The sequence below is a fragment of the Oncorhynchus tshawytscha genome, linkage group LG26 (assembly GCF_018296145.1).
Source record: "Oncorhynchus tshawytscha isolate Ot180627B linkage group LG26, Otsh_v2.0, whole genome shotgun sequence".
NCBI lineage: Eukaryota > Metazoa > Chordata > Actinopteri > Salmoniformes > Salmonidae > Oncorhynchus > Oncorhynchus tshawytscha.
This window is the reverse complement of record NC_056454.1, coordinates 26,501,650-26,573,738: the sequence shown is the minus strand read 5'-3', so window position 1 is coordinate 26,573,738 and position 72,089 is coordinate 26,501,650. Positions and strand designations below refer to the sequence as shown.

Below are 72,089 nucleotides of genomic sequence, written 5' to 3'. Positions count from 1 at the left end.
AACGCCATCCAAAAGATTTTTGGGGTTGAAATTACATGAAAACAATGTTGATTCAACCAGCTTTTGCCCAGTGGGTACGGTTATTCTGGACTGAGCACAGTTTGGTACAATTGATCTCCATTGATTCAGTGTTTAAGGTGAATTAAGCTCTTGAAAGGATTCCCAATATGTCATCCTGTCAAAAGGAACCACAGAAAATCAATAGGTGTGATCTATCCTTCCCGTCTGGGTGATCGGCAACTGAATATACTGTTGCACAATTACAGCACCACACCATGAGGACAACATGGAACTGAGACACTTCCTTTTCATAGTACTCAAAATTACTTCCCACACAAATCTACTGGGCTTCGTAATGCAGGCATTTTTCTTAATCTGCATAGTATTTATAAAATACTACAAAAGTAGAATCATTAACAAAAGTATATTACAAATTAACTTTCATGTGGTGCTGCCGTATCATGTAGAGTAACAGGGAAACTGTGTGTGTGTGTGTGTGTGTGTGTGTGTGTGTGTGTGTGTGTGTGTGTGTGTGTGTGTGTGTGTGTGTGTGTGTGTGTGTGTGTGTGTGTGTGTGTGTGTGTGTGTGTGTGTGTGTGTGTGTGTGTGTGTGTGTGTGTGTGTGTGTGTGTGTGTGTGTGACCCAAGGTGAGGGGTACAGCAGTCTATGGACCAATTACTGTAGACAGGTGCTTTATTGTGGAACACACACTCAACACACACACACACACACACTGTCTCTATTTTTTCTTACCTACACCCATGCACACACATACCCTTCCCCTGTGACAGCGTAACAGTGTGTGTTAGGTCTGACAGTATGTCGGCTGGCCCTATGGCCACCCTATTCCCTTGACACCCCTACACAATCTGATTGGGATGGAGCCACAACATGGGTCCATATGTCCCTTTTTCAGCTATGCTGTTTCCTTCATTTATTAGTCTGTTCGTTTCTCTGTGTAAGAAGGGGCATATTTTACATGTAATATGGTAGCATTAGCTTAATATCATGATATTTGGGTAATTGGTCCAAGTAAAAGAGTAACCTCTATTGAGCTTGCTATTGATCTGTTTATGTCTCTCATTGGTTATACAGTATAACATGTGACTTCCAATATACCCTCCATCGCTTCTCTGCCTCACCCTCCCAACCTTGTAGAGTGGCTTTATTAGCTCCCCAGGCCAATTACAGTGACAGTGATAGCTAAGCAGGTGTTATGCTGTAGTTTTACAGTGATAAAGCCCTATACTCTCTCCCCTTTTACTGCTCCCAGATCATCTATAAGCTTATTGAACTGTTAAACATCAATTTCTCATCACCATGACCAGGTCCACCAAGGTGCTGGGTTGCCTGGGAACAGTATACCTTGTTATTTACTCAATAATAAAGGTGCTTGTGAAGCAGGCTGCTGTGGTGGTCATCTTTGTGTGTGACTGGATGGTGGAACAAGATAGCATGCGTTTCAGTTAGATTCAGTGATGGAGGTTATTTGTGTTTTGGAGATGACATATCCATACAAAAACCATTACTGGAACAATTGGTAATCATTGCATCAATCAATTGATTAAGATATATGTTATGTGTGGTGTCACTGATGAACATCGTGATCATCTCACTAGCACCTTTACCCAATACGATATGTCACCATTAGTGTCTATATATTATCGCAGGGGAGAGGAGGAGGAGGAGGAGGGAGGGTGAAAGAACAACGAGGCAGACAATACCATTCCTCATGTATTCCTCATGCTGCAGTCACTCCCCGCGAGGCTTTATTATGGGTTCGGCTCTTCTTATCTCTCACACAATCTGGCACGCACAAGAGAGTCAGCACGCGCGAAGGTGAGACACGAGCAGGCGGAAGGATTCCCTGTAATCGTTCCCCTCACAGAAGAATGGTCCCTGACATGCAGTTTACTAAAGCGCATCATAATATCACGGAAAAACAAGGCGGACTACAGGAGTCACTCTCTCCACGAGCGCACCCTCTCCTCACAACAACCTAATTTGTTTTCTTCAGCGGAGGTCAAGAGACAACACTTAAGAAAATCTGTCCTCAAACAATCAAGTGATGCTCAAATGAAAAGAACGAAAGAACGAACGACAACAGAAACACCTGTCGTCCACTTATAATTAGTTAATGGACACGTAAAATAGTTTTGAATAGACTAACATCTAATTTGAAGTTGGTATCACCTATAATCAAATAAATGTTGATGAGAAGGGTTGGAGATGTGTGACCGTGGGTGACACCAACGAGAGTTTTTACAGTGGAAATAACTCTTCAGGGGTGCACCCTTGGATAAAGTTGAGCAAATTAAAATTGGTGAGTCGAAACATTCCTCAAAGTGAAACTAATAACTGATTTATGCTGGCTGGTTTTAAAGCATATCTTTTTCCTTTTTATACGTGGCATTTATTTTATTATAGAAATAGTTACAGTGGTTTATGATCATTTACGTTACCCCCTCTAAACGTTACATGATGAGGCGGCAGGTAGTCTAGTGGTTAGAGCGTTGGGCCAGTGTACAAAAGGTTGCTGGATCGAATCCTCGAACCGATAGTTTAAAACAAAAATCTGTCCTTCTGCCCCTGAACAAGGCAGTCATTGTAAATAAGAATTTGTTTTTAACTGAATTGCCTAGTTAAATAACGGTAAACTTATTTTAATGAATCATGGTTCCTTTATATGACCCAACATATAAAGGATATCCCGTTTGTGTCTCTGCGTATTTCAAACGCGCGTAATTCAACCATACAGCGGATGAATCGTCTGCAAGACAGATGGCCAGCTGCTCACGTGAATCCAGAGCTCTCCCAATAATTAATTTCAATTAAGTCAGATGATGATTTAATGTCTGCTGTGTTCGGTGGTCTCTGTTCGCAGCTATAGGATTAAATGAAATGCAGCCTGTGGAAATTTGATTCGATAAAATGGGCAGATGAGACCGTTTTAAAAGGGTCAAGACTAGACAGAATTGCAAAACTTTATGAATAGTAATAAGCTATTTTCGAAAGATCTTTTTAAGGGCTTTTTAATAATACAGATACTCCACATTGTATCAACAGGGAAATAAGCACCTACATCAGACCATAACAAGCATAGACGAAAGTGATTTGTTAGAATCAGCACAAAGGACAGCGCACAACAGGTTTGCGAACATGCGCATCTTGCAAAAATATTCTCTCCGTTTTTAAAAATCGAAAATCGAATTGTCCATAGAAACTTAACATATTCTCTCACATATACTTTGTTACAATACTAAATCCTATTTTTCCCACAGGGGTTGAACCTTTGATCTGAAAACCAACCACAAAACAGACGGCCTGAAGATGATGCTGAGTCCTGACCAGCCAGACGTTGACCTGCCCTGGGGGCAGCCCGACACAGAGACCCTGCTGAACAGCATCAAGATGGAGTGCGCCCCCCTGCCCGCGGAGCCCGCAGAGGGCGAAGGCAAGGCGCGCTCTCTGTCCATTCCTTCCCTCAGCAGGGAGGAGAAGAGGAGGCGGAGGCGCGCTACAGCCAAGTACCGGTCCGCGCACGCAACAAGAGAGCGCATTCGCGTCGAGGCTTTCAACGTTGGGTTCGCCGAGCTGAGGAAGCTTCTCCCGACACTTCCGCCAGACAAGAAGCTGTCCAAGATTGAGATACTCCGGCTCGCAATCTGCTACATCACCTACCTCAACCATGTACTGGATGTGTAGGTCATCAGTCAAGGATGGACACCGTCAGTGAAGGAGAGAAGAAGACTGAAGATGGAGACTGGGTAGGGTGGACTGCATACGAATGCTTGATAGACATTGTTGACACATATCTGGCCTGGGAGCACTGCTGTGCCTGTAGTGTGTGCCCAAGTGCCCTGTGTGCTGCCACTCTAGGCCAGAGTCACACAGTAAAACAGGACCTAATGTCTTTCTCTTTCTCAGTGTTGTGAAGGAAAGAAACTACTGCCCCACTGGACTTACCCACAGACTTACCCAATCGAATCCAAATTTGCAGTGTCAGAAAACGCAATAATGTCGGGTGATCCTACTTCTTATAGGTTTATTAGCCTAGTATTGAAAAGCTGTCCTGTTAGCCAATACTAGCCATGGCGAAACTTCTCTCCGGACAGGGCTGATTTAAAAGATCTGTAGCTGTAGAGATTCGCTGAAATCAGTGATGAAGTTCAAAGTAGAATATAAGTGCCACTTATTTACAGATATGATATGTTGTATATTATATTCGTTATTTGTTTTTGTATTAGGCTTAGTAAGTTATGTATTTAACAATTCATGTTTACATTGTAATGTCTTATGTCTGGTGTTTGCACATACATATTTATTTGTAATATATATAACAATTATTTATACTCTGACAACAGAACGAATACTGTTGCTCTTTATTGCACTTTTTAAACGGATTTTATCTATTAAAAATTTCCCAAAATGTTTTTGAAATCCCTGTTAAATCCAGAGGTTGCAAGTGAGATTGCAGTGTTTTGTTTGGTAGGGTGAGACACAGTTTCAGCTTTAGGCCTACAATTTCATTATTAGCTTTTTCGATTGTCCAGAAGTTTGTTGGTTTCATGTTCAGCTTTTAAGGACATTTAAAAAAAAAAATTCTGTGACAAACTCCATAGTTTACTTTAGCCAATACCTGCTTTCCAAAGATTGCTTAACATTTCAGGGTGTCCTTTTGTAGTATGCCATATATATAACACACCTAAACAGCTTTTGTTAATAAATTAATACATTCTTAATACATTTTTTTCATCTTAAACGTTTGTTGTTGTATGGACATTCTGGCAAACGTTCAGGTGGAAATTCGACTAAAACATTTCTAAACTAAAGATATCTGTGACGCCAGGCTATTTCATAATTTCCCCAGATTGGAGAGGCGAGGTCTGTGCCAGTATCTGAGCTGGGGATTCGCTCTGCAGCGGGAGAACAGACGCTCTCCCCACGGAAGGGGCAGGTGTTCCTGCAGACGAGCAGAGACAACCGCATTACAGCCCATCCGTCTGACAAATCCCCCGGGACGGGCGCGGGCGCACACACACACACACACAAACACACACACATACACATACATTTAGGGAGAGGTGACATGGGAATAATGGACAAACGCAAAAAGCATCATATTGGCTGGACAAAGAGAGCTTATTCGATGGATAAATAATCCGGACAATAATTGTAGGCTGTAGGCCTAATATTATTTGGATAGCCAATTGATAAATAATGCAACATAAAGCAGCACAGCAAATGCTACATGAAAAACATTAAATATTTAGAAACAAACAAGATTTTCTACATGGAAATTCATGTCAGTTTTGTGAATACAGAAGAAGCATGTTGTGGGTCTAATTCGTTAAACAAAACAAAACCTATTGAAACAAACTAGGCTAATACTTTGTTCAAGCTAATTATTTTCAATTAAATAATCTATAAAAAAATATACATCAAGTAAATTTGGAGAGCTAAAAAGCTTGCATCAACTAAAGCCACAAAGCAAAATTATAAGAAGGAGAAAATGAAGGAAATGTCACATAGGGGAAAGTGGAGTAAGTTGTGCCAAAGGGTTGGTTGAGCCGTTACAAAGGTTATACATCAGTTTGAGTCTCTATAAGCTACAATATGAGGTCCTAAACCTTGCAGAAAGTGCAGCCTTGTAGCTGTGTGGGCTAATATAGTCAAAATGGCGGCTTTGGTGTAAATTGTGAAATTTGGCCAGGTGCAAGTTGAGGAAATGGTTAATCAATGTACCCCATAATGATGACACTTTGTCAGTTTTATGCACAGTACTTTGAAGACACCACACATTTGTGTGCTTAGTCAAGTTCAAATGATGACAAATGCCTCCCTGGGTCTCCCGAGTGGCACAGCGGTCTAAGGCACTCCAGCGCAGTGCTAGAGGTTTCACTACAGACCCAGGTTCGACCCCGGGCTGTAATCCAACCGACTGTGATCTGGAGTCCCATAGGGCGGCACACAATTGGCCCAGCATTGTCCAGGTTAGGGGAGGGTTTGGTTGGGGGGCTTTACTTGGGTCATTGCACTCTAGCGACTCCTTGTGGCGGGACGGGCAGTTGGGTTTGCCTCCCTCTAGGACAGAATTGAAATGTTTTCTTCCCAATGTGTTAAAAATGTGTCCATATATGCCTACCCTGTCCCTATGTTCATCTACCCTAAACCTGGGGTAAATTGTGCCAAGAGACCACTTTCTTTTGGATAAGCTAAGTTTTCAAACTGTTATGTTTACATGAATTCTGAATATTTCCAGGGATACACAACATCCTGAAATATATGTACAGTGCCTTCAGAAAGTATTCATACCCCATAACCCAACATGTTGTTGTGCTACAGCCTGAATTCAAAATGGATTAAACATATTTATTTCTCACCCATCTACACACAATACCCTATAATGATCAAGGGAAAACATGTTTTTATACATTTTTGCAAATTTACATAGGTATTCACACCACTGAGTCAATATATGTTCGATTTACCTTTGGCAGAGATTACAGCTGTGAGTTTTCTGTGTAAGTCTAAGAGTTTTGCACACCTGGATTGTACAATATTTGTCCATTACTCTTTTCTTCAAAATTCTTCAAGCTTTGTCAAATTAGTTGTTGATCATTGCTAGACAACCATTTTCAGGTCTTGCCATAGATTATATACATATAACTCAGCCACTCAGGAACATTTACTGTCTTCTTGGTAAGAAACTCCAGTGAAGATTTGGCCTTGTGTTTTAGTTTATTGTTCTGCTGAAAGGCAAATTAATCTCCCAGTGTCTAGTGGAAAGCAGACTGAACCAGATTTTCTTCTTGGATTTTGCCAGTGTTTATCTCCCTTCCATTTGTTTTTTTATCCTGAAAAACTCCCCAGTCTTTAACGACTACAAGCATACCCATAACATGATGCAGCCACCACCATTCTTGGTAATATGGAGATTTGTACTCAGTAATGTATTTCATTACATTTGCCCAAACATAACACTTTGTATTCAGGACAAAAAGTGAATTGATTTGCCAAATAGTTTGCAGAATTACTTTAGTGACTTGTTGCAAACAGGATACATGTTTTGGAATATTTTTATTCTGTACAGGCTTCCTTCTTTTCACTCTGTCAATTAGATTAGTATTGTGGAGTAACTACAATGTTGTTATCCTTCTTCAGTTTTCTCCTATCACAGCCATTAACCTCTGTAACTGTTTTAAAGTCACCATTAGCCTCATGGTAAAATCCCTGAGTGGTTTCCTTCCTCTCCGTCAACTGGGTTAGGAAGGACACCTGTATCTCTGTAGTTACTGGGTGTATTGATATACCAACCAAAGTGCAATTAATAACTTCACCATGTTAAAAGGGATATTCAATGTCTGCTTTTTTATTTTTATCCATCGACCAACAGGTGCCCTACTTTGCGAGGCATTGGAAACCCTTCCTGATCTTCGTGGTTGTATCTGTATTTGAAGTTCCCTGCTCGACTGAGGGACCTTACAGATAATTGTATGTGTGAGGTACAGAGATGAGGTAGTCATTCAAAAATAATGTTTAACACTATTATCGCACACAGAGTGAGTCCATGCAACTTATTATATTACTTGTTAAGCACATTTTTACCCCTGAACTTGCCATAACAAAGAGGTTGAATACTTATTGACATTTCAGGTTTTCATTTTTAATACATTTGTAAAAAAATAAAAATAATAATTAAGAACATTATTCCACTTTGACATTATTAGTATTGTGTGTAGGCCAGTGACAAAAAAAATCTCTCTCACTCAGCCCTAGGGGGGGTGGGGTATTGTCTGTGGCCACTCCAGCAGCAGGGGCTTGGGCGAGAGCTGGGCCTGAGCTGGCCTATAGGCCCTTTGTCTCCACACACAGATGGGCCGTAAGAATCCCACAAGCTTCGAGGTAGGGGGACAGAGAGTGGAGAAAAAATGATGTTTGACTCTGGTATAGGATACAAAAACACACATAAATAGCTAGCCGAGTGGTTAAGGGTGTAATTGCTCCAGGGTCAATGTCAATAATGGCTGATCCCTGGTTGTGACCCCACTCTCCAAGGGTGTCTCGGGGGGAGTTGGCATATGAAAAAAACACATTTCCAATTCACATGCATATAATAAAAATGTGTACATGTGTGAAATAGGACAACAGTACCAACCTAAAAAATATAGAAACACACACACACAGAATCAATGCCAATGGGTGTGAAATAATTATGTGGTGCAAGGCTGCCCTCTGTTGGTCTATAATACTATAGACTATTGTAGAAATAAGCATGTCAATGATCAGCAGCCCTTCAAATGTGAGTGCATTAAAAAGATGGGAACACACACAAACAAACTGAGGAAGGAGAGCCTGGCCATTCTCAATGTAAATATTTAGCCACAACTACCCCTTTAATATTCACAGATCTGAAAGAATTGGACAGGTAAAAACAGGCTATCCTTTCACACTTACTGCAAACACAGTAAGGATTTAGTTTAATAAGACGAGTGGCTAGGGACGGTAATGACACAACGCTTCTGGGGGTCCTTATCTATTATACAGCAGAGTGTAGCCCAGACTACAGTGTCATGGGCTACACAGCTGACTGAATTTGACTTGTGTGTGTGTGTGTGTGCAGGCAAGCACAACTGCAGGGGTTCCAGGATTATTTCCAGCAACATTGCAAACTGTTTAAGAGACTGACGGACAGAGTCTGGTAGTGCTATAGTCCTCCCTGCCAGACTGACAGACAGAGTCTGGTAGTGCTCTAGTCCTCCCTGTCAGACTGAGGGACAGGGTCTGGTAGTGCTCTAGTCCTCCCTGTCAGACTGAGGGACAGGGTCTGGTAGTGCTCTAGTCCTCCCTGTCAGACTGAGGGACAGGGTCTGGTAGTGCTCCAGTCCTCCCTGTCAGACTGAGGGACAGGGTATTGTAGTGCTCTAGTCCTCCCTGTCAGACTGAGGGACAGGTTCTGGTAGTGCTCTAGTCCTCCCTGTCAGACTGAGGGACAGGGTCTGGTAGTGCTCTAGTCCTCCCTGTCAGACTGAGGGACAGGGTCTGGTAGTGCTCCAGTCCTCCCTGTCAGACTGAGGGACAGGCTATTGTAGTGCTCCAGTTCTCCCTGTCAGACTGAGAGACAGCGTCTGGTAGTGCTCTAGTCCTCCCTGTCAGACTGAGGGACAGGGTCTGGTAGTGCTCCAGTCCTCTCTGTCAGACTGAGGGACAGGGTATTGTAGTGCTCCAGTTCTCCCTGTCAGACTGAGAGACAGCGTCTGGTAGTGCTCTGGTCCTCCCTGTCAGACTGAGGGATAGGGTCTGGTAGTGCTCTAGTCCTCCCTGTCAGACTGAGGGACAGGGTCTGGTAGTGCTCCAGGTCTCCCTGTCAGAATAAGCAACAGAGGAATTGGAAACCATTTAAACTCCTGTAGAAGTGGCACTATGGTTATTGTGAGTATGTATGTTCCTTTTACTCCACCTTCTAGTGAGTTTACACAAACAGTAATCTCCTACCATTCTGATAGATTGGAGACTGTCAGAAAACATGGTTGTAAAGTTAATAATTTGGTTGTTGTTCCATCGGTTACCACGAGGCAGATGCTCCATGGGCAGAGTGGCGCACACTCATTGAATATGGCACTTTTAAATGTTAGACCACAAATAAAACCTTTCTTGTGAATGACCTCATTACTGAGCTCAAAGTTGATTGCATGTTTCTCACTGAAACATGGGTGTCTTCAGACTGTAGTGTTGCTCTTTGGGTCTTTTGAGCATCATGCTATACTGTTTAAAAGTCAGCCATCAGTGCTGGCCATAACCTTGTATAGGCCACCAAAGCACTGTCCCACTTTCTTTACTGATTTCTCAGAACTATTGTCTACTATCCTTGAGAACTATGATAAAATCATTGTGTTGGGCGATTTTAATATTCATGTTGACAAAGAGACTTACTCCAAGGTCATTGAATTTATGAATCTGTTGAGCTCTATGGACTTTATCCAACATGTTAATGGGTGCACCCATAACCGCAACTATACTCTGGACCTGGTTATTACCAAGGGACTTTCTATTGACATATCCTCCATTGTTGATGTTGCTTTATCTGATCACCACTGTGTGTTTTTTACTAGCTTGTAGCCCACAGCACATGGTAATACTGAACACGTTATTAAGAAATGCTATCTTACCTTGCTACAGATTGTATTGAGTGTTATGAACAATACTCATTCACCTATTCTGCCTTCCTCTTGTGATGATTTAGTTGACAACTTTAATAGCAAATTAAGGACAACCATTGATACCATAGCTCCAGTAAGGTTGAAAAAAGCCACATCCAAACAGAGAGCCCCTTGGATGAGTGAGGAAACTAATCAATTCAAGAGAAATTGCAGAAAGGGAGTGTAGAAAGTCAAAGTTGCAGGTCCATTATGATATTCTGAGAGAGCAACTTGGGCATATATAAGGCAATTAGAAATGCCAGATGGGCTCATTTTTCTAACTTAATCACTAATAATCAGAATCATTCGAGAGTGCTCTTCTCAGCCATTGATGGCCTGATAAATCCTAAATGTGAATTTTCCTCCACATCTAAATGTGATGAGTTTGCAGTAAATTTCAGAGATAGGATAATTAACATTAGGCTCAGTCAAGCAAGACCTGATGAGAAGTTTTATGATATGTGCCCTAGCCTAACACGCAAAGGCACTATGGATTTATTTTCCCTGGTTGACACAGCCATGCTCAGGAATGTGATATCACAAATTAAGCATTCTACCTTCCTTCTCGATCCTATACCCACCACCTCCTTCAAAACAGTTTTTAATTGCAGATTTGACGAAGTGCAAGCTATTGTTAATCACTCCCTGTTCACAGGCACAGGGCCACAGTGTCTCCCGACCCCTCCTGTCTCAGCCTCCAGTATTTATGCTGCAATAGTTTATGTGTCAGGGGGCTAGTGTCAGTCTGTTATATCTGAAGTATTCCTCCTGTCTTATCCAGTGTCCTGTGTGAATTTAAGTATGCTCCCTCGAATTCTCTCTCTCCTTTTCTCTCTTTATCTCTCTCTTCTCTCGGAGGACCTGAGCCCTGGTACCATGCCTCAGGACTCAGGACTGATGACTCCTTGCTGTCCCCAGTCCACCTAGTCATGCTGCTGTTCCAGTTTCAACTGTTCTGCCTGTGGCTATGGAACCCTGCCCTGTTCACTGGACGTGCTACCTTGTCCCGGACCTGCTGTTTTGGACTCTCTCTCTACTGCACCTGCTGTTTCTAACTATGAATGATCGGCTATGAAATGCCAACTGACATGTACTCCCGAAGTGCTGACCTGTTGCACCCTCTACAACCATTGTGATTATTATTATCTGACCCTGCTGGTCATCTATGAACGTTTGAACATCTTGGCCATGTTCTGTTATAATCTGTTATAATAATCTTGAGTCCGGTACTGTTCAGTATATATGTTACCCCTTGGCAGCGTTATCAGAAAGCACAGCAGACGATACACAACTTTACATTTCTGTGTCACCAGAGGATTTTAACGCCACGGATTAAATTATTAGACTGTGTTATTGATTTAAATACTTGCATGACTCACAACTTCTTCCAGCTAAATCAAGACAAGACCGAGGTAGTTATTGTTAGCACAGAGAAAGAATCTTGTCGCACATTTTAATTCATGGGCAATAATGATAAAACAGTAGGTAAAAAAAATAGATGTCATTTTAGATTCTGAACTCAATTTAGAATCCCACATTAGGAATGTGACCAAAATAGCTTTTTAACACCTGAGGAACATTGCCAAGGTGCTGCCATTTCTCTCTCAGGCTGATACAGAGAGGCTCATCCATGCTTTTATTACAAACAGGCTTAACTACAGTAATGATCTCCTGTCTGGTCTACCCAAGAAAGCCATTGGTCAACTGCAAAACATACAGAATGCTGCAGTACAAGACCAGACAGAAAGCACATATTACACTGGTTTTAAAGTCTCTGCACTGGCTGCCTGTGAGTTTTAGAATGAATTTTAAAATTATTTTTAAATCAATCCACGTTTGCGCACTGAAATAAATGTCAGACATGCTTTTAAGTTATGTACCCAGTAGGTCCCTCTGATCCTCTGGTACTGGCCTTGTAACTATCCAAAAGCCTATGACCAAGAGGCATGGAGAGGCAATCTTTAGTTATTATGCCCCCAGCCTCTGGAATAGCCTGCCAGAGAACCTGAGGGAGGTCAAAACTGTGGACATATTTAAAAGAGATCTTAAAGCACACCTTTGTAGCTTTGCTTTTCCTTAGGGTGCTTTTTAGTCATTCAGTTTTTGTTATTCTTTTGTTTTTTTTTATCCTGTTATGTTTGTTGTGTAGGAAATATTTCAGTTTTTATTTGTCTAGTTTCTTCCTGTGAAGCACATTGCGTTGCATACCCTGTCTGAAATGTGCTGTATTAATACAGCTCGATTTGATTTATAATTCTACAGAAAAAAAGAAACCAATCATTTTGAATGGTAAAAATAAATCTCATCACTGCATCAATTGCTAATTAATGAATGAATTAGATTCTAAATATGGGGCATGCTGATAACTGCCTACACACTAATGCCCCCTATTATACACATCTCTCATTTCCTCTATCTCCCCCCAGAATCCCTGTCTGTCCACCACTGAGCCAGCAGATCCAACCCACTTGCTTACAATTGCACTAGGGTCAGACAGGCTTCCTGTGTAGATTAAGACACCACTGAGCCGGCGTGAGATATGGCTCTGAAAACATACCTCAATCCAGGGATGTTGTGCCCTCGACCACTAGTTTTTAAGTAAACTGCTGTTTTTGTCCTCATGCTAGCTAGCAGTAGCCAAAGCAGCCATTATGGAATGGCACGTCCACGTCGCGTTGAACAACAAAGGAGCTGATTGGCTGACGCTGCCATTCTAAAACGCTACCTAGCTTAAGGACACAGATTGTCCAATATATTGACTAGATACTCTAGTGGCCACTCTAACAATGAAAATAAATGTCTTCAAATAGGGAAGGCAGTCGGGAGAAGGCAAGATCAGGTGGAACCATTCTTGCCAATGAGAGGTGTGAATAACAGGCACAACTGTTTCCACAAGCACAAAGTCAAAATTGGATAAATCGTTTAAAAAATCATGAAAATAAACATTTGGTTATTGGTTTTAATTGATGGTTAGGGTTAGGCATAAGGTTAGCAGTGTGGTTAAGGTTAGGTTTAAAATTAAATTAAAACGATAAATTGTAGAAATGGTCTGGGTTTGTGGCAATTAGTGATGACAAGCACAACTCCGATATAAAGTGTTTTACTGGGATGTCACATGTCCTATTTATATCAGTACGTCGTAACAACCTAATCATTATAAAACTTTGATTTGATCAAATAAGCCACAAGCCACAAAGTAGTAAATAAGCAATTACATTTGTTAAACAAATTCAACTCTCATTAACCTCAATACAAAAACTATTCACTGCTGGAGAACACAGACTTTGGTCCCAGTTATCCCTCTCGCTTTGCCTCTTCCTCCTTTTCATCTGAGAAGGATGAAAACTGCAGATCAGCAGGTAAGGGTGCTCTTGAGCAGCTACATGTTCTTTACCATTCAGCCATCAGATTTGCTAGCAATGATCCTTATAGGACACATCACTGCACTCTATACTCCTCTGTAAACTGGTCATCTCTGTACAATAGTCGCAAGACCCACTGGTTTATGCTTATTTATAAAACACTCTTAGGTCTCACTCCCCCCTATCTGAGATACCCCTCATCGTCCACCCATTCTGTCAGTCACATTCTGTTAAATGTCCCCAAAGCACACACATCCCTGTGTCGCTCGTCATTTCAGTTCACTGCAGCTAGCGACTGGAACGAGCTGCAACAAACACTCAAACTGGACAGTTTTATTTCAATCTCTTCATTCAAAGACTCAATCATGGACACTTTTACTGACAGTTGTGCCTGCTTTGCGTGATGTATTGTTGTCTCTACCTTCTTGCCCTTTGTGCTGTTGTCTGTGCCCAATAATGTGTGTACCATGTTTTGTGCTGCTACCATGTTGTTGTCATATGCTGCTGCCTTGCTACGTTGTTGTCTTAGGTCTCTCTTTATGTAGTGCTGTCTCTCTTGTCATGATGTGTGTTTTGTCCTATATATATATATATATATATATATATATATATATATATATATATATATATATATATATACAGTGAGGAGAACAAGTATTGGATACACTGCCGAATTTGCAGGTTTTCCTACTTACAAAGCATGTAGAGGTCTGTAATTTTTATCATAGGTACACTTCAACTGTGAGAGACGGAATCTAAAACAAAAATCCAGAAAATCACATTGTATGATTTTAAAGAAATTAATTTGCATTTTATTACATGACAAAAGTATTTGATACATCAGAAAAGCAGAACTTAATATTTGGTACAGAAACCTTTGTTTGCAATTACAGAGATTATACGTTTCCTGTAGTTCTTGCAAATTAATTTCTTAAAAATCATACAATGTGATTTTCTGGATTTTTGTTTTAGATTCCGTCTCTCACAGTTGAAGTGTACCTATGATAAAAAATACAGACCTCTACATGCTTTGTAAGTCGGAAAACCTGCAAATAAATCCCAGCCCCGTCCCCGCAGGAGGTTTTTGCCTTTTGGTAGGCCATCATTGTAAATAAAAATGTGTTCTTAACTGACTTGCCTAGCTAAATAAAGGTTAAATAAAAAATAAAATAAAAAATAAATAAAACACTAGCAGTAGTTCCAACTTTTCAGTTTGGATAATGGCAAAACATTTCTCATACCTCATTTAGGTACGTTTTCCTGAGCAGTTACTCGCTCCAGCTCCGCCTTAATCTAAACAGGAAGCCTGTTGGACCTTAGTGCAGCTGAAAGCAAGCCCTTTGGACCCTAGTGTAGTTGTAAGCAAGCGGGTCGGATCTGCTAGCTATCTGCTGGAGAAGCAGCAACACCGCCTCTGGATCAGTTGGATTTGCAGCCTAGGTGTGACCAGCTGTAGGCATAGCAGCTTGTATTTCACGCCAAAACGCAAGTGAAGGAATGTCGCCAACATAAAAAGGTGAGTTATTAGCGATGCATGTGCGCATTGTAGATGTCATGTTGCCAATTAATTTGTGCTTTGCAACGGAATTCAGCGTTATTCGGGGGCTCAACAACGGAAGTTCAGTACCGCTGCCGCGAGTTGAGTACACTTTACATTGACGCGGTTGTTATTTCTCACTGCTATGATAAATGGTTGTTTTTCATGTAACATGCTACAATGTAACGCCGTACATTCATGCATGCGGTTATTTGTCACAATGTAGGCCTGACTTCGTAACCTTTGAAATTCGCCGCCGACTCGGTGACATGGGGGCTGGCATGTAATTTATGAAACACTCGAAACCAGAGACAGTGCATGTGCCTGTCTGAAACTGTAGCCTACCCGGTGCAACAGATATTCGGCCCGTGTTATAGCTTTCCGTGGTCATTATATCTAAAGATTCGTCTTTTATTTGAACTCGTGGGTGGATCGATCGGATGCGGGTTCATTGGGTTAGATTTACCGTTCATCACTACTGACTATTGGTGGTGGTAGTAGTATTGTACAGATGGAAGAGCCTGCTATAGTCCCTTTTACACCAGGGTTCCTGGTCTATTTACACCAGGGTTCCCCAACTGGCGGCCCGTGGTTTTATTTAGCCCCCCAAATTGTCTGAGGAACAATTGTTGTTGTTATATTTTTATTGTTGGACATAAAATACTAAAAACACCAGGAAAGCCGATCCAAGTGATTTACATTTTGGATATCTGTATCAAATCAAGTATTCCCATGCATAGTAGAGAGACAGGTGATCGTATTCAAACGTAAGCAAGGTTGGAAAATGATGAGGTTTTGTCAAATACCACATATGTTTGGGCTTCTTGCAGTCAATTTGCAGTCTACAAATTATTTTATGTTCTGGCCCCCTGACCGATGCTCAAGAAAAATCGTCCCGCGGGCTGAATCTAGTTCATGATCACGGTTTACACTGTTGTTGGCTAATGCTTATCCATCCTGTATAGCCATGCTGCATACTGAAGGGACCAGAGGAGGCTGCTGAGGAGAGATCGGTTCATACTAATGGCTGAAACGGAGTATTATGGCTGGAATGGAATGGTATCAAACACATGACCACGTGTTTGATACCATTCCATAAATGCCAGTCAAGCCATTATTATGAGCCTTCCTTCCCTCAGCAGCCTCTACTGGAAGGGACCTGCCCTTTCCTAATATTATTCTCACTATGATAAACACACACATTTATTGAATAAGGTTGCTGGAGACCTTATCTTGCCCATATATTTTTCTAGACCCTTATTGCCCACTGGCAATGCAGGAGAGTTTGTGGCTGCCTGTCACCTGCCATGCACTCATAATGGATGAGGTAGCCTACTACACTGTGTGTTCTTTTGGGAGGCATCACTGGGGCTGAGCTCCCTGCCATCCAGGACCTCTATATCAGCCAGTGTCAGAGGAAGGCACGATTTGAGTTGAAAATTGCCAAAGACTCCAGCCAAAGACTGTTCTCTCTGCTACTGTCCAGCAAATGGTACCGGAGCATCCACTCTCGGACAACCAGGATCCGAGACAGCTTCTACCCCCAATCCATAATACTGCTAAATACCCAGATTGCTAAATAGTCAATTAATGGTACCTAAACTATATGCACTGACCTTAAGAACACTCACCTAACTATATATACACACCATATGCACACTCAAACACTACATTAACACTCCCACACAAAACCCATACAGACAACACACACACACACGCATACCGACACAACACAAACATACATTCATACACTTTACAAACACACACACACACACACTCTCATTAATACACTTTTACACTCATCATTTGCTGCTGCTACTTTGTACTTTATTTTACTTTTATTATTATCTATCCTGATGTCTAGTCACTTTAACCTGCCTTCATGTACATATCTACCTCAAATACTTCATATCTCTGCACATTGATCTAATACTGGTACTCCCTGGATATAGCTACATTCTTGCGTATTTTAAATGTTTTAACTGTTACTATATATATATATATTTATTTATTTATTTATTTATTTATTTATTTATTTATTAAGCAAGTGTTTCACTGTAAAGTCTACACCAGTTGGGGAAAGAGAAGGGAAGGGGGATACCTAGTCATTTAACAAAAATGAATCTTCCGCATTTAACCCAACCCCTCTGAATCAGCTGCATTAAACGGGCAGCAGTTGTTGTGGGGGTTAACTGCCGTTCTCAACGGCAGAACAGCGGTGAGCAAAGGCATGTCCTTGAGCCTGTTACCTGTTAAGAAACATCCAGTCAGCCATTCAACCAGACAAGTGTTAGTTCTCAAGCCTCACAAGCCTTCCTTCTCTCATCCTGAATCATGATGCACTGTACTTGGGCTACTATTTCATTTCGCATGAAGGGGTTTGGAACCACGGAGGTTGGATTGCGTACCAGAAAAGTGTGTCAGCTCGCTTCTCTCTCTTTACATTTGAGGTTTTGGGTGTTTGTGACCATTATCAACTCTCTCTTCTCTTGTGTGTGTACAGTTGAAGTCAGAAGTTTACACACAATTAGGTTTACATACAATTAGGAGTCATCTAAAACTCGTTTTTCAACCACTCCACAAATTTCTTGTTAACAAACTATAGTTTTGGCAAGTCGGTTAGGACATCTACTTTGTGCATGACACAAGTACTTTTTCCAACCATTGTTTACAGACTGATTATTTCACTTATAATTCACTGTATCACAATTCCAGTGGGTCAGAAGTTTACATACACTAAGTTGAATATGCCTTTCAACATAGCTTTAGAAGCTTCTGATAGGCTAATTTACATAATTTGAGTCAATTGGAGGTGTACCTGTGGATGTATATTAAGGCCTACCTTCAAACTCAGTTCCTCTTTGCTTGACATCATAGGTAAATCATAAGAAATCAGCCAAGAACTCAGAAAAAAAAATGTAGACCTCTACAAGTCTGGTTTATACCTAGGAGCAATTTCCAAATGCCTGAAGGTACCAGGTTCATCTGTACAAACAATAGTACGCAAGTATAAATACCATGGGACCACGCAGCCATCATACCGCTCAGGAAGGAAAGGCATTCTGTCTCCTAGAGATGAACGTACTTTGGTGCGAAAAGTGCAAATCAATCCCAGAACAACAGCAAAGGACCGTGTGAAGATTCTGAAGGAAACAGGTACAAAAGGATCTATATCCACAGTAAAACTAGTCCTATATCGACATAACCTGAAAGGCCACTCAGCAAGGAAGAAGCCACTGCTCTGAAATCACCATTTAAAAAAAAGCCAGACTACAGTTTGCAACTGCACATGGGGACAAATATCGTACTTTTTGGAGAAATGTCCTCTGGTCTGATGAAACAAAAATAGAACTGTTAGCCATAATGACCACTGTTATGTTTGGAGGAGAAAGGGGGAGGCTTGCAAGCTGAAGAACACCATCCCAACTGTGAAGCATGGGGATGGCAGCATCATGTTGTAGGGGTGCTTTGCTGCAGGAGGGACTGGGGCACGTCACAAAATAGATGGTGTCATGAGGCAGGAAAATTCTGTGGATATATTGAAGCAACATCTCAAGACATCAGTCAGGAAGTTAAAGCTTGGTTGCAAATGGGTCTTCCAAATGGACAATGACCCCAAGCATACTTCCAAAGTTGTGGCAAAATGGCTTAAGGACAACAAAGTCAAGGTATTGGAGTGGCCATCACAAAGCCCTGACCTCAATCTTGTAGAGAATTTGTGAGCAGAACTGAAAAAGCGTGTGTGAGGAAGGAGGCCTACAAACCTGCTCTGTCAGGAGGAATGGGCCAAAATTCACCCAGCTTATTGTGGGTAGCTACCCAAAACAATTGACCCAGGTTAAACAATTTATGGGCAATGCTACCAAATACTAATTGAGTGTATGTAAACTTCTGACCCACTGGGAATGTGATGAAAGAAATAAAAGCTGAAATAAATCATTCTCTCTACTATTATTCTGTCATTTCACATTCTTAAACGTAAGTGGTGATCCTAACTGACCTAAGAGAGGGGATTTTTACTAGGATTAAATGTCAGGAATTGTGAAAAACTGAGTTTAAATGTATTTGGCTCAGGTGTATGTAAACTTCCGACTTCAACTGTACGTGTAGGACCTCTGTGTGTGTGTGTGTGTGTGTGTGTGTGTTTGTATGTCTTAGTCAAATGTTCTCCCTCCTGCTTTCTGACCTTGGATGATATCTCAAGTGAATGCAGGTTTTTTTGTTTGTTCTTGAACACACCGGTAAGATGATTCATGAGTCATGTGGTATGGTATCTTAACCAGCTCAATGAAAATACTTACTGGATGAACACTAGTACGCACGCACACACACACGCGCGCGCGTACACATGCGTGCACACGCACACGCACGCACACACATATTCAGCAAAAAAATAATTGTCCCTTTTTCAGGACCCTGTCTTTCAAAGATAATTCATAAAAATCCAAATAACTTCACAGATATTCATTGTAAAGGGTTTAAACACTGTTTCCCATGCTTGTTCACTGAACCATAAACAATTAATGAACATGCACCTGTGGAACAGTCGTTAAGACACTAACAGCTTACAGACGGTAGGAAATTAAGGTCACAGTTAGCAAAACTTAGGACACTAAAGAGGCCTTTCTACTGACTGAAAAACAAACAGAAAATTCCCAGGGTCCCTGCTCGTCTGCGTGAACGTGTCTTAGGCATGCTGCAAGGAAGCATGAGGACTGCAGATGTGGCCAGGGCAATACATTTCAATGTCCGTACTGTGAGACGCCTAAGACAGCGCTACAGGGAAATAGGACGGACAGCTGATCGTCCTCGCAGTGGCAGACCACGTGTAACAACACCTGCACAGGATCGGTACATCCGAACATCACATCTGCAGGACAGGTACAGGATGGCAACAACAACTGCCGAGTTAAACCAGGAACGCACAATTTTTACACATTGTCAGACTTTCCGAAATAGGCTGAGAAAGGCTGGACTGAGGGCTTGTAGACCTGTTGTAAGGCAGGTCCTCACAGACATCACCGGCAACAGCGTCGCCTATGGGCACAAACCCACCATCACTGGACCAGACAGGACTGGCAAAAAGTGCTCTTCACTGACGAGTCGCGGTTTTGTCTCACCAGGGATGATGATCGGATTCGCATTTATCATCGATGGAATGAGCGTTACACCGAGGTCTGTACTCTGGAGCGGGATCGATTTGAAGGTGGAGGGTCCGTCATGGTCTGGGGCGATGTGTCACAGCATCATCGAACTGAGCTTGTTGTCATTGCAGGCAATCTCAACGCTGTGCATTACAGGGAAGACATCCTCCTCCCTCATGAGGTACCCTTCCTGCAGGCTCATCCTGACATGACCCTCCAGCATGACAATGCCACCAGCCATACTGCTCGTTCTGTGCGTTATTTCCTGCAAGACAGTAATGTCAGTGTTCTGCCATGGCCAACAAAGAGCCCGGATCTCAATCCCATTGAGCACATCTGGGACCTGTTGGATCGGAGGGTGAGGGCTAGGGCCATTCCCCCCAGAAATATCCGGGAACTTGCAGGTGCCTTGGTGGAAGAGTGGGGTAACATCTCACAGCAAGAACTGGCAAATCTGGTGCAGTCCATGAGGAGGAGATGCACTGCAGTACTTAATGCACCTGGTGGCCACACCAGATACTGACTGTTACTTTTGACCCCCCTTTTGTTCAGAGACACATTATTCCATTTCTGTTAGCCACATGTCTGTGGAACTTGTTCAGTTTGTCTCAGTTGTTGAATCTTATATTCATACAAATCTTTACACATGTTAAGCTTGCTGAAAAGAGTTTACATGCATTACATTTAACCATATGTATCCTGAGCTGTATATGTTTTAAAGGTTATGTTCTATGCTTCTGGCTTTATTTGACTCTCACTGGTAACCCACACTGTCAGACATGTCTGGCTTCATGGTGTGAACTCTTTCTCGGTCCCCACACTGCCCAAAGCCCCCCCTGTGTGTGTTTGTACACTGCAGTATTGTTAGTCAACAGCTGTTATAGGCTTATCTATAGTCCATGGCCAGATTGCTTTCTCTATAAATAGCCCTGCAAAGATTCTCTGTCACCATTTACTTAATTTCCAACAGACTTAAACCTCATCACGTGCTTGTGTGTATGTCCTCCTGTGTTCCTATATCTACCTTGGAGTTTATTTGTTTATTACTAAGTGTGTTTTTGTGTTTCTGTCTTCTTTCATTTACCTTGTTTGTTGTACATGTGAATACAGTACATATGTTTGTGTTTAGGATGGGGTGGTGGGTATAGGCATATGTTTGACTTCTAAACAAACAAACGCACTAAATGCCTGGCACTTTGCCACCATCAGGGCAGGGCATTCAAAGGGGGAGGGGGGCTAATAGGGGTGGGGGAGGGAGGGCACAGTGTGGATGCCATGGTAACCAATGATCCATGCAGGCTAGGTTAATGTGTGCCACACAAGGTGATGCCATGCTGGATACAGCTGAATGTGTTGGCTTCTCTGATCACACTCCCTTTACCCTGTCTATGGGCCAAATGACTGTACAACTGGGGCAAATGAGTACAAATATATATATGTATATTATACACACACATACAAACACAAACATTTTTAAGTCCACACAGACACACACACATATATCACATCATTCCCTGGCCTTGTAACTGATTACATAAGATGAGAGTCATCAGTAGGGAAAAGGTTAAAGAGTGACCTAACTATGGCTGTTACGGTGACTAATACCGCCACTCCGGCGGTCACAAGTTGTGACGGCAGTCAAATTCCACGTGACCGTTTAGTCACGGTAATTCGACTTCTCCAAGCTCTGATGTTGCTGATGGACATTATTAGCCTACCAAACTTGCTTAACTGCCTGGTACTCGGCATTCTTGTCACTCTGACATCAATGCAAATGTATTCAAAAATCGAATAAAAAATTGGAGCCTGTGAGAAAGCCTCGATCACGTGACAGGCATTGGCTGATAAGAATTGAGCTATGTGAGTGAGAGGTGCTTCGGAGCACACAGCTGGGAGAGGGAATTATAATTATTATATTAGGAATAGAAAGACCTGTTTCTTTTGTTAACGGCTTAACACAGAGTAGTTGCATGTGTGCACTCCCTCAGAAATATTTTGGAGAAAACATCCTCTTATTCAGTTATGTTCAATAATTATTGTACTCTTCATACTAAAATATAATGCCATGGAATTCTAAGAAAATCTTGTCTGCTAAATGAACTAATGTAGCCCACAGCCATATGGTATAGCCAGATCAGGGCCTAACATCAGGACAAGGAGTATGCTATTCTGTTCTTCTGAAATAGACTACATTTTCTTTATATCATGTGTCTTTAGACCTGTCAAATACATAATGAATGTATTGTGAAGGTGTAGACTATGGAACGTCTACATTTTTTAAAAAGTCTAATAAATCCAATAGTCTGCATCAGTGGCTTGTAGCTTTTTTTTCAAATGTTGCCTAAAATGACATACCCAAATCTAACTGCTTGTAGCTCAGGCCCTGAAGCAAGGATATGCATATACTAGGTACCATTTGAAAGGAAACACTTTGAAGCTTGTAGGAATGTAGGATAATATAACACATTAGATCTGGTCAAATATAATGCAAAGAAAAAAAACACTGTTCTTTTGTATTTTTTTCTACCATCTTTTAAATGCAAGAGAAAGGCCATAATGTACGATTCCAGCCTAGGTGCAATATATTTTGGCTGCGAGAATCCAGCAGTGCATGTGCAAAGTTTTAGACTGATACAATGAACCATTGCATTTCTGTTCAAAATGGCAGCAGTCAATGCCAACCTCAAAAGCAATATGGATGAATGGCCACCTAAGTGGAATTGATGATGTCGCAGTGAGAATGCCACCACCACACGTCTTCTTTTTCTCGGCTCGAATCCCTGAGCCAACTAGGTGAAAAATCTATAGATTTGCCCTTGAGCAAGGCAGTAAACTCTAATATTGTTCCTGTAAGTCGCTCTGGATAAGTGCGTCTGCTAGGCCCAAATGTGCCTAATTTGTTTATTAATAACTTCTCATGTTCAAAATTGTGCACTCTCCTCAAACAATAGCATGGTATTATTTCACTGTAATAGCTACTGTAAATTGGACAGTGCAGTTAGATTAACAATTCTTTAAGCTTTCTGCCAATATCAGATATGTCTATGTCCTGGGAAATGTTCTTGTTACTTACAACCTCATGCTATTCGCATTAGCCTACATTAGCTCAACCGTCCCACAGAGGACCCACCAATCCTGAAGAAGTTTTAAAGACACATGCTATTACTGTTATTAGTATGGGTAAATGCATCTCTGAGGGAGCTATAAATATGCCTATACCCCTGACCTTGCTTCACTGGCTCCCTGACCCTAAGTCTCAGTGCAAATCCTAGATAAACAGCCGAATGAGTGTTTATATTACATTAATTTCACTTTCTGCTCTCATGAATATGTCTGCCCAGTCCACTGAACCATAACCACATACAGAAATGTAATTATAGCAAATACACAATACATACAAATGTATGTTTGCACCCCTACAAATGAGTGGATTTGGCTATTTCAGCCACACCCGTTGCTGACAGGTGTAAAAAATCAAGCACACAGCCATGCAATCTCCATAGTGAAACATTGGCAGTAGAATGGCCTTTTTGTTTTGTTTAATTTATTTAACCCTCATTTAACTAGGCAAGTCAGTTTAGAACAAATTCTTATTTACAATGACGGCCTACCCCGGCCAAACCCTAAACCGGACTGCGCTGGGCCAATTGTGTGCCGCCCTATGGGACTCCCAATCACGGCCGGTTGTGATACAGCCTGGAATCGAATCAGGGTTTGTAGTGACGTCTCTAGGACTGAGATGCAGTGCCTTAGACTGCTGTGCCACTCAGGAGCCCTGAAGCTCAGTGACTTTCAATGTTGCACCACCATAGGATGCTACCTTTTCAACAAGTCAGTTTGTCAAATTTCTGCCCTGATAGAGCTGCCCTGGTCAACTGTAAGTGCTGTTACTGTGAAGTGGAAATGTCTAGGAGTAACAACAGCTCAGCCGTGAAGTGGTAGGCCACACAAGCTCACAGAACTGGACCACAGAGTGCTTAAGCGCATAGCACGTACAAATCTTCTGCCCTCAGATGCAACACTCAGTACCGAGTTCCAAACTTCATGAAATGGGTTTCCACGGCCGAGCAGCTGCACAAAAACTTAAGATCATCATGCGCAATGCAAAGCGTTGGCTGGAGTGGTGTAAAGCTTTCTGCCATTGGACATTGGAGCAGTGGAAGCACGTTCTCTGGAGTGATGAATCACGTCCGTCGGACAAATCTAGGTTTGGCGGATGCCATGAGAACGCTACCTGACCCAATGTATAGTAGCAACGGTAAAGTTTGGTGGAGGAGGAATAATGGTCTGGGGCTGTTTCTCATGGTTTGGGCTAGGCCCCTTAGTTCCGGGACAGCTCAATGACATTCTAGACGCCTCAAAGTTAGAAGCACAGAATCAACAGTTTGGGGAAGGCCCTTTCTTGTTTCAGCCTGATAATGCCCCCATGCACAAAGAGGTCCATACAGAAATGGTTTGTCGAGATTGGTGAGGAAGAACTTGACTGGCCTGCATAAAGGCCTGACCTCAACCCCATCAAACACCTTTGGGATGAATTGGAACGCCGACTGTGAGCCAGGCCTAATCCCCCGACATCAGTGACCGACCTGACTAATGATCTTGTCGCTGAATCGAAGCAAGTCCCCGCAGCAATGTTCCAAAATCTAGTTATTATTATTTTTTAAATATTTTTGACCAATTTAATGGTATGCTTCACCATTGTAGCAGATGGGGTTCAGTTAAATCGCGGTGAATCATGGGAATCAAAATAATAATTTGTGAATCGCAAACAGAAAAAGGGAAAATGTATCTGTAGCCTTCCTTCTGCTGCACAACTCATTTTGTAGGTACTTTAAGTTGATTTGGATTTAATTTATGGGACATAGCAACTCAATATATGCTAGTAATCAACCTGAAGTAAACACTTCTTATATACATTTATAAAGCCTATCGGCTCTAAAAATCCTTGATGCATGCTGAAACAACAGTCATTTTCAAAGTTTTTCCTCATGAACCTTCCCAATTAAATGTTGACTGCAAAGTAGGCCTACCTGGCCGAATGATATTATGATGATTTGTTTCACTTGGGTGCACATGTGATGGCAGAGAATGCAAAACAAATGTGCAGTACAGAAACCTTACTGAAACACCACTAGCCTAACACAAATGTACTGTGACTATAACTTGGCTGGCACATGTTTTCAATGGCGCTCATCAACACCTGACACCAATATAATAGATTAGGGAGGTACTCTGACTGGGACTCAAATCCTGGTGACTGTAATTCCAAAACCATTATAATATCATAATCCTCGCTATATGAGCCAGGATGAGGGCGGCAGATAGCCTAGCAGTTAAGAGTGTTGGCCCAGTAACCTAAAGTCGCTGGTTCGAATCCCTGAGCCGACTCGGTGACAAATCTATAGATTTGCCCTTGAGCAAGGCAGTTAACCCTAATATTGTTCCTGTAAGTCGCTCTGGATAAGTGCGTCTGCTAGATGACCAAAATGTAATGATACTATTCCTACCAAGTGTGTTAACCCTATTTGCACAATGCATAGTGTGTTTGCCTTTCACGCCAGTGACCCAGTTTCACTTCCTTGTCCTGCCATTTGCTACATTGGTGTCAGAAGTGGGATAGGGGACATGCAGCCATTGGAGGGCACAGCTCTGATGTGTTAGGGAGATGAAGGACAGGGACATGCCTTCAAGTACGGAGAGGGCGGTGTAGCAAGCCTCGCTATATGAGAGACGTTACAATTCCCAAAAGGTGAGTTAACTCTATTGCAACAATGCGTAGGGTATTTGTCTTTCACACCAGCGAACCGAGTTGTATTCACTGCCCCACCGTTCACTACAATAGCAAAAGGCTAAAATCTCTAGGTGAGGTCGCTAGGTGTTGTACAAAGGTTGCTTAGTATTATTACAAGGAGTACAACTTTTTTATTTTTTTATTATGATATTTTGATTTTTTTTTGCTGGATTTGTCTCCTTTAAAAAAAAATATTAAAATAAGTTATACAGTTCATTTGTTTTCTAGTGATCATAAGAGTACAATTCTACTCTAGGCTGTAAACGGCAGTGAAATGTCATTTGAATACTGGCGCAAAAGCCCTGTTATTTGAATGTTTCATTCTATTTGGGTCAGTTGTGGGTCTACTCTCGACAGATTATAAGGTCTAGAAAGACACAGGACAGTTTGGCAGTATTTTTACTTCTGGTACTTATGTGCCGATCTGTTGCCGATCATCATTCTCCCAAGATGTCCTATATAGTGTAACCATATAGGCCTATGCTCCCAGCAGGCCCAATTATTCAGGAAAACTTAACGTGCATTCTGACTCCTTTACGTAACGCATCAATACAGTTTAAATATTTGTAATTTAACTTTTAAATGTATTACCTTATAAACACAACCAGTCACTATTAGGGCTGTTGTATTACCGCCACTCCGGAGGTCACGAGTCATGAAGGCAGTCAAATTCCACGTATAATTAAGCTTCTCCAAGCTCTGATGCTGCTGTTGGTCATTAGTTGCCTACACAACTTGCTACCTACCTGGTACTCGGCACGCTATTGTCCCTCTAATCACTTTGACATCAATGCAAATGTATTCGAAAATCGAATCAAACACTTCATGAGGGCTCATGTTGCACAATATTTCTATAGGCTATGCAATAGGTGAAAAAACAGTGATGGCCTCTACTAAAAAGAGGAGGCTATGCCTACTATATTTATTTCTTAACTTTCCTAATATTAATCACATTGTTTATCTTTAAAACAGGAGTATAGCTTACTTGGCTGGCATGAAAATGAACCACGGGAAACCTGTCCTCCATTCGCTATTTAAGTGCATAGATGATATGTATTTTTCCCATGATAATGGTCCATTCTAAATCAAAGTGAATTTCACACACATATATTATTTAGTATACAGTACCAGTCAAAAGTTTGGACACCTACTCATTCCAGGTTTTTTAAAATTTTTTAAAACTATTTTCTAGAATAATAGTGAAGACCTCAAAACTATGGAATCATGTAATAACCAAAAAAGTGTTAAAGAAATTCTTCAAAGTTTGCCTTGATGACAGCTTTGCACACACTTGGCATTCCCTGAACCAGCTTCACCTGGAAGGCTTTTCCAACAGTCTTGAAGGAGTTCCCACATGCTGAGCACTTGTTGGCTACTGAACGCTCAACCTGGTTCAATCGGCTTTCCACCAGACATTGGGAGATGAATTCACCTTTCAGCAGGACAATAAGCTAAAACACAAGGCCAAATCTACACTGTAGTTTCTTACCAAGAAGACTGTGAATGTTCCTGAGTGGCCGAGTTAGTTTTGACTTGAATCTTCTTGAAAATCTATGGCAAGACCTGAAAATTGTTGTCTAGGAATGATCAATAACCACTTTGACAGAGCTTAAATAATTTGTAAAAGAATAATGGGAAAATGTTGCATAATCCAGGTGTGGAATGCTCTTAGACTTGCCCAGAAAGACAGCTGTAATCGCTGCCAAAGGTGCTTCTACAAAGTATAAAGTATTGAGTCAGGGGTGTGAATACTTATGTAAATATCTGTATTTCATTTTCAATACATTTTCAAACATTTCTAAAAACATGTTTTGACTTTGTAATTATGGGGTATTGTGTGTAGATGGTTGAGAAGAAAATCGATTTTGAATAACACAACAAAATGTCGAAATCGGCCATTCGATGAATGGAAAGAGACATCTGTTACAAAACACCAAAAAGGTAAATGACCTTCGGGAGATTGCCAAGCCTTTGATACTGAGTAGGGAGTGGATGTATTTTCTGTTTGTCGAGATTGACATACTCTATTTGATTGTGATGTTGAAAACTCAAACCATGATGAAAGCGCTTGAAGTCGGTAATCGGTATGCGGTAATGCATTGCTTATTGGTTGTGTGTGGTGCATTGGCACATAAACCTGTTAGGGGGAAATAATGGTGTGTATTTTATATAATTATAAATATGACGTCAAAATGTGATTTCCCTAGGTGATCATTGTCTGCACCTGGCTCTGATTGTGAGTGAGCTAGTCTGTTGTGGTCGGCGAACCCTCAACCTCCTGGCCTGTAGCGCTGTGTGGCACAAAACCATGCCCTGTGTGCCACAAAACCATGCTGAAGTGGTCAAGTCAACATCCACATTTCTACAGACAGGGTTGCTACAGTTATTGTTATTTGTGGTGGTTATCTTTTTTTATTCTATGAGGGGGAGGGTTTACCTGATTATAAATTTTTTTTAACCGTATAAGGGGTAAAAAAAAAAGTGTTTTATGTTGGGTAGTGGGGTGAATTTGTTTTATGACACCTCCAGTTAGACCAGTCCGCCCCCGGCAGTTGTCACACACATTGTTATTTCAGTAGGCTGTATTCGTGTTCAGTGTTTAATGTGTTGGTTTGTAACTGATAGTTTGTCTTGCCCATAGGCTGTGATTTTCCACATGACCTGGTTGGCTATGTCTCTATGTTTACAACTCGGATGACTGCTCCGAGGGAGAGGGCTGCCACACATACCACTGCACACACACACACGTGGGCACATCAGCACTCCAGGGGTTAAAGCCTCATATTTGTGGTGTGTGTGTGAGAGAGAGAAAGGGGATGATGTGAGAATGATGAATATGAGAAGGTACTCTTAAGCCTATGATTCATTGCTCTCAATGTGCCTTCCTCTGCTCTTTCTCTCTTTGCTTCGTGTGACATTGTCAGAGAGGCAATATGGACGCAATCTATGTTGCTCCGTGTCACCCCCCCAAAACTTGCCTGCAACCTAGTTGCATGTCATCACACAAGATGGAATTCAACCCTATTTCAAGCAACTGACTTTTGTTTGGCAACAAAACTGACGCGTGCACAACTATAGATTTTAACTGCAACTATATTTAGTCGACCATATATATTTAATACATAAATCAAGTATATATTTTCGTTTTTTTGCTTTATTATTTATTTATATTTTTTGGTACTTTTTACTCCTTTTTCTCCCCAATTTTGTGATATCCAATTGGTAGTTATTCTTGTCCCATCGCTGCAACTCCCCTACGGACTCAGGAGAGGTGAAGGTCGAGAGCCATGCATCCTCTGAAACAGGACTCTGCCAAACCGCACTGCTTCTTGACCCTGCTCACTTAACCCGGAAGCTAGCCGCACCAATGTGTCGGAGGAAACTGGCGACCGAAGTCAGCTTGCAGGCACCCGGCCCAACACAAGGAGTCGCTAGAGTGCGAGGGGACAAGGAAATCCCGGCCGACCAAACCCTCCTCTAACCCGGACGACGCTGGGCTAATAGTGTGCCGCCTCATGGGTCTCCCGAGCACGGCTGGCTGTGACACAACCTAGGATTGAACCCGGGTCTGTATTACTGTCTTAGATAGCTGCGCCACTCGTGAGGCCATACATAAATATAAATAAAGGTGCACAATGAGTACTTGTCTCTCAAATACGTAGTTACAGTTGTTGGTTAGCTAGTTATTCATTAAAATCACCATTTAACCAACACCCATATTTTTGTAACTACCTGGACCTACCATTTGGTTTTGAAGTATTGAAACTCAACCACATGATTTTAATGAAAAGTATTTTAGTAAACAACATGAAAAGGTGACTGTAAGAAGCGCTCATCATTTCAAATAAACTACGTCAAATTAAACAGCAAATAAACACTCTCTAAATAGGTCAGGAGCCAGAGATTGAACGAAAATGATTTATTTAGGCTATATTATTTACATTATTTCAAGGCTATAGCCAAAAAAGAAATACTGTAAATTGTGAAGCATTTGAAAGTGCGACACACTAGGCTGGCAGGAACATTAACTGCTCAGCATTTAAACAGCATTTTGTTATATTAAATCCTTATGGTATAAGTTGCGCATATACATTTGAAGTCGGAAGTTGACATACACCATAGCCAAATACATTTAAACTCAGTTTTTCACAATTCCTGACATTTAATCAGAGTAAAAATTCCCTGTTTTAGGTCCGTTAGGATGTCAGAATAGTAGAGAGAGTGATTTATGTCAGCTTTCATCACATTCCCAGTGGGTCAGAAGTTTACATACACTCAATTAGTATTTGACAGCATTGCCTTTGAATTGTTTTACTTGGGTCAAACGTTTTGGGTAGCCTTCCACAAGCTTCCCACAATAAGTTGGGTGAATTTTGGCCCATTCCTCTTGACAGAGCTGGTGTAACTGAGTCAGGTTTGTAGGCCTTCTTGCTCGCACATGCTTTTTCAGTTCTGCCCACAAATTTTCTATAGGGTTGAGGTCAGTGCTTTGTGATGGCCACTCCAATACCTTGACACAAATTACTTGTGTCATGCACAAAGTAGATGTCCTAACCGACTTGCCAAACCTATAGTTTGTTAACAAGAAATTTGTGGAGTGGTTGAAAATGAGTTTTAATGACTCCAACCTAAGTGTATGTAAACTTCTGACTTCAACTGTAGGCTGTGACTTACTTAGAATTAAATAAACATGAAACTAAAAATGCCTTATTAGACTCAGTCTACAGTGCCTTTTTGAATTCACTTTTAGAGTTTGGCCAGAGTCTGTGGCTTCAGACTCATGCGATGGTGCCTGGAGAGCAGGCCAGCAGCGTAGAATTCAGTTCCCTCTCCGAGCTTGCAGCACTTCTGGGGATGCTAAACATCTTCCGGGCCACTTTTGCCAGGCAGGGCAGGGATTTTTTTTCTATAGGTAGGAGGCATAAGGTTATTAGGCACAATAACCCTATCAAAACGGATATCTCCTTGAAATAGGTAATTTGTCAGGCCTATTCGACCAAAATCAATGATAGCCTATTGTATGAATAATATAACAAAAATTAACACATTTTAAGAGATCAGATTTTTTTGTTTAAAAATACTTTGCTACAATGACACACTTATTTAGCTACCAACCTTGTTCCTTTCTGTTAGCATGTGCACGTAGTACACCATCATGCTTTCGGAATACATGTCGTGTGGAGTCTGAAAAGACATCACCGCGCTCCTTCTCTTGCTCCTCATCATCTTTGTAAGTCACCTTGATTTGGAGTGGACGAGAAGGCAGACGCTCCAGCCTTTGGGAAACTCGCTCCGCGCTCCAGTCAAATTGGGCACGCTCCACTCACATACTCTGGTTTCAACTGGAAATGTCCAACATGAATTGCTAGCTTGATTAGCTTGCTAGCTAGCTAAATTGTACAGCCAGCATTATGTCTGTTACAATTACCAAACGTTTGGAAAAACAAATAATTTATGAAACCATGATGTGGTGTATGACAGGATTGAATGCTGCATGTAATGTCAATTGCATACAATGATTATTGCAACCACAGGGAACCTTGTGCTTCCATTGTTACCAAGGCAACTGTAGACACTTCCATTCTGGGTGCTCGCTCTCCTTCACACCGGGGTTAGAATTTGATACTGGAGTTAGCCCCAGAGGGGGTGTTTGTATGCGTGTGAGTCGTCCCTCACCTTTTTGACTCATTCATCCATTTCCCAGAGAATTTCTGGTGTGCTTGTGTTTTTATTTAGAAAGTAGAAGCCCTCATTATTCTTAGCTTACAGACAGCTACTGCAGATGCTTTCAGCTGCATTCACTGTATCATATATCTGGAGTCCTTACATTCCTCAGCTAGCCACATGCTAAAAACATGGGTAACACTTCATTCTTCAAATGATTTATTGAGCTGGACAGTGGGCTTCGCATTGCATCCCATACAGTAGTCAGGATATCATATGCACTGTGTTACTCAAGGAACCGAGAACAGATATCCACAGAGTGATACACAGAGGAATCACCATAAACACTGTGGGTTTGCATGCTAATTTGCTGAGTGTGCTATTTGGGTGATAATGTGTACCATTGGTCAGGGAGATAATTTATAAGCATAGTGATATTTCCATAATTCTAAGACGAGTGGAGGTGATTGGCACGGAGTTGTCGGGGCAGCTGCATGGGGACACAGAGTTCCAGTAGAGAAGAAGAGTCACACATGACGGGGTCTAAAGACCCCTGTCTGGAGCATGAATCACGCCAGAGCTGGGGGAAGGGGGTTGGAGGGTCATAGTAAGTGGCTGCTGCCTCCAGTTTTGAGGAGTGAGAATGAAGGGGTAAGACGTGCTCAGTGACTCACACTCAAACACATAGACAGTTACAGTATGTCTGCAGTATGCTGAGCCTGTTGACTCTTCTATATCCTGCCCACAACCATGTTCTCATGTGCTGTCTGTGTGTTTATTATATGTACACTACCGTTCAAAAGTTTGGGGTCACTTAGAAATGTCCTTATTTTTGAATGAGTAGTACACAGCGTTGTATGAGATCTTCAGTTTCTTGGCAACTTTTCGCATGTAATAGCCTTCATTTCTCAGAACAAGAATAGACTGATGAGTTTCAGAAAAAAGTTCTTTGTTTCTGGCCATTTTGAGTCTGTAATCTTACCCACAGATGCTGATGCTCCAGATACTCAACTAGTTTAAAGAAGGCCAGTTTTATTGCTTCTTTAAGCAGAACAACAGTTTTCAGCTGTGCTAAAATAATTGCAAAAGGGTTTTCTAATGATCAAATAGTGTTTTAAAATGATAAACTTGGATTAACTAACACAACGTGCCATTGTAACACAGGAGTGATGGTGGCTGATAATGGACCTCTGTACGCCTATGTAGATATTCCATAAAAAAATCTGCCGTTTCCAGCTACAATAGTCATTTACAACATTAACAATGTCTACACTGCATTTCTGATCAATTTGATATTTTAATGGACAGAAAATGTGCTTTTCTTTAAAAAACAAGTACATTTCGAAGTGACTCCAAACTTTTGAACTCCAAGCAGGCTGTTATGTGCCTTTTACTGAGGAGTAGCTTCCGTCTGGCCACTCTACCATAAAGGCCTGATTGGTGGAGTGCTGCAGATCACTGTCTATCACTGTAACACGCTAGCCTCTAAGTTTCAACAGATACAGGCTGGCACTTAACTCCTATATTTGCCTTCCTTTAAGCTTTACCTGTGGTGAATTTTGTGAATAGGCCTCTGATAGCAAGCACAGAACTGAGCTGTATTTTTATTTATTTATTGATGACAGACCTCTCTCTCTCTGCTCTACACCTCTCTCTGCTCTCTCCCGCTCTCTCTCTATCACAGGTCAATGTGTCGACTAAAGGACCTCTACAGGGTTGTTGTCAATGTAGGTCCCTGACGTCTTCAGTCGGCTGCCAGTCTGTTTAGTTAGTTAACCCATCTCTTCCTGCATCAGACCACCATCACCCTCCTGCATCACACCCAGGCACCCTCCTCACACACCTGGCCAATCGCTTGCTCTGAACAGCGTTACCATGGACACCGAGTCCACCCACTCTGGCTACTCCAACAGATCCAACAGACATGGGTAAGAGCTCAGTTGACTTCCTCTCTGTCTTCTCGCTCTCTCTCTCCGCTCTCTCACACACACACACACCCAAGCGGATGTAAGGTCAAGTTGCCAATGAGTGTGTTCAGATGCAGGCCTGTCTGTACCATCAGAGGGATGCTTATGTCTATATCTGCCGCAGAGCAACTGAATGCTGTTTGTCTCCACTGTGTATTACTTTTTAATTTAAGCCTAGCCTCATGTCAGTTGTTGGAAAAAAGTTTTAAAAAGAGGGGGCGAGAGAGATGAGTGATGGGTAAAGCTCATGGAGTAGGGTTGTCACAGCTGACTGCCTTTAACCTATTTCACTGACTCACTCTGACTTGTTCTATAAATGAGATGGGCAGTGTGAGAGACTAATTAGGGGGGATTGGGCTTTCCTCTCCTCCCTCATCCACTTGTTCGTTGCCATATTCTTACTGTCTCGTGTGTGTGTAGGGAGCAGAGTCGGCATGAGCGGCGTAAGCTCAGCAGTAAGGACAGCAGCCGGTCAGAGCGGTCTGTAATCATCAACAGCCCCTACGGGCCCACTCAGGCCTCCCCCAACCACAACAGCGAGCCCCTGCTAGAAGTCCCCAGCTCTGTGGCTGGAGACGAGGCTCCAAGCCTCCAGGTAAGCTCCAACCTAACAAATCAAAACTCACACAAACCATGCCTGAGAGATTCAAAAATCCCTACATAACTATACTGTACAGTGCAGCACTTGCTTACAGGAACCCTGTACAGAAGCCATCTCCCAACCAATCTCCTTCTCGCAGAGTCAAGCAGGGAACCAGCTGAGTCGCGCACCATGCTGTTTTAAACTCAAACATCTGGGCCCATCATAATCACCATAGTGACAGGGTCATAGTCACCATGGTGACTAGGGGCCAAATAGGTCAGAGGATTTGCAAATCTCCCCTTGGCCTGTGCAAATTATATTTCCCATTCTTTGTTATTGAGTGTGTTTCTGTGCTGTGTGTGGGTGTAGTAATGTGGTTCTATGTGTAATCATTCTGTATGTGGGTCAGAATGTGTCTTTGATTTAAATCCACATATGGTTATCTCTGGAAGCAAGCCTATGATTTAGATGCTCTGACAATGGGGTTGAGATTTAGCTCTGGGCTATTGAAGCTAGGGTCAGAAGGCTAGAGACTGGCTATAGAGGTAGATGGATCAAGTGCAGGAGACTGCTGCAGAGAGGGGGAGGGAGAGAGATAAAGAGCGAAATGATGATAGTTCTGTTAGGAGGAGTATACTCTGTCTCGTGCCCTCGGCTCCATTCACATACTCTCTGACCTACTTGACTTTGTAAGTGGAAGGTCCTGCGTGAAGTGTGTGTGTGTGTGTGTGGATGCATAAAGCATTTATGAGCCTGCACGTGCGTGAATGGTCTATGTAGCTGGTACTGCACTACTTGCTGCATCTCAGCTGCATTACCAAAGCACTGCTTACAATTATACAGCTACAAACAGTGTCTGTCTGTCTAGCCGTCTGTCTGTCTCATTCCATGTCTCTTTGTATTTGGATGTTTGACTCAGTCTAGGTCTAGCGTGCTGCAAACATTCCACATTGTGGTGTCATTGTAAGCTTGTGGCTTACAGACCCATTGTCTGCAATGTTGTTCAGCCACTGTCTACCAACTAGTGTAAAAGGTCATCTGTAATCATATCACATTACCATTACAGTGCAGTGCTTCCAAATGGCACCCACCCATCCCTGCCACTGCTTTAAGAGCACTGCTCTTTCAAATGGATACGGCTAATGCTAATATAATCTGGCACAGAGGAATTCACATACTGTAGGCTGAGATTAGCTTTAGCATGCAGCCAAACACCACTCTAAGGAAAGCTGATATGGATAATCCATGCATGCCTATAATCTAAGAATGTGTGTGTGTGTGTGTGTGTGCCTGTGTCTGTGAGTAGTGTGTACTGTCAGTGTCTGTGTGTGATTCATAGAGAGGTTGCCAACAGTGAATGTCTGTCGGGTGAAAAGAATGTCATAAGGCTGTGTTCTGTGTCATGGTACTGTTGTGTTGTGCCTGAAGGCTATGGGGTTGGCATTGGCCTCTAACAGGCCTGCTAATCTACTTCACCTGGCAGTGTGTCACATGATGCAGGGCTGAGGCTTTTGGAAGTAGTGGAAACAAATAGAATTGGGAATGTCTTTGCTCTTTTGTCCTTTTGTCCTCGCAAACATACACACACAAATACAGTACAAATGTCAGACAAACCTCTAGCTGTACCAGTGAGGTTCCTTTGTGTGCCACTGAATGTCATTGTTCTTTTTCCCAGTATACCAATGTGAAACACACACACACACACACGTCAGAATAACCTCCAGTCATACCAGTAAAGCTCTTTTGTGTGTTGGGTTAGTAGGTTACTGTATGTGTCTGTGAGCGAAGCCTGTTAGTCAGTCAGTGTTAGTGTGTGTTGTTGTGTTTAGTGTCATATTATAGTGTGTAACAGGCCTAACCAGGGCTCTGAATACTATCTATATTCACTCTCCACCAGAGGACAGGGCTGCCAAGCACGCAACAAACACCACCCATCTCTATTTTTTAAATATTTTTCTCTTTCCCTCTCTCTTTCTCTCCCTCTCTCATTCCCTCTCTTTCTCTCCCTCTCTCTTTCTTTCTTTCTTTCTTTCTCTCCCTCTCTCTTTCCCCCTCTCCCTCTCATTCCCTCTTTCTTTCTTTCTTTCTTTCTTTCTTTCTCTCCCTCTCTCTTTCTTTCCCCCTCTCTTTCCCCCTCTTTCTTTCTTTCCTTTCTTTCTTTCTTTCTTTCTTTCTTTCTTTCTTTCTTTCTTTCTTTCTTTCTTTCTTTCTTTCTTTCTTTCTTTCTTTCTTTCTTTCTTTCTTTCTTTCTTTCTTTCTTTCTTTCTTTCTTTCTTTCTTTCTTTCTTTCTTTCTTTCTTTCTTTCTTTCTTTCTTTCTTTCTTTCTTTCTTTCTTTCTTTCTTTCTTTCTTTCTTTCTTTCTTTCTTTCTTTCTTTCTTTCTTTCTTTCTTTCTTTCTTTCTTTCTTTCTTTCTTTCTTTCTTTCTTTCTTTCTTTCTTTCTTTCTTTCTTTCTTTCTTTCTTTCTTTCTTTCTTTCTTTCTTTCTTTCTTTCTTTCTTTCTTTCTTTCTTTCTTTCTTTCTTTCTTTCTTTCTTTCTTTCTTTCTTTCTTTCTTTCTTTCTTTCTTTCTTTCTTTCTTTCTTTCTTTCTTTCTTTCTTTCTTTCTTTCTTTCTTTCTTTCTTTCTTTCTTTCTTTCTTTCTTTCTTTCTTTCTTTCTTTCTTTCTTTCTCTCTTTCTTTCTTTCTTTCTTTCTTTCTTTCTCTGTGTGTCTGTTTCTCTAACTGTGTCTCTGTCCTTCTCTGCCCCTTCTTCTCTGCTTCTCTGCCTTTCGGTCTGTATTTTGATTAGTTTTGAGTTAATCTGTGGGATTAAGCCACAGAGTGTAAATGAAGAGCGTTTACCCTGCATTTGCTCTACCATTGCCACAGAGAGGCTCATTAGTTATATGTACCATGCTTTAAGAGATGTTAGATAATATATAGGCCGTGTTCACTGATCTTTAACATGGAGAAGAGTGAGAGCACATTAAGATAATGTATGTAACAATGGGAGACATCAGACAGGACAGAGTTATATGATCTAATAGGTTGTAGGTGTGATTAACACTCAGAGCCCCAGAATTCCATAACTACTAGAATGGCAATGATGGTCATTCTGACCGTTGATATTTCAATTATATAAATATTCCTTAATAAATAATACATGCATTCATTTAGCAATTTATTATGTTAAAATAGGTTCTAAGATTCCTCAGGACACCAAATGCAAATGAGAAAATGTATTGATTGATCCAAAAGCACATGGACTGTAAATACCAAAATAATAAGAGAGTGTATTTTCTGACTGCAAAACAACAGTTGCTGGCCCGTTCAAACTACACCTAAACTGTATTGAAACTAATTTCACACATAATAATAATAATAATAATAGATGTGGCCTAAAATAAAACTAAATGAACCATAAACCATGTGTAACCACGCCAGCCCAGGACCACCACATCCGGCTTCTTCACCTGCGGGATCGTCTGAGACCAGCCACCGGGACAGCTGAAGAATTTCTTCACAAACTGACAGAAACTGTCTCAGGGAAGCTCATCTGCATGCTCTTCATCGGGATCTTGAACTGACTGCAGTTCAGCGTTGTTTGCTGTTGTGAACAGAGTGCCCCATGGTGGTGATGGGGATATGGTATAGGCAGGCATAAGCTACGGGCAATGAACACAATTGCATTTTATCAAAGGCAATTTGAATGCACAGAGATACCGTGATGAGATCCTGAGTTGTGCCATTCTTCCACCGCCATCACCTCATGTTTCAGCATGATTATGCACAGAACCATGTCTCAAGGGATCTGTACACAATTCCTGGAATCTGAAAATGTCCCAGTTCTTCCATGGCCTACATACTTACCAGACATGTCACCCCTTTGAGCATGTTTGGGATGCTCTGGATTGTCGTGTACGACAGCGTGTTCCAGTTCTCGCTAGTATCCAGTAACTTCGCACAGCCATTGAAGAGGAGTGGGACAACATTCCACAAGCCAAAATCAACCGCTTGATCAACTCTATGCGAAGGAGATGTTGCAATACATTTTAGTCATTTAGCAGAAGCTCTTATCCAGAGTGACTTACAGTAGTGAGTGCACACATTTTCATTCGTACTGGTCCCCCGTGGGAATCGAACCTACAAACCTGGCATTGCAAGTACAATGCTCTATCAACTGAGCCACATGGAACCACTTAAATTAGGCAAATAGTGGTCACCGACTAGACTAGACTAGACTAGATTACTGATCCACACCCCTACTTTAAAAAAAAGTTATCTGTGTACAACAGATGCATATCTGTATTCCCAGTCATGTGAAATTCATAGACTAGGGCCTAATGAATTTAGTTCAATTGACTGATTTATTTTATATGAACTGTAACTCAGTAAAATCTTTGAAATTGTTGCATGTTTATATTTTTGTTCAGATCAAATTTTATTTGTCACACTCGCCGAATACAACCGGTGTAGACCTTACAGTGAAATGCTTACTTACAAGCCCTTAACCAACAATGCAGTATAAAAATATATAGGGGCTGATACCAGTACAGAGTCAATGTGTGGGGGCACCGGTTAGTTGAGGTAATATGTACATGAAGGTAGAGTTATTAAAGTGACTATGCATAGATGATAACAACAGAGAGTAGCAGCGGTGTAAAAGAGTGAGGTGGGGGGGAAATGCAAATAGTCTGGGTAGCCATTTGATTAGGTGTTCAGGAGTCTTGTGGCTTGGGGGTAGAAGCTGTTTAGAAGCCTCTTGGACCTAGTGATATACTGGGCTGTTCGCACTACCCTCTGTAGTGCCTGCGGTAGGAGGCCAAGCAGTTGTCATACCAGGCAGTGATGCAACCATGCTCTCGAGGGTGCAGCAGTAGAACCTTTTGAGGATCTGAGGACCCATGCCAAATCTTTTCAGTCTCCCGAGGGAGAATAGGAGTTGTCATGCTCTTTTCACGACTGTCTTGGTGTGCTTGGACCATGTTAGTTTGTTGGTAATGTGGACACCAAGGAACTTGAAGCTCTCAACATGCTCGACTGCAGCCCCATCGATGAGAATGGGGGCTGCTCAGTCCTCTTGTTCCTGTAGCCCACAATCATCTCCTTTGTCTGGATCATGTTGAGGGAGAGGTTGTTATCCTTGCACCACACGGCCAGGTCTCTTACCTCCTCCCTATAGGCTGTCTTGTCATTGTCGGTGATCATGCCTACCACTGTTGTGTCATCGGCAAACTTAATGTTTAACGCTCGCAGGCCTTTCTAATCGACCTGGCCGGGGTATCCTGGAAGGATATTGACCTCATCCCGTCAGTAGAGGATGCCTGGTTATTTTAAAATCCTCACCATCTTAAATAAGCATGCCCAATTCAAGAAATTTAGAACCAGACTGCCCTTAATCAACACAAAAATATCCTATGGCCTTCTGCATTAGCATTGAACAGCCCCCGTGATATGCAACTTTTCAGGGAAGCTAGAAACCAATATACAGTGGGGTAAGAAAGTATTTAGTCAGCCACCAATTGTGCAAGTTCTCCCACTTAAAAAGATGAGAGGCCTGTAATTTTCATCATAGGTACACTTCAACTATGACAGACAAAATGAGAAAAAAAATCCAGAAAATCACATTGTAGGATTTTTAATGAATTTATTTGCAAATTATGGTGGAAAATAAGTATTTGGTCAATAACAAAAGTTTATCGCAATACTTTGTTATATACCCTTTGTTGGCAATGACAGAGGTCAAATGTTTTCTGTAAGTCTTCACAAGGTTTTCACACTGTTTCTGGTATTTTGGCCCATTCTGCTGAAATTGTTGCAACCCCTATTACTAGCCTTTTCAACCTCTCTTTCATGTCGTCTGAGATTCCCAAAGATTGGAAAGCAGCTGCGGTCGTCCCCCTCTTCAAAGCGGGGGACACTCTTGACCCAAACTGCTACAGACCTATATCTATCCTACCCTGCCTTTCTAATGTCTTCGAAAGCCAAGTCAACAAACAGATTACCGACCATTTCGATTCCCACCATACCTTCTCCGCTATGCAAACTGGTCATGGGTGCACCTCAGCCACGCTCAAGGTCCTAAACGATATCTTAACCGCAATTGATAAGAAACAATACTGTGCAGCCGTATTCATTGATCTGGCCGAGTCTTTCGACTCTGCCGATGAGGATGTGGTGATTGACAGACTCGATAGCCTTGGTTTCTCAAATGATTACCTCGCCTGATACACCAACTACTTCTCTGATAGAGTTCAGTGTGTCAGATTGGAGGGTCTGTTGTCGGGTCTTTGGCAGTCTCTATGGGGGTACCTCAGGGTTAAATTCTTGGACCGACTCGCTTCTCTGTATACATCAATGATGTCGCTCTTGCTGCTGGTGAGTCTCTGATCCACCTCTACGCAGACGACACCATTCTGTATACTTCTGGCCCTTCTTTGGACACTGTGTTAACAACCCTCCAGATGAGCTTCAATGTCCTACAACTCTCCTTCTGTGGCCTCCAATTGCTCTTAATTACTAGTAAAACTAAATGCATGCTCTTCAACCGATCGCTGCCTGCGCCTGCCCGCCCGTCCAACATCACTACTCTGGACGGCTCTAACTTAGAACATGTGGACAACTACAAATACCTAGGTGTCGTGTCTTTGGCTATGCCGGATTAAGTGATATGACATGCTATTCTATAAAATCCTTTCTCTGTAATTAATATTACCTGATTGAGCTAATCATGTAATTAACTAGAGAGTCGGGGCACCACAAAATAATATTTATAGAGCTGTTATCTTCCGAATAAACTCTTAAAGACCTAGTAATATTTTACATCAATAGCAGTCAATATTAATCGTCACCATAATTCGGTCTCATCTGAAAGTTGTAAATTCTTGGTCTTCACGAACCCTGGCTAACAAGTTGAATCAGCAATACAAAATTGGGTTTAATTATTTATTTACTAAATACCTAACTAATCACACAGAATTACATATACAAAGAATGAATCATACATGGATTACAAATTACGTCATAAAGGAAAATGTCCCTAGCAGGCGGAACAGATATGACAGCTGGTTACACAAAAGAAAAGGGGCTGGGTTTGAGAGAAAGAGCGGGAAGACTGAGGGACAAAGGGAGAAGCTGTGCTATCGAAAATACAGTATCTTATGCGTTCTAAATTACCGCCCATTTGGAAAAGGAAAATGCAATAAATATTTTCTCTGAGCTGCGCTTCGGTAGGTTGGTGGTAGATGGAAGGCTATGTTGCCAAACCGAGTCCTTTGTCCTTTGAAGAATGCCTCTGGTGGTCAATTGGATGCGTTGTAGTAACGTTGTTGTGTCTCCACCTTAAAACAATCCTTGCTGCTTTATTCTGTGCATTCTGCAGCCTCCTAACTTCACTTGATGATGCATTTCCCCAGACCACCGAACAGTAGTTCACCTGAATCTCAATTAATGCTTGGGTTATTTGCTTAAGAATCTTTCCTGGTACATATTTCGCTATCCTTCTGATTATGCATGATGTTTTAATATATATATATATATATATATTTTTTTTTACATAGATTGGTTATTTGAGACGACCATGATAAGCAGTTGTCTAGCTGCACTCCCAATAGTTTGGTTTCTGCCACTTCTTCAATTTGTACTCCTCCCTTACTTAATTGTATACCATGCTGTTTTGGCCTTTTCCTAGTTGAACAGACCAACATAACTTTGGTTTTCTTGGTGTTTAAAACAAGTTAGTTTTGGCAAACCCACTTCCTGATATTCTCCAAATCTCCTTGTAAAGCCTGCTGCACCTGTTGAACCGATTGTCTTGCTGCATAAATTGTTGTATCATCTGCAAATATAGTAGATTGAGTTTCAACCAAGGCATAGGGAAGGTCGTTGGTATATATTAAATAAAGAAGTGGCCCAAGGCAGCTGCCCTGCGGTATTCCACAGTTTAACACATTAGGGGGAGAAAATGAACCATTGATATTGGTGGATGTTTCCTGTCAGTTAGATATGACTGTACCCAATTCAATGCTACCTCCTTAAAACCATAATGCATTAATTTTGTCAATTATTTCATGATCCACTACATCAAATGCTGCACTGAAATCTAAAAATGGTACACCTACAAATTTGCCATTATTCATAGCATTGAGCCACTGGTCAGTCATGTCAACCAATGCAGTGGTAGTGGAATGGTTTTTGCGATAAGCATGCTGATGGGCTGTAATCAGATCATTCTTTTCCATGTACTCTCACATTTGTCTACTCACAATACCCTCCAATATCTTACTGAGTGTAGGGAATAGACTAATTGGTCGACTATTGGCAGGAGTAATGGGTTCTTTGCTGTCTTTCGGAATAGGACACAGTTTCGCATGCTTCCATACATTTACAAACATCCCCTTTTCCAGTGACCAATTAAATATGTATCTCAGTGGAACTGCAATCTGGGGAGCAGCACAGCGAAGCAAAAAAAATTGTCCATAAAACCATAACCTGTAGATTTACCATCAGGTAATGACTTCAATAGGTTTGACACCTCCTCCACTGACACCTTTTGTAGACTAAAAGAGCAGATGTTATTGCTCATAATATGATCATCAATACATTGGACAATAGCTTGTTTGGAAGAATGTATGTCTACATTGTTGCTCAGTAATTTAATTTTCTGTTTTAAAAAATCTGCAAAACGATTGGCAATATCAACTGGTTTTGTTATTATTCTCCCGTCAACCTCCACACTAGATGGGCATGATGAGATAGATGTACCAAGTAAGCCCTTAACTGTGTTCCATACCTTTTTAGAATCATTTTTACAATCAATAAAAGCATTGTTGTAAAATAACTTTTTTTTCTTTTGATTCAATTTAACTGCATAATTACGTAATGTTCTATAATTCTGTTCATCAATTTCTAGTTCTGATTTGGCTGCTAAGACTTTTGCCATATTTCTTTGAGAAAAAGCCTCACCCAGTTCATCATCAATCCATGGAGATGGACGGGCACCAACTGTACTCTTTCTTATAGGGGCATGATGGTCCATTACCTCAATGAGCAAATCAATAAAACATTCTGTAGCGTGATTTAAATCATCCTCTAGATAAATCAGCTCCCAGGGTACAACAGCCAAATCATTTAGAAATGACTCCTGATTAAATGTTTTAAAATTTATTTTGACCACAATCCTAGGGGGTTTCTTTGGAATCTTGGTGTTCATGGTTATGGTCACAATATTATGGTCTGTCCAGCCCACTGGCATTGATCTGGCTTTTAAGCATTGCAATGGTACATTACAGAAAATCAGATCAATGCATGTGTCTGAACGATGACCCAACTTAATTGAAGATCTAGTAGTATCATTAACCATTTCAAACCACAATTCTTAGCATATCTCATCAATTTGGTTCTATTCGAATTATTGTGATCCTTCCAGTTTATATTAAAATCACCCAAGATAAATACATCTTTGTTGCTGTCTGTGGCCTGGTCAAACCCAGTGTTTAAGTCATCCAGATAGGACACCTTAGAGCTAGGAGGTCTATACACACATCCTACCAATATATGGCTGCCTGGTGAGGCAGATGTACTTGAGCCCATAGTGGCTCTATTTGACCTACATTAAGGTCATCCCTCTTCTTAAAAGGTATATGATTCTGAAGATACAGTGCAACACCCCCACCATTCCTATTCCTGTCTCTTCTCAGTAGACTATATCCTTGAATGTTAATTTGCCCATCATTTACAGATGCATCTAAATGCGTTTCGGTCAATGCCAAAATATGAATATTATTTATGTTGACCAAGTTAAAAACCTCATGTATTTTGTTAGTAAGGCTACATACATTAACCTGAGCTGTATGCAACCCTTTCCTTATCAAGTGAAGATCAATAGAGCATGTATTCGTTATAGTTGAAGTTGTCATGATACACTACAACACACAAACTCAGTTTTAAACATTAAATTAAAATAACCAGGGAGTTACTCTAGAGTCCTGAAACAATTGCCCGTCGATATAAAGTTTATCCATCACCATGGAGACTTGTTGATTCAGGCAACGCTTTTCCTTCATGATGGGATAGTTTTTTTCTCCTTTCATTTATCTCGGTGGGGAAGTGATCATTCATTCCAAAATCTGTGTTTCTGAGTTCTCTCCCCATGTTCTTCGTCATTTCCTTTTGCTTAAATTTATCAAAACATGCAATAATATCCCTTGCATAGAATAGGCCTTGCCTATTCTATGGACTCTAAAGCTCTAAAGCTTTAACTTCCTGACTGATGTCTTGAGATGTTGCTTCAACATATCCACATACTTTTCCTGCCTAATGATGCCATCTATTTTGCGAAGTGCACCTATCCCTCCTGCAGCAAAGCACCCCCACAACATGATGCTGCCACCCCTGTGCTTCACGGTTGGGATGGTGTTCTTCAGCTTGCAAGTCTCCCCCTTTTTTCCTCCAAACATAACGATGGTCATTATGGCCAAACAGCTCTATTTTTGTTTCATCATACCAGAGGACATTTCTCCAAAAAGTACCATATGTGCAGTTGCAAACTGTAGTCTGGGTTTTTATGGTGGTTTTGGAGCAGTGGCTTCTTCCTTGCTGAGTGGCCTGTCAGGTTTTGTTGATATAGGACTCGTTTTACTGTGGATATAGATACTTTTGTACCTGTTTCCTCCAGCATCTATACAAGGTCCTTTGCTGTTGTTCTGGGACCACGGCTGCGTGGTCCCATGGTGTTTATACTTGCGTACTATTGTTTGTACAGATGAACGTGGTACCTTCAGGCATTTCAAAATTGCTCCCAAGGATTAATGGAGGTCTACAATTTCTGAGGTCTTGGCTGATTTCTTTTGATTTCCCGATGATGTCAATCAGAGGTACTGAGTTTGAAGGTTGGCCTTGAAATACATCCATAGGTACACCTCCTATTGACTCAAGTTATGTCAATTAGCCTATCAGAAGCTTCTGAAGCCTTGACATCATTTTCTGGAATATTCCAAGCTGTTTAAAGGCACAGTCAATTTAGTGTATGTAAACTTCTGACCCGCTGGAATTGTGATACAGTGAAATAATCTGTCTGTAAACAGTTGTTGGAAAAATTACTTGTGTCATGCACAAAGATGTCCTACCCGGTTAACAAGATATTTGTGGAGTGGTTGAAAAACGAGTTTTAAATTACTCCAACCTAAGGGTATGTAAACTTCCGACTTTTGTTAATGGTTGTTAATGGTCACAAACACCCAGAACCTCAAATGTAAAGAGAGAGAAGCGAGCTGACAAACTTTTCTATAAACTTCCGACTTCAACTGTACCTGCCCTTACCTCCCTGGGGGGCGGCCGGTCAGGAAGTCCAGGATCCAGTTGCAGAGGGAGGTGTTTAGTCCCAGGGTCCTTAGCTTATTGATGAGCTTTGAGGGCATTATGGTGTTGAATCCTGAGCTGTAGTCAATGAATAGCATTCTCACATAGGTGTTCCTTTTGTCCAGGTGGGAAAGGCCAGTGTGGAGTGCAATATAGATTATATCATCTGTGGATCTATTGGGGCAGTATTCAAATTGGAGTGGGTCTAGGGTTTCTGGGATAATGTTGATGATGTGAGCCTTGACCAGCCTTTCAAAGCACTTCATGGCTAAAGGCTTGAGTGCTATGGGTCGGTCGTCATTTAGGCAGGTTACCTTCGGGTTCTTGTGCACAGGCACTACGGTGGTCTGCTTAAAACATGTTGGTATTACAGACTCGAACAGTGAGAGGTTGAAAATGTCAGTGAAGACATTTGCCAGTTGGTCAGTGTATGCTTGCAGTACACGTCCTGGTAATCCGTCTGGCCCTGTGGCCTTGTGAATGTTGACCTGTTTTATGGTCATACTCACATCAGCTGCTGAGAGAGTGATCCCACAGTATTCCGGAACAGCTGGTGCTCTCATGCATGTTTCAGTGTTATTTGCCTCCAAGTGAGCATAAAGTAATTTAGCTCGTCTGGTAGGCTCGTGTCACTGGACAGCTCTCGGCTGTGCTTCCCTTTGTAGTCTATAATGGTTTGCAAGCCTTGCCACATTCAACGAGTGTCAGAGCTGGTGTAGTACGAATCGACCGTAGTCCTGTATTGACGCTTTGCCTGTTTGATGGTTCGTCGGAGGGCATAGCGAGATTTCTTATAAGCTTCCGGGTTAGAGTCCCACTCCTTGAAAGCAGCAGCTCTAACCATTAGCTCAGTGCGGATGTTGCCTGTAATCCATGGCTTCTGGTTGGGGTATGTATGTGCGGTCACTGTGGGGACTATGTCATCGATGCACTTATTGATGAAGCCAATGACTGATGTGGTGTACTCCTCAATGCCATCGGAGGAATCCCGGAACATATTCCAGTCTGTGCTAGCAAAACAGTCCTGTAGGTTAGCATCTGCTTCATCTGACCACTTTTTTTATTGATCTAGTCACTGGTGCTTCCTGCTTTTAATTTTTTGCTTGTAAGCAGGAATCAGGAGGATATAATTATGGTCAGATTTGCCAAATGGAGGGTGAGGGAGAGCTTTGTACGCATCTCTGTGTGTGGAGTAAAGCTGGTCTAGAGTTTATTTTAATTAGATTTTTTTCCTCTGGTTGCACATTTAACAAGTTGATAGAAATTTGGTCAAATGGATTTAAGTCTCCCTGCATTAAGGTCCCTAGCTACTAGGAGCGCCGCCTCTGGGTGAGCATTTTCTTGTTTGCTTATGGCAGAATACAGCTCATTTAATTCTCCTTCAATTCTCATTCTGACTGTGGTAGTATGTAAACAGCTATGAAAAATACAGATGAAAAATCTCGAGGTAGGTAGTGTGGTCTACAGTTTATCATGAGATACTCTACCTCAGGCGAGCAATAGCTCGAGACTTCCTTGGATATCGTGCACCAGCTGTTATTTACAAAAATACATAGTCCGCCGCTCCTTGTCTTAACAGATGCCGCTGTTCTATCTTGCGGGTGCAACGTATAACCAGCCAAGCTATATGTTGATAGTGTCGTCGTTCAGCCACAACTCCGTGAAGCATAAGATATTACAGTTTTGAATGTCCCGTTGGTAGTTTAATCCTCCATGTAGGTCATCTATTTCATTGTCCAAAGATTGCACGTTTGCTGGCAGAATGGAAGGAAGTGGGGGTTGATTCGATCGCCTACGAATTCTCAAAAGGCGGCCTGCCCTCCGGCCCATTTTTTTATCCGCTTTCTCTTCACACAGATCACAGGGATCTGGGCCTATTCCAGAGAAAGCAGTATATCACTCGCATCATGCTCGTCAGACTCGTTAAAGGAATCTGCCAGTCTGCGGTGAGTAATTGCAGTCCTGATGTCCAGAAGTTATTTTCAGTCATAAGAGACGGTAGCGGCAAAATTATGTACAAATAATTAGTAACAAATATAAGTTGCAAATAAACAAACAAAAAACTAATCGGTTGGGGACATATAAAATGTCTGCCTTCTTGTCCGGTGCCATTTTAACACCAGTGTATAATCTCAAAACAGTGTACCCTATATCAGTCCACCAAATCCAAGCAGTCTGATTAGTCTATTCTAGGCCTACTTGGAGTAGGCTACACAGTGAGAGTATGTGTAATTTACAATGGCAAGACCAAGACGAATGGATGTGCATGCTGTGTTAGAGTTTCTACAAGATGAAAACGACTCAGATGGCGGGGAAGAGTGGATTGTGACATCTATGAGGATTATTATTCTGATTCATGCTGATTGGCTTTCCATATCTGGGAATGGATCCATATCAGGCAGCAAGTGAGCGAGTGTCGGATAATGTTTTGGATCAGATGGCATGGGTGTACTTGGTGAAAGGATGAACTCGCCACTACAACATGCTTGACTTGGCTGCTATAAACGCACACGTGTTGTTCAATCAGTGCATGAACAACATCCATGAGCAGGAGGGAGTCAACTAGAATAAAACTTCATTGTCCATCCAGAACAGAGTTTTCCTTTGGCGTCACCTTCCATTGAAAGGATCACATACTAGTCCATCATATTGCATACACTAAAAACATAGAGGACATTGCTACATTTACTCACAAATGACCGCTGTCCCAACTGCACTGGATAGATAAATTTGTTCCTTGTACTTGAAAAGGCTCACATTGTTTCCTTGGATCTTCATCTCATTAGTGTAGATGGAGAACCACAATGGTGAAAGGACACACCCTTGTGTTCAGGGTCAGTTCATCAGAGAGGACCCCATTCATGAGGACCCTCTGTGGCCTTTCATCATGAGTCTGGCACACGGGCTATGTGAGTGAGGGCCAAGGCAGCAGAAAAGATTCCACGTGAGCCGTTGCGCAAGCCAAATTGCGCAGAGCTCCCATGGAGGACAAACTGTAAGGTGGGCAGATGCGCTCGCAACAGAACCCACGACACCGGTTACAAGCGGCAAGCGAATTGTTGCAATCAAGTGAAAGACTTGTGGTGACTGTTAGGACAAGGGATAACAGCTACATGAGATCCAACTGTTGCTTGAAGACTCACACCATACTGTAAATATGAGTGAGGCCACAGATAATGTGTCCAATAACTGACAATAATAGACTTTTTAACAGATGTCATATCAACCCTTATATTCATTATAATGCAATTATTGCGTTTGTGCTGATTTTCACTATTCTCAAGCACTGCTTGGCGCCTACACTGATGTTTAGACTACTGATATTTTCTTCATTGACCGGGTGTCTGGCAGTTTGGGTATTTATTTGTTTTGTTGTTTATAAAAAATGATATTTTACTGTGTTACAATGCACATTATTTTGTTTCATAGTTGTAACAAAGGCGCTCCACCAATGAAATAGATTTTCCACTTTAAATTCAGTTTTTGGTGCTTTTTTTGTTTTTACGTAAAGGCTGCACAGTAACATGAACAAATGAAAATGTGTATGTTCTTTCAAATATGTACATTTTGGTATACTAATGTTACCATAAACACAACCAAAAAGAGGTCCAACGAGACCTGACTTTTCTAGTTGAATGGATTTATTAGACAGGTGGCTATTGGTGCTCCTCAAGGCCCAGCTATTCTCCTGTTAAATATGCATATGGTCAAATGACCATCATGGTGCTTTGAGGATAAAATGCTGAAAGTTTGTCTTTTTTTGTTATATTTGTCTGAAAGTACTGATCAAGTTTAAAATACACACATTTAGGAAAAGTCAGGGACAGGTGGGTTCAAGGTTTTTAGTGAAATGAAGTTATTGAAATGACAAAATTGAAAATGGTCGGATTGGCCGTCTTGGCAGTTCTAGCGTTAAGATTATTTTAAAAGAGCTGACCCATCACTCTCTCAAATAGGGGTCACCAGGTTAATGTTTATCTCCATTCTCTGTCGCTCTCTCCATCGTTCTCTTCTCTCTCTTTTTCTAACATTTTGTGTCTTTCTCACCCCCTCTCTTGTTCACCCCCCCACTCATCTCCTGTTTGGCAAAGTTGAATTAAAGGAAGGGGATGATGGTGTATAGGCAAAAACAGTGAACCACAGAGGGTTATTAAGCGGCTGTTACTCAGCAATCACACTGAGGATTTTCTCTTCCTTTACCTCTTTCTGTCCCGGCCTCTTTCAGTGTAATTTTCAAATGGCACATCAGGTGGCGTGTCCATCTGGCAAAGGGATAACGTTTTAGGGGTGTCATGTGGGTAAGTGTATGTGATCTGACAGAAGAAGGTGGCTACAGTATTCCAATCTACTTCTCATGGAATGGAATACACACACACACACACTGTTCCCAGCTGCTTACCAGGGAGATAGAGAGAGCAGGATAATAAATAGCTGAATAACTGGCAGTAAGAGAAATGCTCTCTTCAGCAGACAGGTCTTTAATCAGTCTCTCGCTGTGCTCCTTCCGCTTATGGCACATGTATGTTTAATCTCCATCCTGAGCAGGAAGAGGAGATTTGACTCTTAATTTGCAATGCTAGACCTGCATAACATCAGCCTTATTGTGATGTGTGTGTGTGTGTGTGCGTGTGTCATCCCTACCTGGTCATGATGAGCAGTCTGAATGTGTACTGTCTTCCTCTATGTGGATCAGTGGGGAGCTGAAAGCCTGTCACAATAACACAGAACCCCAGGAAAACCGAAGGCTTCTTTAAATAGAATGACGGAGGGGATGTTTGCGGTAAACCTCAAGGGATTTAGTCAGTGTATCTCTAGTCTGTCTGTCTTTGTGTGTAGCAGAGACAGAGAATGGAATAAAACCAGCATTTATGTGTATCTATCAACTAGTGTGTATTTGTTACTTTGGTTTGTCTCTCACATCACTCCACAGAGACTATTCCTTTCCTTTTCCATCTTCTGTTTTCACTCTCTTCCTCTCTCACTCTTCCTCCACCTCTCTTCTCTGGATGTGTCTGTGCTATCAACCATATGCTACGTTTTAATCTCTTCTCTCTGTCCTCTCCCTCTATCTCCCTCCCCTCTCTCTTTTAGGATGATAACTGGGGGGAAACCACCACGGCGGTGACTGGCACCTCAGAGCTTAGTCTATCCCAGGAGGAGGTGGTTGGTCTGGGGAAGAGGTCAGAGGACAGCCTGGGGCAGGGCTGTCGGCGTTACGCTCCCCTAGCTCTGGGCCTCTGTGTGGGGCTACTGGTCCTGGCCACCCCCCTGGCCTTCCTGATCCTCCCGGCGGTGCTGTGGCCAGCCAGGCTGCAGGCCTGTGGCTCAGCCTGCGAGGGCCTCTTCCTCTCTGTGTCCTGTAAACTTCTCATACTTCTGCTAGCTGTGTGGGCGATCTTCCTGCGCCAGGCCCGTGCCAGCCTGCCCAGGGTGTGTGTGTACCGAGCCCTCCTGGCCATGCTCACACTGCTGCTCACAATCTCCTACTGGCTGTTCTATGGGGTCCGCATCCTCGACTCACAGGTGTGTATGTTTCATAAACGTGTGTGTGTGTGTGTGTGTAAATCAAATTGTATTTGTCACATGCACCAAATACAACAGGTGTAGACGTGCAGTGAAATGCTTACTTACAAGCCCTTAACCAACAATGCAGTTTAAAGAAAAATAAGTGTTAATGTATTTACTAAAATAAACTGAAGTAAAAAATAAAATAAAAATAATAAGAAGAAAATAGAAAAATAACAAATAGTTAAAGAGCAACAATCAAATAATGGTAGCGAAGCTATATACAGGGGATGTCGGTACAGAGTCGATAGGTAGTTGAGGTAATTGAAGTAATATGTGCATGTAGGTAGAGGTAAAGTGACTGTGCATAGACAATAAACAGAGAGTAGCAGCAGCGTAAAAATGGGGGGTGGTGGGGCGGTCAATGCAAATAGTCCAGGTAGCCATTTGATTAGCTGTTCAGGAGTCTTATGGCATGGGGGTAGAAGCTGTTAATTAACCTTTTGGACCTAGACTTGGTGCTCCGGTACCGCTTGCCGTGCGGTAGCAGAGAGAACGGTCTATGACTAGGATGGCTGGAGTCTGGCAATTTTTAGGGCCTTCCTCTGACACCGCCTGGTATAGAGGTCCCGGTTGGCAGGAAGCTTAGCCCCAGTGATGTACTGGGCCGTTCGCACTACCCTCTGTAGTGCCTTGCGGTCAGAGGCCAAGCAGTTGCCATACCAGGCGGTGATGCAACCAGTTGAACCATGCTCTCGATGGTACAACTTTTGAGAATCTGAAGACCCATGCCAAATCTTTTCAGTCTCCTGAGGGGGAATATGCGTTGTTGTGCCCTCTTCACGACTGTCTTGGTATGTTTGGACCATGATAGTTCATTAGTCCACAATCATCTCCTTTGTCTTGATCACGTTGAGGGACAGGTTCTTGTCCTGGCACCACACTTCCAGGTCTCTGACGACCTCCGTATAGGCTGTCTCATCGTTGTCGGTGATCAGGCCTACCACTGTTGTCGTCTACAAACTTAATGATGGTGTTGGAATCGTGCCTGGCCATGCAGTCCTGGGTGAACAGGGAGTACAGGAGGGGACTGTGCATGCACACCTGAGGGGCCCCTGTGTTGAGAATCAGCGTGGCAGATGTTGTTACCTACCCTTACCACTTGGGGGCGGCCCTTCAGGAAGTCCAGGATCCAGTTGCAGAGGGAGGTGTTTAGTCCCAGGGTCCTTAGCTTATTGATGAGCTTTGGTGTGGTGTTGAACGCTGAGCTGTAGTCAATGAACGGAATTCTTACGTAGGTGTTCCTTTTGTCCAGGTGGGAAAGGGCAGTGTGGAGTGCAATAGAGATTGCGTCATCTGTGGATCTGTTGGGGCGGTATGCAAATTGGAGTTGGTCTAGGGTTTCTGGGATAGTGTTATTGATGTGAGCCATGACCTTTCAAAGCACATCATGGCTACAGACGTGAGTGCTACAGGTCAGTAGTAATTTAGACAGATTACCTTTTTGTGTACTTGGGCACAGGGACTATGGTGGTCTGCTTGAAACATGTTGGTATTACAGACTCAGTCAGGGACAGGTTGAAAATGTCAGTGAAGACACTTCAAATGCCATTTTATTTGGTCACATACACATGGTTAGCAGATGTTAACTTCTTATGGCTGGGGGCAGTATTGAGTAGCTTTGATGAATAAGGTGCCCAGAGTAAACTGCCTGCTACTCAGTCCCAGTTGCTAATATATGCATACAATTAGTATATTTGGATAGAAAACACTCTGAAGTTTCTACAACTGTTTGAATAATGTCTGTGAGTATATAACAGAACTCATAAGGAAGTGGAAAATCTGAGGTTGGTTGTTTTTCAACTCATTGAAGATACAGTGGGATATTGGTCATGTTGCACTTCCTAAGGCTTCCACTAGATGTCAACAGTCTTCAGAACCTTGTTTGATGCTTCTACTGTAAAGGCGGGGCTCATAAGGGCCCTTTGAGTCAGTGGTCTGGCAGAGTGCCACAAGCTCGTGACGCTCGTTCACTTAAGAGTTAGCTCGCGTTCCATTGCTTTTCTACAGACAAAGGAATTCTCCAGTTGAAACATTATTGAAAGATTTATGTTAAAAACATCCTAAAGATTGATTCTATACATCGTTTGACATGTTTCACTGGCTGTTGTCATGTCGATCCCGTTAGCGGGATCTCAGCCCTAAGAAGTTTTTAATGTGAGTGTAGCGAAATGCTTGTGCTTCTAGTTCCAACAGTGCAGTAATATCTAACAAGTAATCTAACAATTCCACAACTACCTAATACACACAATCTAAAGGGATGGAATAAGAATATGTACATATATGGATGAGCAATGACTGAGTGGCATTGGCAAGATGCAATAGATGGTATAAAATACAATATATACATATGAGATGAGTAATACAAGATATGTAAGCATTATTAAAGTGGCATTATTAAAGTGACTAGAGATCCATTTTTTAAAGTGACCAATGATTTCAAGTCTGTATGTAGGCAGCAGCCTCTCTGTTTTAGTGATGGCTGTTTAACAGTCTGATGGCCTTGAGATTGAAAAACAGCTTCTGTCTCTCGGTCCCAGCTTTGAGGCCCCTGTACTGGTCTCGCCTTCTGGATGGTAGCGGGGTGTCAAGCAGTGGCTTGGGTGAACTTTTTGGCCTCCTGTGACATCGGGTACTATAGGTGTCCTGGAGGGCAGGTGGTTTGCCCCCGCACCACCCCCTGGAGAGCCCTGCGGTTGTGGGCAGTGCAGTTGCCGTACCAGGCGGTGATACAGCCCGACAGGATGCTCTCAATGCCAGTTGGTTAACGCATGCTCAGAGTACCCTTCCTGGTAATCTGTCTGGCTCTGCGGCATTGTGAACTTAGACCTGTTTAAAGGTCTTACTCATATCGTCTATGGAGAGCGTGATCACACGCCTAGTTAAATAAAGGTTAAATAAATAAAATAAAATCACACAGTTGTCTGGAACAGCTGGTGCTTAAATGCATGCTTCAGTGTTGCTTGCCTTCAAGCGGGCATAGAAGTCATTTAGCTCGTCTGGTAGGCTCGTGTCAATGGGCAGCTCACGGCTGTGCTTCCCTTTGTTGTCCGTAACAATTTGCAAGCCTTGCCACGTCCGATGAGCGTCAGAGCTGGAGTAGTATGATTCAATCTTAGTCCTGTATTGACGCTTTGCCTGTTTGATGGTTTGTCTGAGGGCATAGCGGGATTTCTTATAAGCTTCCGGGTTAGAGTCCCGCTCCTTGAGAGCGGCAGCTCTACCCTTTAGCTCAGTGCGGATGTTGCCTGTAATCCATGGCTTCTGGTTGGGTTATGTATGTACGGTCACCGTGGGGACGATGTAATCGATGCACTTATTGATGAAGCCAGTGACCAATGTGATGTACTCCTCAATGCCATCGGAGGAATCCCGGAACATATTCCAGTCTGTGCTAGCAAAACAGTTCTGTAGGTTAGCATCTGCTTCATCTGACCACTTTTTTATTGATCTAGTCACTGGTGCTTCCTGCTTTTAATTTTTTGCTTGTAAGCAGGAATCAGGAGGATATAATTATGGTCAGATTTGTCAAATGGAGGGTGAGGGAGAGCTTTGTAGGCATCTCTGTGTGTGGAGTAAAGGTGGTCTAGAGTTTTTATTTTATATTTTGTTTTACCTCTGGTTGCTCTGGTTGTAACATGCTGGTAGAAATGAGGTCAAAAGGATTTATTAAAGTCCCCGGCCACCTCTGGATGAGCTTTTTCATGCAACTTGCAAACGTGTGTGTGTGTGTGTGTGTGTGTGTTAACTCTGTTTCCAGGATGAGGACTACCAGGGTATCGTCCAGTTTGCTGTGTCTCTGGTGGACTCTCTGCTGTTTGTCCACTACCTGGCCATTGTTCTGCTGGAGCTCAGACAGATCCAGCCCTGCTACAGCCTGTGTGTTATACGCTCCACTGATGGAGAGACACGCTACTACAACCTGGGACAGCTCAGGTAATACAAACACACTCACATCCACACATACACACACTCAAAACCAACTGAAATATGATGTTGAGAAATTCAATCATTTCATAAGCATCTTAACATATCAAGCAAATCCATGCTGCTACAATCTCTTGCTAAAATGATGCAGCTGACTATAGCAAAGTCATTGATCTTCCAGCAATATGAACTCTGTCTGTGTACAACAGTAGAGCCTCAGGGATCTGGCTGGTGTACTTATTGTGGCCCTGATGATCTGAGTAACCCTGTTGTGTCCACTATTGCCACTTAGCAGAAGCCAGTCAGCTGATCAATCAGCTAGCAGAAACATCTACAGATAATCAGACTATTAAAGAATGCCTTCAGAATGCCCCCCACCCATACACGTGTGTGTGTGTGTGTGTGTGTGTGTGTGTGTGTGTGTGTGTGTGTGTGTGTGTGTGTGTGTGTGTGTGTGTGTGTGTGTGTGTGTGTGTGTGTGTGTGTGTGTGTGTGTGTGTGTGTGTGTGTGTGTGTGTGTGTGTGTGTGTGTGTGTGTGTGTGTGTGTGTGTGTGTGTAGACACTGTTGAACTGTGAGTAATTGGAGACTTATGTCCAAGGGGAAGAGTGGCAGTATTTTAGTTACTAAATCACCCAGAATGCTCCAGTCCTTTCACTCAGGGGGGCTGTTCTGTGAATTGGGGCAGGGGCCTGAGAAAAGGGGTCAGTTTTGATTGATTATGATGAATTCTCTCTCTAGTAACTGATCTAAGGTCAGCTTTGTGTTTTCCCCTTTAATGGTTAGGGTTTGTGGAAGACAAACTTATCCTAGATCTGTGCCTTAGGACAACTTCTACCCAGAGCTGTGCTGGATGATTCCTCACCAAACTAGAACAAAACAACATCATGATTTTGGGGATTTTCACAAAATGTAATCCATAGAAGGATTACATTTTTATTATTTGTTCAATCAATACGCAGAATAAACAGCAGTGGACAAATGATAAATGCCTTGTCAGTGCAACCCAAAATAAAAACCAGCCAGTCTGAGAAATGGCTTTTTCTTTGCAACTGCCTAGAAGGCCAGCATCCCGGAGTCGCCTCTTCACTGTTGACATTGAGACTGGTGTTTTGTGGGTGCTATTTAATAAAGCTGCCAGTTGAGGACTTGTGAGGCGTCTGTTTCTCAAACTAGACACTCTAATGTACTTGTCCTCTTGCTCAGTTGTTCACCGGGGCCTCCCACTCCTCTTTCTATTCTGATTAGAGCCAGTTTGCGCTGTTCTGTGAAGGGAGTAGTACACAGTGTTGCACAAGATCTTCAGTTTCTTGGCAATTTCTCACATGGAATAGCCTTCAATTCTCAGAACAAGAATAGAGTTTCAGAAGCAAGTTCTTTGTTTCTAGCCATTTTGAGCCTGTAATCGAACCCACAAATGCTGATGCTCCAGATACTCAACTAGTCTAAAGAAGGCCGGTTTTATTGCTTCTTTAATCAGAACAACAGTTTTCAGCTGTGCTAACTTAATAGCAAATGGGTTTTCCAATGATCAAGCCTTTTAAAATGATAAACTTGGATTAACTAACACAACATGCCATTGGAACACAGGAGTGATGGTTGCTGATAATGGACCTCTGTCCACCTATGTAGATATTCCATTAAAAATCTGCCGTTTCCAGCTACAATAGTCATTTACAACATTAACGATGTCTACACTGCATTTCTGATCAATTTGATGTTATTTTAATGGACAACAACAAGGACATTTCGAAGTGACCCCAAACTTTTGAACGGTAGTGTACATTGGCATATCAGGCAATGTAACCAATCACAGCCCTACTTTTAATTATATCATTGCACATCCTGCAAATCACAAAGAAAGGGCCACCATTTTGAATCTGTTTTCCCATTCACTCTGTTGGTAATGCTGACAAATTGGATCATAACTCTAAACGTAGCGGAGATCCCACTCTGGAACTTTGATATGCACTAAAGATTATGTTATGTTCAACAATATATAGAACATTTTGCCAAATAAATATATTTTTTGTTCAAATTATTATTTGACAATGTTCATACATTTAATATAAGAAAGTTACTGAAATCAGGATTCTACTCATATTACAGTGCAAGAAGCAAAGCTTTATATGACACCAACTTTTACTTGTGGCACCAACAGAAGAACCATTATGGAGTCTTAAAACCTCTTAATAAGGATTGGACCCTTTTTTTTATTCTCCTAAAATCACATACCCAAATCTAACTGCCCGTAGCTCAGGACGTGAAGCAAGGATATGCATATTCTTGATAGGATTTGAAAGGAAACATTTTGAAGTTTATGGAAATGTGAAATGAATGTAGGGAGCACTGTATGACATAGCCCTGGTCTGCAGTCGTCTGGTCTGGGGGAGTAGTGTAGATATGAGGCATGCTGTAATGGACTATCTACTTCTTTTCTGACCTTTTCTTATAATCCATCTGTTCCCTCTACCCTCCTCTTATGCCTCTCTTCTCTCTCTCTCTTTCAAGGGGCTTTATTGGCATGGGAAACGTATGTTAACATTGCTAAAGCAAGTGAAGTAGATAATAAACAATACAAACTAACAGTAAACATTACTCACAGAAGGTCAAAAATAATAAAGACATTACAAATGTCTATGTGTGTATATATATATATATATACAGTGTTGTAAATAAATATGGGTTGTAATTTACACTGGTTGACCTTTTCTTGTGGCAACAGGTCACAAATCTTGCTGCTGTTATGTCACACTGTGGTATTTCACCCAGTAGATATGGGAGTTTATCAAATTCGGGTTTGTTTTCAAATTCTTTGTGGTTCTGTGTAATCTGAGGGAAATACAGTTGAAGTCGGAAGTTTACATACACTTAGGTTGGAGTCCTTAAAACTAGTTTTTCAACCACTCCACAAATTTCTTGTTAACAACCTATAGCTTTGGCAAGTTGGTTAGGACATCTACTTTGTGCATGACACAAGTAATTTTTCCAACAATTGTTTACAGACAGATTATACCAGATTATTAGAATTCACCTTATCACAATTCCAGTGGGTCAGAAGTTTACATACACTAAATTGACTGTGCCTTTAAACAGCTTAGAAAATTCCAGAAAATGTCATGACTTCACAAGCTTCTGATAGGCTAATTGACATCATTTGAGTCAATTGGAGGTGTACCTGTGGATGTATTTCAAGGCCTACCTTCAAACTCAGTGCATCTTTGCTTGACATCATGGGGAAATCAAAAGAAATCAGCCAAGACCTCAGAATAAAAAAAAATGTAGATCTCCACAAGTCTGGTTCATCCTTTTCAGCAATTTCCAAATGCCTGAATGGACCACATTCTGTACAAACAATAGTACGCAAGTATAAACACCATGGGACCACGCAGCCGTCATACCGCTCAGGAAGGAGACGCGTTCTGTCTCCTAGAGGTGAACGTACTTTGGTGCGAAAAGTGCAAATCAATCCCAGAAAAACAGCAAAGGACCTTGCTGGAGGAAACAGGTACATAAGTATCTATATCCATAGTAAAACGAGTCCTATATCGACCGCTCAGCAAGGAAGAAGTCCTATATCGACCGCTCAGCAAGGAAGAAGCAACTGCTCCAAAACCGCCATTAAAAAAGCCAGACTACGGTTTGAAACTGCACATGGGGACAAAGATCGTACTTTTTGGAGAAATGTCCTCTGGTCTGATGAAACAAAAATAGAACTGTTTGGCCGTAATGACCATTGTTAATCTGTAATCTGCATTTTTGGACACCGATCATGGCTGATTACATTGCACTTCACGAGGAGACTGCATCGCAGGCTGACTACCTGTTATGCGAGTGCAGCAAGGAGCCAAGGTAAGGTGCTAGCTAGCATTAAACGTATCTTATAAAAAACAATCTTAACATAATCACTAGTTAACTACACATGGTTGATGATATTACTAGTTTATCTAGCTTGTCCTGCGTTGCTTATAATCGATGTGATGCCTGTTAATTGATCATTGAATCACAGCCTACTTCGCCAAACGGGTGATTTTAAAAAGCGCATTCGTGAAAAAAGTATTTCTTAAAATACACAAGTATATATTTTTAAACCTGCATATTTAGTTAATATTGCCTGCTAACATGAATTTCTTTTTAACTAGGGAAATTGTTTCACTTCTCTTGCGTTCTGTGCAACAAAGTCAGGGTATCTGCAGCAGTTTGGGCCGCCTGGCTTATTGCGAACTGTGAAGACTATTTCTTCCTAACAAAGACAGCCAACTTCGCCAATCGGGGGATGATTTAACAAAAGCGCATTTGCAGAAAAAGCATAATCGTTGCATGAATGTACCTAACCATAAACATCAATGCCTTTCTTAAAATCAATACACAGAAGTATATATATTTAAACCTGCATATTTAGTTAAAATAAATGTATGTTAGCAGGCTATCTTAAACTAGGGAAATTGTGTCACTTCTCTTGTGTTCATTGCACGCAGAGTCAGTGTATATGCAACAGTTTGGGGCAGCCTGGCTCATTGCGAACTAATTTGCCAGAATTGTACGTAATTATGACATAACATTGAAGGTCGTGCAATGTAACGGGAATATTTAGACTTATCGATGCCACCCGTTAGATAATATACGGAACGGTTCCGTATTTCGCTGAAAGAATAAACGTTTTATTTTCGAAATGATTGTTTCCAGATTTGACCATATTAATGACCTAAGGCTCGTATTTCTGTGTGTTATGTTATAATTAAGTCTATGATTTGATATTTGATAGAGCAGTCTGACTGAGCGGTGGTAGGCAGCAGCAGGCTCGTAAGCATTCATTCAGACAGCACTTTCGTGCGTTTGCCAGCAGCTCTTCGCAATGCTTCAAGCATTGAGCTGTTTGACTTCAAGTCTATCAACTCCTGAGATTAGGCTGGTGTAACTGATGTGAAATGGCTAGCTAGTTAGCGGGGTGCACGCTAGTAGCGTTTCAAACGTCACACACTGAGACTTGGAGTAGTTGTTCCCCGCGGCTTTTGTGGAGCGATGTGTAACGATGCTTCGAGGGTGGCTGTTGTCGATGTGTTCCTGGTTCGAGCCCAGGTAGGAGCGAGGAGAGGGACGGAAGCTATACTGTTACACTGGCAATACTGAAGTGCCTATAAGAACATCCAATATTCAAAGGTATATGAAATACAAATGGTAGAGAGAGAAAGAGTCCTATAATTCCTATAATAACGACAACCTAAAACGTCTTACCTAGGAATATTGAAGACTCGTGTTAAAAGGAACCACCAGCTTTCATGTTCTGAAATGGCACATATATTGAAGACTTGCACTTTTGCTTTCTTCTCCAACACTTTGTTTTTGCATTATTTAAACCAAATTGAACATGTTTCATTATTTATTTGAGGCAAAAAAAAAAAAATGATGTATTATATATTAAGTTAAAATAAAAGTGTTCATTCAGTATTGTTGTAATTGTCATTATTACAAATAAATACAAATTGGCCGATTTTAATCGGTAGCGGCTTTTTTTTGGGTCCTCCAATAATCGGTATCGGCGTGGAAAATCATAATTGGTCAACCTCTAGTTTACCCATACATCTCCATTTTGGATAGATAATTCTTTGTTGTTGTTTGTTTAGTGGTTTCCAATTTTCCCAGAAGTGTTTAGAGTCTATGGACATACCCAGCGTGCGACAGAGCTGCAGGAGTTATGACCTGTTTTTGTTTGTTATGTTGTGATATTGCCTAGGGGGGCATATGGGGGAGGGAATGCTGTCACCTCCAGGCAGGTGTTTGTCCCCCTGTGTGCTGAGGGTGTCAGGTTCTTGTCCGGTTCTGGCATTTAGGTCGCCACAGACTAGTACATGTCCCTGGGCCTGGAAATGATTGATTTTCCCCTCTAGGATGGAGAAGCTGTCTTCATTAAAGTATGGGGATCTAGTGGGGGGGGGTATAGGTAGCACACAGGACATTTTTCTCTGTTGAGAATTTATTTTTGAATTTCTAGACAAATGTCAAATGTTCCCTTTTTTATTCATTTAATGAAGTGAGTTATGTCTGCTCTATACCAAATTAGCATACCCCCTGAGTCCCTTCCCTGTTTCACACCTGGTAGTTTGGTGGATGGGACTACCAGCTCTCTGTAACCTAGAGGGCAACCAGTGGGTCAGTCTCCTCTATACCAGGTTTCTTGTAGGATGACAATGTCTGTATTTCTGATTTCTTTGATGAAGTCCAGGTTTCTGCTCTTTTAGGGTCCGTCTCCTCGATGACCTCAGGCCTTGGATATTCTCGAATGAGATAGTGAAAGCTTTGTGTTCCATGAAGTGTCCAATGTTGTCGGTTGTTTGGTTTGGCCTCAGACATGCCATTGGCTTGTGCTAGTGTAAGAGTGGGGGTTGTTCCTGTTTGCCTGCTCATGGCCTGGGCATTTGTGTGACTTCCATGTTGAGGGGTGGGGTGCATGGGGTGGGCAGGAGGGGCATAGATCTGATCTGAGAGGGTCTAAATGGCGTGTGGGCATGGTTGACTTGGGGGGGGTTGATTGGTTGGGGTGGGGGTGTATGTGGTTGGTGTTGTGGTCTGGATATAGGTCCTGATCTGTTGCTCCTGTGTGAAGTGTTGGGGCTGCGCTTGAGAGCGATGTCCTTCAGAGTCCAGGCGAACGTGGGCACTGCTGCCTTGTATAGGTGGACCTGGTCATAGAGGCTGTTCAAGTCCAGGGTGGAGTGGTGGGCCAGGAAAACATTTGGTTTTGAGGCACAGTCACGGGTAATACTTGCGTTTACCCACTGTATGGTAGCAGGGTGGAGAAAACCACTTGTGCATCGGGGAAAGTAGAAAACTTTTTCAATCACTCCCTTCAGTGCTGTGGCCACCCTTTCCTGCTGTGTTCTCAGGTAATTTGTGCCTGTGTGTATTATTATGTGGCTAGGTGAACCTAGTTGGTCCTCAGACAGAAGGTCTAGGGCGCGCTGGGTGTTTGGACACCAGAGTTTAGACACACTGTGTTTGGGAAAAAGTTGATTTTCTTATATATATTTCCCATTTGATTCCATATGGAGTACAATCTGTGTCTTGTGTATGTCCTCAGTTATCAGGGCTATCAGGGTGGCTGACGGGGAGGTGCCCAGAGGGGGTGAGATCACCTGGGCTTGCGGTTCCTCATTTGTCTGTTCTGCTGTGATGTCGACGCTATGGTCAGGGTCTGGTGTGGACTGTTCTGCTGTGGTGTTGAGACTTTTGGCGGGAGCTGAGGTGGGCTGTTCTGCTGGCTTCTCTGCGGGGGTGGCCACCTCTCTAGTGGGTTGTTCTCTGTCACACGCCATCCCCCTTACCCTCTCCTCCAGCAGTCTGATCCTCTCCTCTAGTGCACTTTTCATCTCCTGCTCTTGCTTTTTATTTTGTTGAAGTTGTCTCACCACAGTCCAGAGTGCAGATACGTTGCTCTCCGGGTCTGGTTAAGGGGATGTTGTTGTGCTGGACTGTTGTCTGGGTCTGTGCTGACTGGAGTGTAATCACCTGCTGTTCCAGCTCCAACCGCCTTACCTCCAGCTGGGTAAATGTATCCTTCATTTCAATGAGGGGGTAGTACTCTGTGCTGGGTGGTTGACTTTCCGCTTGGGGTTGCTCGTCTGTGGGGTTATATAATGAAGAGGTCTGGTCTGACCTGTTCGGGGTGGGGGCATCTTTCTCAAGGGAGAGCTTCTCCTACTGGGCTAATTCTTTGATTAGGTGAAAGTATAGCTGAAACTATTTGGGGTTACCCTGTACAAATACTGTTCCAGACTTATAGAGATGTATATTAGCTGACTCTGAGTCCTCATTGTCTTGTATCCTGAGTTTCCACCCCTCGTTAACACCCCACCCCCCACCCCTTAACAGAGAGGTAGTGAGCTAATGTAGCACTGTGCCATGCCAGGGATTGGTCTCTGTGGAAGATGAGGTTGCTGATGTTCCCATTTTTATAATAGTCAGCAAAAAGTCTCACTTGATTTTCCATGAGTGGCTTAATTTTGTTGTCTTTTCTTGCCTTATCATTCTTTACATATACAGGGTACTGTATTTGAATTACCTCTGAACAGCAAGAGACAGCTTCTAAGGCCTCTCCATTTGGTTGGAGTAGACTCCCCTGCCATTGTTGGGCTAAAGGTCTTTGACACCTCTCACTTGACACGTCTGTGCTAATTGAAGTTGGATCAAGCTTGGCAGCCTTCATTTAGCATTCAGTCCTTATACAGTAATGTCATGTATTTTTCTTCTTGGCTTTTGGAAATAAAATATAGCTTCAGACTAAACATTACTCACTCAGTTCCAGGTTGGATGGTGTTTTCAGGTTTCTGTTGTTTTCCAGAGCATTTGCTGTATAGCGTTGGAATAATAATCTTTGGTAGTTGTAAGCCTTCCAGGTGATTCTGTAATTCCGTCCACAATCAGGTTGTAGGTTTTGAGTTTTGATTTGGAGTGAAGGTTATGTTGTAGAGGGTAGCATCCTGTATATGTCCTGGTGACATAGTGTTGTAGAGGGTAGCATCCTGTATATGTCCTGGTGACATAGTGAAGGTTATGTTGTAGAGGGTAGCATCCTGTATATGTCCTGGTGACATAGTGAAGGTTATGTTGTAGAGGGTAGCATCCTGTATATGTCCTGGTGACATAGTGAAGGTTGTGTTGTAGAGGGTAGCATCCTGTATATGTCCTGGTGACATAGTGAAGGTTATGTTGTAGAGGGTAGCATCCTGTATATGTCCTGGTGACATAGTGAAGGTTATATTGTAGAGGGTAGCATCCTGTATATGTCCTGGTGACATAGTGGAGGTTATGTTGTAGAGGGTAGCATCCTGTATATGTCCTGGTGACATAGTGAAGGTTATGTTGTAGAGGGTAGCATCCTGTATATGTCCTGGTGACATAGTGAAGGTTATGTTGTAGAGGGTAGCATCCTGTATATGTCCTGGTGACATAGTGAAGGTTATGTTGTAGAGGGTAGCATCCTGTATATGTCCTGGTGACATAGTGGAGGTTATGTTGTAGAGGGTAGCATCCTGTATATGTCCTGGTGACATAGTGAAGGTTATGTTGTAGAGGGTAGCATCCTGTATATGTCCTGGTGACATAGTGAAGGTTATGTTGTAGAGGGTAGCATCCTGTATATGTCCTGGTGACATAGTGAAGGTTATGTTGTAGAGGGTAGCATCCTGTATATGTCCTGGTGACATAGTGAAGGTTATGTTGTAGAGGGTAGCATCCTGTATATGTTCCTGGCAAAAAAAATCAAAGTTTATCTAACTCTAAACATATCTTTTTTTTTTAAGAACATGCTGAAAAATGCAGGAGCTCATCTGATCATGACCTCTCTCTCTCTCTCTCTCTCTCTCTCTCTCTCTCTCTCTCTCTCTCTCTCTCTCTCTCTCTCTCTCTCTCTCTCTGTCTCTGTCTCTCTCTCTGTGTCTCTCTCTCTGTCTCTCTCTCTCTCTGTCTCTCTCTCTGTCTCTCTCTCTCTGTCTCTCTCTCTCTGTCTCTCTCTCTCTGTCTCTCTCTCTCTGTCTCTCTCTCTCTGTCTCTCTCTCTCTGTCTCTCTCTCTCTGTCTCTCTCTCTCTGTCTCTCTCTCTCTGTCTCTCTCTCTCTGTCTCTCTCTCTCTGTCTCTCTCTCTCTGTCTCTCTCTCTCTCTCTCTCTCTCTCTGTCTCTGTCTCTCTGTCTCTCTGTCTCTCTGTCTCTCTGTCTCTCTGTCTCTCTGTCTCTCTCTCTCTCTGTCTCTCTCTCTCTGTCTCTCTGTCTCTCTGTGTCTCTGTCTCTCTCTCTGTCTCTCTCTCTGTGTGTGTCAGTATTCAGGGGGCAGCTCTGTCTCTGCTGGAGTTCTACTACAGGGACTTCCCTCTCCATAACCCTGCCCTTCTCTCCGCCTCCAAGCACCGTGCCGCCAAGCACCTGGCCGGCCTCAAGGTCTACACCGTGGACGGTTAGTACACCTACGGTTTTTCTATGGTTCCTCAATGCTTACATTTGGTTTGTGTCCCTGTGTCGTCTGACCTCCAATCATCTCTCGTTTCCTCTTTGTAACTGCATCTTCATGTGCAGCACTGTCTGTCTTTCATTCTTTGTCTCTCCATTCTCTCAGCTCTCTGTCTACCGTATTTGTTGCTTCGTTGTGACGCTCTCTCTTCATCTACTCTCCCATGCCACCCTAAGCAGCGTTTAAAGCTAAAGTGAGAGCTTACCTTTTGGACAATGACAGTAAGTAAAGATCTCTGTGTGCCCTCTCACTTTTCACTAGTGTACACTACTAACCTCACGCCTCACTTCCCTTCCCCCACCCCCAATGTTTACACTGCTTCTAAGCATGCACACACAGATACACACCAATCTAACCACCACTTTCATTCGCAAGATATGCTTTACACACACACACACATGCGCACAGACACCAACTTCCCAGCTCAGTGTGAGACAGCTTTTATGGTTCTTCTCTATGTTCTTTGTAGCAGAGTTTGATAGAGGAGTATACTGGTACATTGTCCTCACAGACATTTGCATTTCAGCCTTTTAATAATTCATCACACTAGCTCCTTCTGCACATTCCCATGCCATCTCTTTGTCTCTGTCTCTCTCTCTCCCCTTTCTCTCTCTCTACCCCTCGTTCTCACGTTCACTCTCTCTCATCTCTCTGTCTGTCCGTATTTCGTCCTCCTTTTCTCAGTGTGTTCTCCAGTTAAGTCAGCAGTGTTTCTGTAGGCTAGCAGAGTGGGTCTTTTAGGTTTCTAGTGTTTTTAACCAGCCCAGATCTGCTCTAATGGAACTCACCCGTATTTATTTTTGGGGATTTAGAAAAAATAGGATTGCAATGAAATTTCATAAAACATTTATTTCTCAATCGGAAAAAGGCTGTGCTACCAAGCCTGTGCTTCGTTCAGCCTCACACACACACACACACACACACACACACACACACACACACTCACACACCTTGGTGTTAATGATTCATCTCTCTTGGCCTGTATCTGCCGGGGTTACTGTACTGAACGCTCATACACACATATCCCTCATAAATATGGACCAGATTCCACTCCTCCATATTCATATCCCACAGGAACCCTAATTTATGCTTTTACTACTTCTGGGTTAGTTATTGGTATTCATCATAGAGGGAGAGAAATTAATTCTATGATCAACTGGTATTATTGTGTTTGGAGATCGTTCTTGTTTTTTTAATTATATGAATATTTACTACCTGGTAGCCAGATGTGTTAGTTTCTGCTTTAGCCAACTCTGTTGTCATTTGGCAGTTGTCTAAACCATAATCGGGTCTGACTACCAGGCTAAATATTTAATCACTCTCACAGTGAAAGGATCTGAATTGTGAAACTGCCTAATGAGATATTTAGATGTTACACTGAATCCGCACTAAGATCTGTGTTTTCCCCGGGTTACTGTCAATATACTGACTGGGCCACACAGTGATCTTCCCATCATGCCTCTGTGCTTCCTGTTTGTAGGCCCAGTGAACCCAGCGGGGCCAGCAGGGGGATCGGGGGGATCTCAGGTGGGGGGTCAGCCGCGGGCCATGATCTCTGCAGCAGCCAGGCGCAGAGACGCCACTCACAACGAACTATACTACGAAGAGGCTGACCATGACCGACGGGTCCGCAAACGCAGAGCCAGGTGAAAGAGAGGGGGAGGGGAGGAGAGGGAGGTGAGGAGAGGAGGGAGAGGAGGAGAGGAGGAGGGGAGAGGAGAGGAGGGGGAGAGAGGAGGGGGAGAGAGGAGGGGAGGGGGGAGGGGGAGGAGGAGAGGGGGAGAGGAGAGGAGGGGTGGGAGGAGGGAGAGGAGAGGAGGGGGGGGGAGGGGGAGAGAGGGAGAGGAGGGGAGGAGGGAGGAGGGGAGGGAGAGGAGGGAGAGGAGGAGGAGGGAGGGGAGAGGAGAGGAGGGGAGGGGGGAGAGGGAGGGGAGAGGGGGAGAGAGGAGGGGGGGGAGGGGGAGGAGGAGAGGGGGAGGAGAGGGGGAGAGGAGAGGAGAGGCTGAGTGACTTAAAAACAAAAAGGTGGTGTGAAAGGAAAAGAAGAAAGATACATAAGTATGCTACTTAATGTAAGGATTAAAATATAGATGAGGGTTTCGATAGATGGACATATGAATTGAGGGCTAAATGTTGGCCTGTGTGTTTTTATAACTTGTAGGGTGCAAGAACAGATGAGTGTACAGTATACTGAATGTTTTCTGTACATTGCTGTAACGTTAGGCTGGTGGTGGCTGTGGAGGAGGCCTTCATGCATGTGAGGCGGATGCAGCAGGAGGAGCAGAAAGCATCCCCTGGGGATGTGATGGACGTACGGGAAGCGGCCCTGGCCATCTTCCCCTCCATGGCCCGCGCCCTGCAGAAATACCTCCGAACCACCAGAAGGCAGCACTGCCACAGCATGGACAGCATCCAGAGACACTTGGCCTTCTGCCTCACACACAACATGAGCCCCAAGGTAGGCAAGCTTCAACTTCTTGGTTCCAGATCATCCCCTGGCCAGTATCACTACTAGACACCTCTTGGCCTTGGCCCAACATAACAATCTCTATAGCAATATGATTGTGTGTGTCTGCTTCTGTGTCTTCAGGCATTCCTGGAGGCCTACCTGTCCCCTGGTCCTACGCTACAGTATGGTCGAGAGCGCTGGATGGCCGGTCAGTGGACTCTGGTCAGCGAGGCTGCGGTCACTGGCGGTCTAAAGGAGGACACAGTCTTCTCACTGAGGTGTCTAGACTTCAGCCTAGCGGTAACAGTCAAGTCCATCCCCTACATTCGAATGACCGAGGAGTACGTCGATCCAAAGTCACACAAGTTTACCCTGAGTCTCCAATCTGAAACATCAGTCTAACAGACGCATGTAGAAGAACTGTGGGAATTCTAGACTTGTCTTTTTTGTGTTCAGTTTCTTAAACCCTCTTTTACTTTCATGCTATTTTGCTTTTCTCTTCTATTTATATTACCGGTGTCTATAAAGATTATTTTGGCTACTTTGAGATTTGTTATTGTACGTAATTGATATGAACAGATGCATATTGGATATTGTAACAAGATAAAGTGTTAGCTGGTCATATAATAGTTAATAATTGGTAGGGATCCCCAGCCCTATGGCTCTTTTGGAGTGAAGATGACCGATGGAGAGCGTTAGGGAACATGCTCTGATTTCTATTGTCCTGAGGCACACTGGAACATTGAATTATGTCAGCGGGTTTTCAATACACTGTAGATGACCCTCCCGCATTTTGTTCTTCCTCTCTCTGTGTGTGTGTGTGTGTGTGTGTGTGTGTGTGTGTGTGTGTGTGTGGGGGGGGGGGTGGTGGTATTTTCATATGGTCTGCCCTGCTAATATGAATGAAAATACTACCTAATAATCACAAACAGTTCAGGTTCAGTTTTATCAAACTAAGAATTGCTTTTCTTAATGGATTGTGCATGTGTGTTTTTATATACGGTTGAAGTCGGAAGTTTACATACCCTTAGGTTGGAGTCATTAAAACTAGTTTACATACACTTAGGTTGGAGTCATTAAAACTCGTTTTTTAACCACTCCACAAATTTCTTCTTAACAAACTATAGTTTTGGCAAGTCGGTTAGGACATCTACTTTGTGCATGACACAAGTCATTTTTCCAACAATTGTTTACAGACAGATTATTTCACTTAGAATTCCCTGTATCACAATTCCAATGGGTCAGAAGTTTACATACACTAAGTTGACTGTACCTTTAAACAGCTTGGAAAATTCCAGAAGATGTCATGGCTTTAGAAGCTTCTGATAGGCTAATTCTCATCATTTGAGTCAATTGGAGGTGTACCTGAGGATGTATTTCAAGGCCTACCTTCAAACTCAGTGCCTCTTTGCTTGACATCATGGGAAAATCAAAAGAAATCCGCCAAGACCTCCACAAAAATTATAGACCTCCACAAGTCTGGTTCATCCTTGGGAGCAATTTCCAAACGCCTGAAGGTACCACATTCATCTGTACAAACAATAGTATGCACGTATAAACACTATGGGACCACGCAGCCGTCATACCGCTCAGGAAGGAGATGCGTTCTGTCTCCTAGAGATGAACGTACTTTGGTGCGAAAAGTGCAAATCAATCCCAGAACAACAGCAAAGGACCTTGTATAGATGCTGGAGGAAACGGGTACAAAAGTATCCACAGTAAAACAAGTCCTATATCGACATAACCTGAGAGGCCGCTCAGCAAGGAAAAAGCCACAGCTCCAAAACTGCCGGTTTGCAACTGCACATGGGGCCAAATATCGTACTTTTTGGAGAAATGTCCTCTGGTCTGATGAAATAAAAATAGAACTGTTTGGCCATAATGACCATCGTTCGGTTTGGAGGGAAAAGGATGGAGGCTTGCAAGCCGAAGAACACCATCCCAACCATGAAGCACAGGGGTGCAGCATCATGTTGTGGGGGTGCTTTGCTACAGGAGGGACTGGTGCACTTCACAATGGCATCATGGGGCAGGAAAATTATATGGATCTATTGAAGCAACATCTCAAGACATCAGTCAGGAAGTTAAAGCTTGGTCGCAAATGGGTCTTCCAAATGGACAATGACCCCAAGCATACTTCCAAAGTTGTGGCAAAATGGCTTAAGGACAACAAAGTCAAGGTATTGGAGTGGCCATCACAAAGCCCTGACCTCAATCCTATAGAGAATTTGTGGGCAGAACTGAAAAAATGTGTGCAAGCAAGGAGGCCTACACACCTGACTCAATTACACCAGCTCTGTCAGGAGGAATGGATGCTTGTGGAACACTTCCTGAAAAGTTTGACCCAAGATAAACAATTTAAAGGCAATGCTACCAAATACTAATTGAGTATATGTAAACTTCTGACCCACTGGGAATGTGATGAAAGAAATCAAAGCTTAAATCAATTATTCTCTCTACTAATATTCTGACAGAAAGTGGTGATCCTAACTGACCTAAAACATGTAATTTTACTAGGATTAAATGTCAGGAATTGTGAAAAACTGAGTTTAAATGTATTTGGCTAAGGTGTATGTAAACCTCCGACTTCAACTGTATGTAATGTCTTGTGTTTTTATCTAAAAGTTATATTTGATTGATGCTTTTCTACCTGGCTGTACAGTTTGACTGTATAGTTATGGAATCATATGGATGAAAATGGTTCTGTTATTGTACTCCCCAGGATTCCTAGACATATCTGTAAGAGGTTGTCCGACTCTGTTGGGCTCAAACCCAAAGCGGACTATTGCGGAATACTACAGTTGAGCAAACAAAGAAGCTAGTAAAATCGGAAGAAATGTATTCATAATTTTGAGTGAGATTTTCTGTACTTTTCTGATTTGGAGTCTAATGACAAGACATGCATTATATGTGTGTCTTATCTCCAGATGAAAGAAAGCTATTATTACATTTCTACAGAACCTAACCCTGTAAACTAAGAGCATCCGATTGAGGCTCAAGTTTTTTGTCTTCAGATAGAAGACAACAGATTAAAGAAGGATGTCACAATATTCTCTCTTTTAGTCCCTATGTTTGAGAAGTGTGGAGAATACACACAAAGAGAAGTGGTTCTCGTAATGCATTTTGTCCCAGACATGACTGACTGATCTGATACCGTAGCTTCTCCTCTACTGTCTCCAAGTCTGCATACACACATCTTCATGTACTGAAAGTGATTCAAATAGGCCAAAATGATACATTGTTTGATATGGTATGTTCCTCAGTATTGATGTTCAGAGTGCAGACAACAGTCTCGTTATAGTGAGGGAAGTCTACAGTCACAAAAGAGGCTGTACAACTGGCACAGATATGGGATTTTTATGCTTATCTCTGTGAACTCAATATACAGTATTTGTTTGTTTTAATATTGTATTGTTTTAGCCAAATCTTCCCTATTACATGTGCATATTATTCAAAACTATATTAGAATGAAATTGTTTGTTATTGTAATTGTACAATCATTGTTGTCACCAAAAGGTTACATGTTTTTGAGGATTTTATACTGATTAAATTATGGCTGTGAATATTTGCCTGTTCGAATTCACCCTTTTATTCGTTTTTATCTTGAGGTGACCACAGGTTATAAGTGTTGGATAGGTTAAAGCAAGGTTGCCAACCAATTGCTTTCCCTAACCTAACCAATTCCTATATGTGACTACTTCAAGGAAGGGAGAAAGGATGTATTTTTCAAGTATTCAACCAGGGCATTTGTCTTCGTGTATGTCTCCTTCATTACAAAGGTGCCTCTGTTTTAAAACACATATGATGTATGCTCAATGTGTTTGTTATTGTATGCAAGTATGTTCGTCCAATAATGTATGGTGTGTGTGCGAGTGCACAATTGCCATCCTAAATGTTGTTCTGATCAATTCGGTCTCAAGTTTTCACTGGTGTGTTTTTTAAAAAAGATTTACATATATGGAATTACAATAACTGTATAAAGATTCAAATTTGTAAAATAAATATTTGTATGAACATTTTCAACATTCTCATATTACTTTATTGTTGGTGTGTGTGGTGCTTTGTATTTGTCTGTGCACTAGAAAGTATGTAAGTGAGACTATTGGGTGAGAGAGTGTCTGTCTGCACTGTCCAGTTGAAGACGAGAGAGAGAGTGAGTTCATATCTGAAGCCCCCTTCACACTACTGCACCTTGGGCTTATAGAACACAGGGATCTCTCTCCTGCCACTTCACATATTCTCTCTTCTAATTGCCCACTGAGGGAGAGAGAGAACGAGGGATGAGTCAAGGAGGGAAAGAGACAGACAAAGAGAGAGTGAAACATGGAGTGAGAATACATGAGACAAAATGATCAGAAATACAGTCTAGACATTGTTAATGTTGTAAATGACTATTGAAGCACAACAGTTTTCAGCTGTGCGAACATAATTGCAAAAGGGTTTTCTAAGGATCAATTAGCCTTTTAAAAGGATAAATTAGCAAACTATGGATTAGCTAACACAACGTGTCATTGGAACACAGGAGTGATGGTTGCTGATAATGGACCTCTGTACACCTATGT

General features: G+C 42.2%; 2 protein-coding genes across 2 annotated transcripts; both read left to right on the top strand.

The window, feature by feature from the left end:
* The first annotated feature begins 3,147 nt into the window (after positions 1–3,147).
* LOC112224935 (helix-loop-helix protein 2-like) lies at positions 3,148–4,699 on the top strand. The gene has a single exon (XM_024388530.1). It carries the CDS (start codon positions 3,332–3,334, stop codon positions 3,704–3,706), a length of 375 nt encoding a protein of 124 aa, XP_024244298.1. The 5' UTR covers positions 3,148–3,331; the 3' UTR covers positions 3,707–4,699.
* A 10,225-nt stretch (positions 4,700–14,924) lies between these two features.
* Positions 14,925–68,575, top strand: LOC112225446 (vang-like protein 1). The gene is made up of 9 exons (XM_024389427.2): positions 14,925–15,078; positions 33,383–33,626; positions 34,086–34,260; positions 50,679–51,110; positions 54,913–55,088; positions 64,891–65,024; positions 66,559–66,724; positions 67,302–67,536; positions 67,669–68,575. Exons 2-9 carry the CDS (start codon positions 33,574–33,576, stop codon positions 67,927–67,929), a joined length of 1,632 nt encoding a protein of 543 aa, XP_024245195.1. The 5' UTR covers positions 14,925–15,078; positions 33,383–33,573; the 3' UTR covers positions 67,930–68,575.
* The last annotated feature ends 3,514 nt before the right edge of the window (positions 68,576–72,089 follow it).

Coding starts and splice junctions, on each gene's coding strand:
- LOC112224935 (XM_024388530.1), top strand. CDS start 3,332: ATGATGCTGAGTCCTGACCAGCCAGACGTTGACCTGCCCTGGGGGCAG.
- LOC112225446 (XM_024389427.2), top strand. CDS start 33,574: ATGGACACCGAGTCCACCCACTCTGGCTACTCCAACAGATCCAACAGA. Junction 65,025..66,558: donor CAAGGTCTACACCGTGGACG/GTTAGTACACCT, acceptor TCCTGTTTGTAG/GCCCAGTGAACCCAGCGGGG. Junction 66,725..67,301: donor GTCCGCAAACGCAGAGCCAG/GTGAAAGAGAGG, acceptor CTGTAACGTTAG/GCTGGTGGTGGCTGTGGAGG.